Source organism: Triticum aestivum, chromosome 7D, assembly GCF_018294505.1.
Source record: "Triticum aestivum cultivar Chinese Spring chromosome 7D, IWGSC CS RefSeq v2.1, whole genome shotgun sequence".
NCBI classification, from domain to species: domain Eukaryota; kingdom Viridiplantae; phylum Streptophyta; class Magnoliopsida; order Poales; family Poaceae; genus Triticum; species Triticum aestivum.
Genome location: NC_057814.1, coordinates 8355479 through 8427567, shown reverse-complemented (window position 1 = coordinate 8427567; position 72089 = coordinate 8355479). Strand labels below are relative to the sequence as shown.

At 45.4% G+C, this 72089-nt stretch overlaps 1 protein-coding gene and 2 pseudogenes across 1 annotated transcript in view; all 3 read right to left on the bottom strand.

The window, feature by feature from the left end:
• Positions 1 to 2876, bottom strand: part of LOC123170581 (putative disease resistance protein RGA1) — a 5492-nt gene extending 2616 nt beyond the window's left edge. The window contains exons 1-3 of the mRNA XM_044588433.1: positions 2250 to 2876; positions 1406 to 2213; positions 1189 to 1309 (exon numbers count right to left, since the gene is read on the bottom strand). Coding sequence (XP_044444368.1) covers positions 1189 to 1309; positions 1406 to 2213; positions 2250 to 2876 — 1556 coding nt within the window. The remainder of the gene's footprint in view (positions 1 to 1188; positions 1310 to 1405; positions 2214 to 2249) is intronic.
• Positions 2877 to 14520: 11644 nt separating this feature from the next.
• Positions 14521 to 26409, bottom strand: LOC123170580 (putative disease resistance protein RGA4; annotated as a pseudogene).
• A 16036-nt stretch (positions 26410 to 42445) lies between these two features.
• LOC123170579 (putative disease resistance protein RGA3) lies at positions 42446 to 71032 on the bottom strand (annotated as a pseudogene).
• Positions 71033 to 72089: the final 1057 nt, after the last annotated feature.

Below are 72089 nucleotides of genomic sequence, written 5' to 3'. Positions count from 1 at the left end.
CGCGTGATGCTGGCGGCGGTGGGCTTGCCCTTCCCCGCGCGCGGTCCTCCCCTGCTCGGGCGGTGATGGCCGGCGACGGTGCGCCTCGGCCGGTGGCGGTCTCGTGTCCTGGTGTGGAGGCCGGCGGTGCTCGCCGTGGTGGTGCCGCCTCTTGGCGGCGGGGTGGTCCGGTGGTGCTGGCCGGCCGGGGGCTTGTTCCCGGCCTAGATCTAGGCCCGTAGGGTCCCTTCTGGGTCCTTGCGGGTCGGCTCCGGCGCGACCGCGACACTCTTTGTATGGGGAGGCAGGGGAGCGGCTTGGACTAGGACAGCGACGATGACGACGTACCAGCTGCTGCGCGGAGGCGGGAGCTGTCCGGGCCTTTGAATGCCCGGCCGGGCCTGTGGGGCCACGGGCCCGGTAGGCTCCTGCCATGGCGTCCGGTCGGCTACCGTCGTGGACGGTGGAGGTGGGGCCCTCTCGTATGCCGATGGTGCTGTTGCCCTAGCCCCGGCTCCTCCTCTCCGTTGTGCAGACCATCTTCGCGGTGTCGTGGTGAGACAGCGTGGGAAGCTTCGTGTCCGTGTTGGCGCAGGGTGGTGGTCGGTCTGGTGGCGAGCTCCGGAGTGCCTGAGGTAGAGGCTGGGATCGGGAGAAATCTCTGTTGGCTTGGCCGACACCGACGCGGTGGCGCCTGAGGGTGCCGCCGGACCTTCCTGGAGGGCGTCGGGGCTACCCTTCCTGTCTCCTCGCCGTGTACCGGGGGAAACCCTTGGCAGCAGCGTCCTCATCGTCGCGTCCCTTCTTGAAGGTGTTGTTGGGTACCGACACTTCGGAGTCTTGGAACTTGGTGGGCGATCTCCGGTGGACGCAGCGGTCACGAGGCTTCGTCGTTTTTGTCGATCTGCCGTTATCGGCATTTGTTTCTTTTCTTTTTTCTCTTTCCTTTCTTTTGGGCGTGTTTGTGCTGCTTCCGCCCCAGCCCCTATCGTCGGTTGTATCGGTTGGTTGCTTTGTAATACAAAGCGGGGGGAAACCCTTTTTCTCAATGTTTGCAAGTTATACAACACACATATTGAATCTGGCAAACTAAGGATGCTAGACCCAGAGAGGTCAAGGAATCGTAAATGTTTTGCATTTATGGACTTGCAAAGTGCAATTGAATAAGGGCGGAAATGCAGCGCTCTTAGTGATGCCGATATGTGTAGCAGTTCTTTAAAATCCTTGTGTGAGTTTGATGGAGCTAACAAAGTGCGGAGGTATGTTCTGCCTTTGCATAACCAATTGATTTGTTTCAATTCAGCCTTTGATATGTGCATGTGACAAACATCTTTTAACACTGCTTTCTGCTGAGTTAGTTCTTCTATACTTGCACATTCATCCGTGACACATTTTGCTAGATCATGCATTAAATCATGCATTTTACAGGAAAAACCTTTTATATGAAAATTTGTGCTCTTTTGCTTATCTTGGAGGAAGGATCTCCAAACCAACTCATCCAAAATTAATTCGCCTTTCTGTTTCAAATCTAGTGTTGCTGTTTGAATAAAGCCATTTACCATCCATAATTGGATCAACATTTCCTTCTCCATCTCGTGATCCTTGGGAAAAACTGCACAAAATGCAAAACATTGCTTCATTTCAGATGACAGGTGTTTGTAGCTCAACTTTAGTATGGGCATGACTTCATATTTGCCTCTATCGATATCCGCAATGCTACATTCTTCGATCGCCTTCCATTTATGTACTTGTTGCTTTGAACTCAGCAACCCACCCATTGTTTTGAGAGCAAGAGGCAACCCCCCACATTTATTGACAATACGCCTTCCTATGGTGACAAACTCTACTTGCTCTTGTACACCATTGCTAAATGCTTTTTTCGAAAACAATTCCCACGAATCTTTTTCATGCAAAAATGCTAGCTCATGGGGCTTAGCGGTGCACATTATAGAGGCCACTTGCTTGCTTCGACATGTGACCACTATAACACTTCCTGGTCCACTAATAGAACACAATAGTGGCTTCATTTCATCCTCCCACATCCTCTTGTTCTCATTCCATACATCATCGAGAACAAGTAAAAATCTCTTCCGGCCAATGACTTCCTCAAGTTGCTTTCGCAACAGCTTGATTGTGTCAGGCATATCACATCTTTTATTTACAGCCAACTCAATGATGGATTTCAAAATAGCAATGGCATCAAAGTTCTCAGACACACAGTGCCACATCTTCAACTGGAAATGTTGCTGGAGCCGTTGGTCATTATACACCATCTTAGCAAGAGTCGTCTTGCCAAGACCTCTCATTCCAAAGATGGGCAGCACGTGCACCTTCTGTTGATCTTGCTGGTCCAGTAGCAACTTCACCACCATCTTCTTATCATTCTCTCTTCCAGAGATTTCGGTAGACTCATCTAATTTTGAGTGCGTTTGCCGCCATAGATGTTGCCGCTCCTCCCTGTGGATAGGATCCTCCAGACCAAACTTTTTCATCTCCTCGACCAACTTATTGATCTTCTTGAGGACAGTCTTTAGTTTCTTGCTCATTTCAAAATGGAAGAGCAGTGGGTTGTGGTGCGTGATGTAGCTGAGTACCTTGCATGTAGTGGACTTTCCAATCTTAGACTGGCGGCGCAGCGCCTCGTACTGGAAGTCGTCCAGCACGTCGCCGGCCTCATATGCGACGGACTTGAGCTCCTTCCTCCAGCTCTTGATATAGGTGTTTGTCTTGCTCCTCTCCTCGGCCCTTGCCAGCTTGTACTCGACGGCTAGCAGCTGGCGCTCCAGCCCTCGGCGGTCATTGTCGAGGCCACACATGCGGGTCACCGCCTCGACAAGTGTGTTTGCAGCCTTGCCGGCCACGCTGCGCACCAGAGGAAGAAGCAGCGATTCTGCCATGATCTTGGAGATTGGAGGAATTAAGAAACTGCAGCATGAGAAATAAAAGAAGAGAGGTTAAGCATTGACAGAAGATGAAGAACAACTGAAGAAGAGCAAAATAAGTCAAGAGTATGCACCTCCTGAATAACAACAAGAATCAATGTTTATCCAAATTGGTGAAAGAGCGACGATACTGTGCAGGTCCCTCCCACGGCAAGGCTGCTACGGGGTGGACAGATGATGAAAGCAAATGGAGATAATATCAAGGAATTAAAGAGCTGAGCTGCATATTGACTGATAATATCATGGAATCCAAGAGCTGAGCTGTGTACTGACTGATAATATCAAGGAATCCAAGAGCTGAGCTTTATTTGCAACTATAGATCACTATTGTTGAATACTTCTATAATTTTCTTAATTATAAGCTTGAGTTTATCCTGCAACTTGCATATGCAAACCATTGTTTGTACGATCATCCCAGATGACTCCAACCAAATAATGTTCACCCCCCAGGCCTGCATCATTTTCTAACATGCAGATAGGACAATAAGGGAGAGATACGAATGACAAGCATGCATCTGGTGTGAAGACTGGTTCAGCAGGAATAAGCAAGACATTTGTTTTCTATCTGTCACTTGTTCTATGACGTACTAGATGGGAGGCGCGACACACGGACCTGGTAATTGATCGGTTTCATATTTTTGTTTTGCTATATAACTTTTTTTTATGCTGGGTACTGCTCCAGGTCAAATTAAAAACCAGAGATCGCATAGCTAGAAAGAATTTCCATGGGGACAAATTGTACTACCTATGTTATGCCAAGAAAATTCTGAGGTGCTGATGTATCAGTTCTTTTCATGACGCAGCGGACCAAATGAAAACTCAATTCTCCACCTGAGATTTTTTTTTAGCACACTCACTTCTACCTCTAGAGTTGAGAGTACCAAACAAATATCAGTTTTAACGACGGCTCCAGTACCTCACATAATTAAACTATTGCTATTTTTTAGAGATTGTCTCAGCTGACTTGAATTCATCCTGTGCAAATAGCATGCAATTGTTTGCTGAACTCCGTAACCTTCTTCAGGGTTGTATAGGCATTCCTCTGCAACTGCACAATGAGGTATGGTGTTGAACAAATTTATGGTCATTGGGAGAAACAAATATAGTACGAATAATGGTGAGAAAAATCAGCTGCTACTACAAGATGATAAAGCTTAATTAGGTCTTAAAATGCACTTGTCATCATCACCATCCCATGCTTGCAGCATGGAAAGAACGATTTTGTTCAGTCAGCTAGTAGCATCTTTCTTTTTATGAATGTTGTCCAATATAATAAGCAGCTATTCAAGCAAGATTAGTTAGGTGAGCAGGGAAATTTAGAGCATAACATAACGTCATAACTCCGGCCGTGTCATAAAATAACCTCCAGGGCGGCGGCTTATGGTTAATCAAGAATATTTGGTTAATCAAGGGCTGTTGCATATGCATACGTCTAGGCTTATGGTTAATCAAGGGCTGTTGCTTATACAAATCAAGAATACATTGTTACTTGCCGAAAAAGGCTTTCGCCCCACTTACGCCGGTGTATTTAGAGCATTTGTGTGCTAATGGTTAAGTATATTTAATTCTACACATGGTTGACTTCTATTTATGCATGCTAGCTAAGATGGATGCACCTTTGGTCGGAAAATACGCTGGCGTCGTCACCAATGTCTTCGTAATCATCAGAAACGAATTGGCGTTGCATGCGAGGGCCGGTGCACCTTGTCTCGGTGCGAGGTTATACTATTCAGAATTTAATCGCCGCTGCCACAAGAGAAACCACACGAGACGGAGAAAGAGATGAAGCAGAAGCCTGAATTCTTCTCCGGGTCTCTTTCGAAGAGGAAAACCACCGCCAAACCTCATCATGATCACCATTGTGTTGCTCTCAGATGAGCCGACGGTAGAAATAATGCGCCGCTCCTTGACATGTCCAGTCGATAATATATCTTTGCTGTCTGCTTTTTTTTTTGAAATGAAAGGTAGATCACGTTCTACCTTATAATTTAAAAACAGGCCGGAGCCGAAGACGCTGTCTGCAATTTATTTTAATAATCTATTTACCTGCACTTTTATACATGTAGTTCCATCTACAGCTAGTGCATTATTTGCTGCATCCATGCAATACCACGGACTAGAAGCTTTGTCGACCTTGCTTACAAGAAAATACATCCAAGTTTCATCGAAATACTACAACACTTAGGCGACACGGGTAGGTTAGGTTTTTAAGTTTTTTTTTATTATTATTCCAACTATACAACTACAAAATCGGGAGCGACCCGCAATAATACAAGTTTCGTTGAAATACTACAACAGTTGCGCGACACGGGTAGGTTAGGTTAAGTTTTTTATTTTTATTCCAACTACAACTACAAAATCTGGAGCGACCCCTAATAGTTGGCTTTAGCAAACGGATCTAGGCCCATCCCAACCGTCCTCCTAGATCTAACGGCTCACAAGTTTCATGGTTGTTGATTGACCGAAGCGTCGTCTTTGCTTGTCCACAACAATCTTGGACTGTGTCACAAAAATCCATGTGATGTTGATGTTCTCAATGGGGTAACAGCCCCAAATTGTTCTATGATTTTTATGTGCACCTGTTTGCCATTTCATTTCTTTTCCCCCATTTGCTTGCCGGATTTCCTGTATTCATGTTCATGGTGGTTATGGTCGGATCGACCCAATACCCCCATTTGTTGGGACGGTACTACACTATAGCAGTAACTAATTAATTGATGCAAATGCACTTTACTACAAACCTGAGACCCCTACAGCTAGCTGCAGTGAACTACTGGATTGAAAATGCCCCTTGAGAGTTGAGTAGAGACTACATGTAGTGTATCCACTACAGGAATAGCACCGAAAGCCGAGTACCCAGAGTATTTCACTAAGGCCCGAAAAATAGTGCGACTCGGGCAGCAGAAACTCATGGATGTGCAGAAACAAATGGACGACTCGCCTCAAGCTACATTGTATGAGAGGGACGTACCATTAACAGCGGTGGTGAGCATGGACTGGGAAGAAGAAGAAGAGTGATTTAAAACTAAAAAAACCCGACGATGTTGTTTATTGCGCATAAGGATCCTTTTTTTTGTGTGTGGGGGGGGGGGGGGGGGGAATCTTCCGATCTATTCATCAACTGTCAAAGTAGTAAATGAACACCAGAACTAAAAAGTACATCCAGGTCCGTAGACCACCTAACGACAACTACAAACACTAGAGCGAGCCGAAGGCGTGCCGCCATCATCAGCGCTCCCTCACTGGAGCCATGCAAATATTGTTGTAGTAAATAGTCGGGAAGTCGTCGTGCCAAGGGCCTATAGGACCAGCTCACCGGTACCAACCATCGTCGATGAAGAGAAAGATAGATCGGAATGATCCAACCTATAGACACACTATCACTGACGAAATAAGACCCGATCCACTGGATCCACCAAAGTCAAACGCCAACCTAATCCTATGAGATTCGGCGGAGACAAACCTCCACACACACACCCTCCAACGATGCTAGAAGCACCGCTAGAACGGGGGCTACACGAGGAGAACCTTATTCCATCTCACTACACCATGACAAAAATTAAGGGGTCGCCTTATCTGCCGGCAAAACTAGCTAGTGGAGGCAAAAAAATCTGCCGGTAATGCCTGTTGCTGGCAAATACGAACTGCCCTTGAAAGTCCTGTCGGGAAATATAATTCCCGGCAGTTACAAGAAACCCCGGCAGTTCCTCTGACCTACATTGCTAAAACTTTTGCCGGTAGTTAGAACTATTCCCGGCAAATAGAATTTTCCCGGCAAACTGACAATACAGGGCAGATAGAAGAATTCCTGGCAGTGAATGTGCCCTTAATTATGTACACTGCCAACGCACAAATTACCATGGAATTCAACCTATCATTTCTCTCCACCCGATTTTATACCATAATCTAGAATACAATGTATATACGGAAAATCACACATGTCGACTAATTAAAGTTGCATCATAATATATATCTCAAAAATACATCATGTCTGCATGCATACATACATATGTATACATTTGTAGGTTCACGAGTCTAGTACTGCATCACAACATACATACAGGTTGACAAGTCCAGTACTACATCACAGCCAAAAGGACAACAATCCATCGTGTATACATACATACATTTGTAGGTTCATGTCTCTAGTATAATATCACCAAATATAACATCTAGTTTCAGTTAGAAACTGATACCATCCTAGAGTGCTACTTCATCAGATAGATATTAAAATCCAAAAACCGAGTTAGATTCTACCAATAGGTCATTTTAGCTCACAAAACATACATCTATAAACTTGTGGGGTGCGAAAGCAGACCTGAAAAAAGAAGCAAAACCAATTACCACATATCAGAAGTATTTAATAAAGCATAACCTGCTCACTAGACTCCATAGCTTCAACCAGATAGTAGATTACAGAACAAATACCAGATTATAAACAAACAATGCTCTTAGCACTTTAAAATGTGGCTTTTACATTTAACATGCATTTAATTGTTTGCGTGAATCAGATATAAGGCCTAGTCATCTCAAATGTAATTGCTTAATATTTATTTACTGGAATGAGAACACACACACCCATTACTAAAAGATGGTCCACTTAGATGCACTAATTTAAAGAAATGAGCATTAAGCAATGGAGATGGAGAAAAGTGACACAGATTACCTTCTATGCATCTGGGAAAATGAAAAATGTGGCGAGGAAGTGGATTCTATGCAGGCAAAGAAATGCAAGATCACTCTGGACTACAGAAGATCTCAAACCATGCCACAGAAGTACTCAAATGATTCATCTATTGTATATACACTGATTTTCCAAATAAAGAAGCTTTGCATTGTTGAGGGTCCAAACCATAGTTCACGCAAATGCTAAGGAAGCACTCTCTTGACGGTGACCCCCGATCACATCCGCTTCCGCTCCCTGCAAGCACAAGAAGTTTATTTCCATTCCGTTTTGCACCATATCTCAACCATCAATCACAATGCATCTGGACAGCTTCGGACCCACCAAGGTTTTCTCTACAAAGATCATAGTGCCAAGTATAAGTCTGTTAGGAGAAAATGTGAATCTATGGCACATAGTATTCTGGTCAATTTGTTCACCCACATGTAAATTTTATGAGAAAAGGCTAGCTACGCAATGAAAGAAGCAAGACGTCTCAGTATCTCACAAACACACCAGGGCACAAAACGTGTTATTAAGTATAACTAAAGAACTGCATTTGATAGCAAAATCATTATGCTAGTTGACTCAAACTCAATTGACACGATGTCATCTAGCCACATCGGCATTTGCCAGTAGCAGCTTCTAATGAGAGCAAATTACTTGAGCGATCAATTACTGCACAACCAAGAAAAGTAGACCCACAAAAGCACATGTTCTGTCACTTCTATTGGCTCCCTGTATATGCAGAATTGCAAACAAAATATCTGAAGAACAACTAGAATGATTATTGTTTTTAAGGCAATGACGCCAAAATCAAAAGGGCTTTTTGCACTGCAGAAATTGTAAACATGACATTTAATTTGATTGATTAAGATATGGCTGCGGTGGGGATTTGATTTTAAAGGGAATGAGAGACTAAAACAGAGCATATTCAGTACTCCCTCCGTAAACTAATATAAGAGCGTTTAGAATACTAAAGTAGTGATCTAAACACTCTTATATTAGTTTATGGAGGGAGTATATAGTTATAATGCAGAAAAACTCTCACAATAAACTTTATCCGGACCATACATACAGTTACTATTCGCAAGAAGCAGAACAGAGGAACGAAAAGGAGTAGAGGGAGTAGCGTACAGAGTACAGATGCCATGGTGTAGTGTTTTTCAAGTGCTCAAGTATGCTTACCCAATCTCCATACTCCAATGATATTTGGCTCCCAGATGCCATGCTCCCCAACAGCAAGCAACCAATCAACACAACACCTCAACAACGTCACAAGGACCAGCGGCTCAACAATCCTGGCGGTGTCCTATGACGACGAGGCATGCAGGTGGGCGGTGGATGCTGGTTGCGAGGACGGGGTGGCCGGATCTGACTCAAGTAGGAGGAGGAGGGCACGCCGCGACGGCTTGTCGGAGACGAGTGGTTGTTGTTGGCTGTGGAGGAAAGGGGCGTCGCCGGCTGGGGAGAGGCCGGAGCTCATGAAGGTAGGCACAGCAGGAGGGAGGAGAGGTGGGGAGCGACGGGTAGAGAAGGTAGGGCGACAACCAGGCGCTCTCCCACCAAATCCAGATCGGAGGAGAGGAGGAGCGACAAGAGAGAGGGGGCGGCGCGGTACTGGACGGAGGGGATGGGGGCGATGGCACTGGGCGGTGGCGTGGGTGGGGGATCCAAGGCGACGGCACTTGGCGGCGGCGGTGCGCGGCGATGGGGATCGATGTTGACTTGGTGAGTGCGGCGCTAAGGGAAGAGGTGGGGACTGGATGTGGGGAAAGAAATCAGGGCTGCGTGCGGCCGTGCGCTTCCAGTGACTTCTATCTTTTCGCTTCTCCGCGGCTGCCTCGCGTGCTTTTTTGGTCCGAATTTTTTAATCCCCGCCAACGTGCATACCGGCAGTGCATCCGCCCTCGTTTACTTTTCAGGGCAGGTGGACTGACCCTAAAGACGCCGGCGGATAGACTGCCCTTGTAAGTTCATTATTCCCGGCACATAGCACACCCTATAATTTTTTTCCCGGCATCTAAAGCTTTGCCGGCAGTATAGGTGGCCCAACTTCTTAACTTTTTCCCGGCAGTTGATTGCCCTTAAAGTTTTTCGTGGTGTAGTGTCTCCAGAGAGCCGTCCAGTCTCGTCTCGGACACAAACCTTAACAAAACTCATAAAAACATCTAAAAACGAAGCCCTCCAGTCGGCAAAGGCTAGGATCCATCACACCTTCATGGCTAGGCAATAGAGGATGAGGCGGACCGGCGGCGCAGCCGACGAGAGGAACAGAAATAAGAAGCACCAGTGGCCGACTAGGTAAAGGAGACAGACAGGTTGGCTGCGAGGGTTGAGGAAACGTGATCTACTGCGATGCGCGTAAGGATCCTAACCACATATATTCAACATGATTGAAGTTGAACCATTAGAATACGTATTCCCCATTGCAAAGAATGGTCATTTACCTAGTAGATACCAAATAAGGTTTGAGGTTTAAAATACCAGTTTACGAGAAATGAAATAAAGGAATTATTTACCAGGTGTATGACATAAAAGGAATTGTTTAACAGGCATTTTTTTTTGATAAACAATTGTTTAACAGGCATACTGACATAAAAGGAACTGTTTACCAGGCGTACATAAATGAAAACTCTTTGAGGTTATTGAAAATAAAAATTTGCAAAAAATACCGCACAGGTTGGGGTGGATGTGCTCACTTTTTGGCATGCCTCCTAAACAGCCTGGTGCGCTTATGAATTCGGGTGGTTACATTAAGCTAAGCCATGTGGGACTAAAGATTACTCCCTCTGTCCCATAATGTAAGACGTTTTTTGACACTACACATCTTACATTATGGGACGGAGGGAGTACTTCTCTGTCGCTTGTTCCTTCGGTTCACGTGCGTGGGCTTGCTCTCTCTTGAAAAGCCAGAAGCCTTACCATGACATAATGGCCCATACGTCAGTCAAGGCCCACACCTTGTTTTCAGCAGGGCACAACGGGAGCTCCTATACGGCGCTGCAGGAAAAAAAGCATTGCTCTCTTCAAGCTTCGAACTCACCACCTCCTGTGTTAGCGTGCAGGTGCAGCCAACCACACGAGAGCTACTTGTTGTTTATGTTTAGTAACAGCGGTAGACACATAAATAGTAAGCCACAGCGCTATTTTATTGAACAGAACCATTCATCTATTGTACCACTTTTTTTTGAATTATTTGAAAAAAGATCGTGATTTTGAACAAACTTCTTCATTTTGGAAGAAAACGTTTATTGTTATTTTAAAAGTTCATCGATTTTGCAAAAAAGTTCATCAAATTTGAATATTGTTCACAAATTCTTAAAAGAAAAAAAATCGAATTTTAAAAACGTCCATCGAATTTGAGAAAGGGGTTCATCAATTTTGATAAAAAGTTTAGCGAGTTTTTTAAACGTTCATCAAATTTGAAAAAAGTTAATCACTTTTCAAAAAAAGTTCATCGGAATTGAAAAAGTTCATAAAATTTGAAAACTGTTCATCAAATTTATAAAAGTGTTCATCGAAAACATTGATGAAAAACGTTAATGTATGGAAAACATTGATGAAAAACGTGAATGTATGGAAAAAATATAAAAAATTGGATAGTTGAAGAACGTGCAAAAAAAAGTTGGCCAATGTAAAAAAGGTTCATGTATTCAAATAAGTTCACAAATTCAAAAACAAAAGTTCATGAAATGGAAAAAAAGTGTACAAATTTAGTAAAAAAAAGTTCACAACAAATGAAAGCGACCATGAGTTTGAAAAAAGTTCACAGATTTGAAAAAAGTTCATCAAATTTTAAGAAAGTTCATCGGATTAGAAAATAGAGTTCATCGGATTTTAAAATTCTTCATCAAATTTAAAAAAAGTTCACCGGATTTGGAAAAACTTCATCGAATTTCAAAAAAGTTCATCAACTTATCAAAAAAGTTCATCGGATTTAAAAAAGAGTTCATCGAATTTTTAAATTCTTAATCAAATTTGCAAAAAGTTCATCGAATTTGAAAAAAAAGTTACAACGGGTTTGATAAAAGTTCATCGAATTTGAACAAAAATCATCATTTGTTAAAATAGTTCACTAAAAAATAGAAATAAGTTCATTGGTTTTGAAAACAAAAACACCATCGATTTGAAAAAGGTTCATGCATTTAAGAAAAGAGAAAAAACCGAAACAAATAGATGAGGGAATAAACCAAGAAGAAGAAGAAAGAAAAAACAGAAAAGGAAAATGAAAAAAAAAAGGAAAACGAGAAAAAGGAAAAAGAGAGAGGCAAGGAATGAAAGAAGTAAAGAGTTGTAGTTTGCCATATCCCACTTGCTGGCGCGGTGGTTGTGCGAACAAATCTGTTCCAGCGAGGTCTATGGTTCGATTCTCAGTCAGCGCAACGAATCTGATGAAGCTGTGATCCATCCATTCATCCATTCATCTGCTTTCTGTAGTAGTCGTGGTGGTAGTATGCTTCATCATGTCATGCTCTCAAAGATTTCAACTCAAGGAAGGAGCAAACACAAGATCAGACTGTTGTTGCCACTAATTGTTATGCAGATTATATGAATTGGATCCATCTAATCACCGTACGAGGTTGCTGTTGTGCGGAAGAAAATTTCTTTTTTCTTTGTGGGGGAATAAAAATTCTTTGCTTTGGAAATAATAAAAATCCAGGCTGAAACGAAGATTTTATTAAACACCACTCTAAGTATCTACACACACAAAAGAAGGTACAATTATAAAGGCCATGGAATCCATGCTTTCAGGTCTAATTATTCCCATGTTATCCAGCCTTGAAACAACCCATGTCCTCGTAGGAGCCCCACAAGGTGCAAAAAGCATGCAAAGGCACACTCCAATATTTATTTTTATCATTTAAAACATATAAAATGATTAATGATGCATGAATTAGATATGCTAAGTACTAAAGTTTTCCTAGAGAGGTAGTGCTGGACTGTTTACTTATGTAGGAAAAACACGTCAATCAATTCTATTTCTAAATTTTAGTAACGAAAACATCGACATGATAAAAACATATTCCTAAACTGCGAATTCAGAACCTAGGGATGAAAAAAAGGATTGAGCATATGACACTTCCATATATGTTCACTTCTCAAGCCACGTCAATATAAGCTCTTTTGTCATGCAAATACATTACTTAGCGAGAGTGCATTATAAATTTTGGTAATGGATTTCACATTACATAGATTGATGGCATCATATTTCTATCTCGATATTTTTGAAAATAACTTAGCAATCACACAACATTCTGATTTTAGAGTGAATGATCGTTCGGATGCAACCCACGTTGTAGGCAAGAAATCTTGCACATGAAGTTCAAGTCAAAGAAAATGTTATGCTTTCACTCACAAAATCATTTGATTTTGTGTCATGTGTCGTGTGAAAAGTTTAGCCTTGTAAGACCATTGTTGTACACATACATTGGAATCAGGAGTAATTCATAAGAAACTATTTTCCCAGAGTGAGTTTTTCTTCACAGAGGTATAAGTATCCAGCTATATTCTAACAAATGAACTGCAGGTCATTTGAACTTCCACTTAAATCAGTATCTTAAATTCCGAATATTTGTTGTTGTCGTGGGCTCGTGGCCGAGAGAACATCTTTGCAGTTCAAACAAAATCCCATCGGAAAGCTGGCACATTGTTTACTTCAATTTCCCAAGAACACTATCAAGCTAATCCGCATAGAGCAGTGCTATACAGACGACATTTCTCGGACGAATTTTGCACGATGTAGCAGATCGAACAGTCGATGAGGTGGACTAAAAGCCCAGCGGCCGGTGGAAGTTGCATCGGGCGAATTTTCTACAAGGAATCATCGTGTGTGTTGTAGTTTCGATCTGCATAACTAGCTTACGTTGTATAGATTCAAGCAATGAACTTGTGTATGTGATACTGCTTCTGGCTTTTGAAAAATGAAAAGCTATCAATGTTGACTGGAAAGTAAATATATCGAAGGACTGGAAGTGTTTCTTATATATATTATAGTTAAGACTTGCAGATAGAGTAGTCCTTTAAAAATACTTTCAAAAAATTATTTCTTGGGCACATATTGCTAACCACCTTTTCTTATATATATATTATAGTTAAGACTTGCAGATAGAGTAGTCCTTTAAAGCTGCTTCCTTCCTTCATGCTGCGTAGGCTTTCAGAATTCCCGAGCTGCAGGTACATCGCGTGAGCAATCCATGTTATCATCCGCCGAATCTCATGTGCCCAAAACCATTTCTTTCGTCGCTTCAGATTAAGAATTCAGGCGTGTTCCTCTGGAGCCCCAGCCATGATGATGGTCTTGAAAACCTGAGATCAACACTAAGCAAGTTGGCATCGGCAATGTGCTGCGAACCAGAATTGGAAGTGTTTGGAGCAGCAAAGCAGATGTTCAGAACTCCCCACACATGCACACTCAAAAGTCTAGCACTAGGCAGTAACATGAAGTGCTAGCAGAGATGAAGCAACCATATTAACTTCCAGGATATTATCAGCGGATCCTAGTGATGCAACAAAGTTGTGGGACGGAAGATAAACATTGTTCAACCATATTTGATCAAGCAAGGACCTCAGTTATAGTCAGGCTTGAACCCTCTGCTGGTGATGGGTCCAATGTGCCTCTGCTGCCCACGGCGTGCATCCTCTCGCCTCCATCAGCGCAGAGGGCAGAGGCAGGGGATGTGTCTGGATGTGATGAGGAAGGAGCAGAGGGCGGTGCGGCTGCCGAAGCTCAAGTACGTGGACGCCATGGGGCTCCCCTATCGCCAAAGACATCAAGCATCTCACCACGCAGGCACAGGTCCGGCTCGGCAAGATGCTCGCCGACGCATACATATCCACGCTCTCAGTACGCAATCAGTCAGTGTGTTGTGTGTATGCCTGCCTGATTATTACAGTACTTAGCGTTCACTGGACCACACTATCATTGATCCGGTTAGTAATATTACATCACAGACTTTGTTATTATCTACACAGAAATTACAATGCTGTACACATAGTGTTGGAGTCACTCCTGCCTTGTGTATGAAATACTAGAACATATTGTTTTTAGAAAAAAATGAAATACTAGTTGCAGAGGGCCTCCGCAAAGAGAGGAGAAGTAATGACATCGTCCGCTGCTGGTTGATTTGTCGGCCCACAGCGTGCGTCCTCTGCTTCTTCCTCTAGTCTCCGTCGTCGGTGCAGGCAAATCTCGCCCCCTCTTCTCCACGCCTCCGCCGTCGACACGCCGCCCCCGGAGTGCGCCATTCCTGGCGACGAGGACGGCGGTTGCCTCAGGCCGCGGCGCGCGCGGCGCCAACCTTCCTCTCCCCCCTCTGCGCCCTGCATGCCGAGGAGGACGGCAACAAGATGGGGGCAGATCTACCATTGCCTGCTTCAGAGATTCCCACCTGCAGGTAAGTTGATTCATCGCATGTTATCACCGGATTTAATGCGGGAAAGGTTATTTAGACAGCAGGAAGATTGATTATTTACCAGGGCACTCAGCCGTATACCGATGTACTTCGCAGCTTTTCTGGATTTCACGACACCTCCTCAAAAATCAATGTATTTGCGTGGGACAGAGGAGAGCAAGTGAAAATACTCCCCACCTTCTCTGCATCGTCTTGCCAACTCTGGGCAGTTCCTCACATAGAGACACCTCAGCTTGGCAAGATTTCCAAGGTTTGGAGGCAGTGTCACCACGCTTCGGCAACCTTTAATCCACAATTTCTCCAGGGACAGCGGAAGGGTTTCCTCCTCACAGGATGAAGTGTTGCCCTCCAGGTTCACACAATTTCCGATGTACATAATGCGGAGGCGATCCAAGCACCGTAGCTCCTCTGTTGGCCAGCGGACAAGATTGCTGCAACTGTCAATCGTCAGCTGTTCCACCAACGAAAAGCACTTCCAAAACATAAGATGTGATCTGGACAATCCGGAGCTTCTGACCAAGCTGTTGGGGCCTTCTAGATCTAAATACTTCAGTTTTTCAAGAGGTATTTGACTTTGGTTTTGCTGGGCATCTACAGGCAACATGGGTATGTCTTCTGGAGACCCAAGAGTTAAGCTGAGGAGAAATGGCCAGGAGCCCAGACGGATGCCCATAAACACTAAACCGACTGCAGTATTGTGAACCCCAACCATTTTCAACATCCTGATAATGGGGATCACCGGAATACATGCAAGCTTGGGGCAATTTTTGATCTCTAGCTCTTCAAGCACCCGGAATGTTACCAGGTTATTACTAGGCTCTCCCACACTATTTTCTGCCCATATCTCCAGGCTTGGTAACTCAATCAACCTCATCCTCTTTGTTAGATAATAATGAGAATAAAACGAGACAAAGAGACACGGATTTTTACGTGGAAACTCTTGCGGGAGAAAACCACGGACGCACGAAGGCGCAATCACTATGAGGAGGAGTATTACAAGCACGAGATGACAGACCGTCTGAGGTGCGACTACATGGGGTATATATGAGGGCAATACATGAGAGTCCTTGGAGGACAAGTAAACGAGTTGTACTCGTACGCGTCGACGTCAACGCAAAGGCCCACACCGGTTGTACTACGTCTAGTCCAACACAGTATAATTTGGATCACAATTTAACAATCTCCACCTTGATCCAAATTCCCTCCAGTAGTCGAAGAAAGTAGATAACTCCATCCAAATCAGCATAAACACCTTGTGCGTCAAAGTCCATAGGACTAGTGAGAAATACCAACTAAGCCTGAGCAAAGCTCAAACTTATTGGTCGGAACTGGCTTTGTCATCATATCAGCAGGATTATCATGAGTACTTATCTTGCATACCTTCAAATTGCCTTCAGCAACAACATCTCGAATATAATGAAATCTGACATCAATGTGCTTTGTCCTCTCATGATACATTGGATTCTTTGTAAGATATATGGCACTTTGACTGTCAGAAAATATGGTAGGACAAGATGAATCTCCACAAAGCTCAGTGTACAAACCTTTCAACCAGATAGCTTCTTTGCATGCCTCAGAAATAGCCATATACTCGGCATTAGTAGTGAAACAAGCCACAATAGACTGCAAAGTTGCTCTTCAACTCACAACACAACCACCAATGGTGAAAACATAACCTGTGAGCGATCTTCTCTTATCCAAATCACCAGCAAAATCAGAATCAACAAAACCAACAAGTCCATCTCTAGTTTTCCCAAACTGTAAATAAGCATTAGAAGTACCACGCAGATATCTGAAAATCCACTGAACTGTTTTCCAATGCTCTTTTCCAGGATTAGCCATGTATCTACTGACAACACTCAATGCATATGATAAATCCGGACGAGAACAAACCATGGCATACATAAGTGAACCAACTGCACTCGAATAGGGAACTCTAGACATGTACTCAATATCTGCATCTGACTTAGGACATAAAGCTGATGACAATTTGAAGTGTGCAGCTAACGGTGTACACACCGGCTTGGCATTATGCATATTAAAATGATGAAGAACTTTATCAATATATCCCTTCTGACTTAGATATAATTTTCCAGATGGTCTATCTCTGGATATTTCCATGCCAAGTATTTTCTTTGCTGCACCCAAATCCTTCATCTCAAATTCGTTACTCAATTGCCTCTTTAGTTCATTAATATCTGACATACTCTTTGCGGCAATAAGCATATCATCAACATAAAGGAGCAAATAAATAGTTGAACCGTTGACAGTTTTCAAATAGACACAACTATCATAATTAGACCTTTTGAAACCTTGAGAGAGCATAAAGGTGTCAAATCTCTTGTACCACTGTCTAGGGGATTGCTTCAATCCATAAAGAGATTTCTTTAACTTGCAGACAAGCTTTTCTTTTCCAGGAATAACAAAACCTTCAGGTTGTTCCATATAAATATCCTCTTCTAATTCTCCATGTAAGAATGCAGTTTTAACATCCAATTGTTCAAGCTCAAAATCATTCATGGCAACAATACTAAGTAAAGTGCGAATAGAGCTATGCTTCACAACAGGAGAAAAGACTTCGTTATAGTCAATACCTGGAATCTGGCTATAACATTTAGCAACTAACCTTGCTTTATATCTTGTCTCATCATTAGGAGAAACACCTTCTTTCCTCTTGAAAACCCACTTGCAACGAATAGGTTTCTTCTCTCTAGGCAATTTTACTAAATCCCAAGTGCCATTCTTTTCAAGTGATTCCATCTCATCATGCATAGAGGTCATCCACTTATTACTATCACCAGAAATAATAGCCTCGGAATATGAAGAAGGCTCAGCATTACCTTCAATTTCTTCTGCAACAGATAAAGCAAAAGAAACAATATTGCACTCATCAATTAACCTGCCAGGTTTATTAATACCCCGTCTAACTCTGTCACGTGCGAGATTCCAATTGGGTGGAACAATATGCTGATTTGGAGTAGGAGTGACATGATCATCATTAACGACGGGTTCATCATGTGCATCAACAATTTCATTACCAGATGTATCACCTGAATCAATAACATGCTCCACCTGAACAGTAGGTTCCTGAACAATAGGTTGATGTTCACTCTCAATAGGAACGTTAGTGGATGGAACATCATGTAACATAGCAGATTCATTGAAGATAACATTTCTGCTAATAACAACCTTCTGGGTTTCAGGATTCCACAATTTAAAACCTTTACACCAGATTTATAACCAAGAAAGATGCACTTAACAGCCCTAGGCTCCAACTTTCCATTATCAACATGAGCATAAGCAGTGCAACCAAAAACTCTCAACTGTGAATAATCAGCAGGTGAACCAGACCATACCTCAATTGGAGTTTTCTTATTTAGAGCAATAGATGGTGAACGGTTAATTAGATAACAAGCAGTGGAAGCGGCCTCAGCCCAAAAACGCCTATGCAAACCTGCATTGGACAACATGCAACGGGCTCTGGAAATAATGGTCCTGTTCATACGCTCAGCAACACCGTTTTGTTGAGGAGTATAAGGAACGGTGTAATGTCTGACAATGCCTTCAGACTTGCAATAATTCTTAAATTGCTTAGAACAGAATTCCATACCATTATCAGTGTGAAGTATTTTTATCTTCCTTTCAGTTTGTCTTTCAACCATAATCTTCCACTCCTTAAAAGCTGAGAATGCTTCACATTTATATGCTTCAAGAAATAAGGCCAAACTTTTCTCGAATAATCATCAATAATAGTCAGCATGTAACTAGCACCACCTAGTGACTTCTTGCGAGATGGTCCCCATAAATCAGAATGCACATAATCAAGAATACCTTCAGTTGTATGAGTCGGAGTATTGAACTTCACCCTCTTGTGCTTGCCGAAGATACAATGCTCACAAAATTTCAATTTACCAGGTTCATATCCATCAAGAAGACCTCTCTTATTTAACTCTGCCAAACCAAGTTCACTCATATGTCCAAGACGCATATGCCAAAGGTTAGCAGCATCACAATCAGAATTCTTTAAAATAGCTGGAGTAGCGTTACCTGAAACGGTAGAACCTCGAAGGTAATAAAGACCATTGGTCGAACTTAAATCACCTTTCATCATAATAAGGGAACCTTTGGTGACCTTCAAAACACTATCTCCACCTGAATACTTATACCCCTTTGCATCAAGGGCACTAACAGAGATAAGATTTCTCTTCATCATCGGAATATACCGAACATCTGTCAAAGTTCTGATTGTGCCATCAAACATCTTGATTCGAACGGAACCTATGCCTTCAATCTTGCATGGTGAATTATCAAAACCCAAAACAGAACCAGCAGAAGTAGTGGAATCAAAAGTATTAAACCAATCTCTATGTGGACACATATGAAAAGTGCATGCAGTGTCAAGTACCAACTCATCATTGGTCTTAGCACATCCAGCAATAACGACAAGAGCATCATCGGAACTATCATCACGAGCAACGTTAGCAGAATTTTCACCTTGTTTGTTACCTTTCCTCTTTTCTTTATTCTGTAACTTGAAACACTCTGAGATGTCATGCCCGTCTCTCTTGCAATATCTGCAATATTTTCTTGTCTCTAGATTGCGACCGGCCCCTGTGGCCGTTCTTACTTTTGCCTCTGTTTCTATTATTGGAGTTCTTCTCCTTTGTCCTGCCACGAACAGATAATCCCTCGGTTTGGGATGAACTTGAACCATCATGAGGCACCATTAATTTCATCTTCTCCTTAGAGTTCAAAGCTTCATAAACTTCATTAAGTGTGAGAGTATCACGACTGTATAATATGGTGTCTCTAAAATTGGTATAAGAACTTGGCAGTGAACAAAGTAACATTAAAGCAGTATCTTCCTCTTCATACTTAACCTCCATTGCAGCTAGATCAGATATGATCTCTTTAAATTCTGAAATATGATTCAAAACATTACCTCCCTCGGGTAACCTGTGCAGGAATAATTTTTGCTTCAGATGCATTTTGCTGGTAAGATCTTTAGTCATGCAAATCTCTTCCAGCTTTAACCATAGAGCGGCGGCAGTTTTCTCGCTCAAAACTTCCTGCAAAATATTATTATGCAAATGGAGTTGAATTTGTGACAAAGCCTTACAATCAATTCTTTTCTCCTCATCAGTCCAGTCCTGAATTCGGTTCTTCCCAAAACTATCCAGTGCTTCATCATAGTCGGACTGTGCCAACAACGCTCGCATCTTGACTTGCCATAGGGTAAACCTTGTGTCACGATCTAGCAGCGGAAGATCGTACTTCATGGATGCCATGAGTAGATAAAATCTGTGTACACAAAGTAGTACAAGCCTGTAGAAAAAATTCTTGACAGAATTTAATATGCGGAGCAGACAAAAAATAAGGTAAATAGCACCTGGATATTGTATAGGCAGTGCACTTAGCAGACGAACGAAGAACAAAGACTAGCAGTACTAGCCTCACGTGGAGTAGTACTAGTACTAGGTACTGTAGCCTCGTAATCTCACATGAGTAGGAGCAGCAGTTTCTGTAGGCTTGGACGTGGAGCAGCAGACAAAACAAATCGCAGATAAATTAGCTTCTGTCTTCACGTGAGAAGTACTGTATTGCTTGGATCAATTGATGTGAAGCAACGGCAGCAACAGCGCAGCGGATTGATGTTGCCGCGGGACTCCAGACGCCTCGGTACGCGAGCGGAGCAAAAAAAGCGATCAGGCGGATCAGCTTCACGGGAAATAATAAATCACAGCTTCCACAGTTCGCGTCGGTCTCGGCTGCAGCAGAAAACCGATCCGCCTCGCCTGACGTGCGGCCGCACGCACGATGTAACCCTAATCCTCTCGTCTCAAATTTCGTATTTGTAAATTTGGTCCTGTATACCACTTGTTAGATAATAACGAGAATAAAATGAGACAAAGAGACACGGATTTTTACGTGGAAATCCTTGCGGGAAAAAACCACGGACGCACGAAGGCGCAATCACTATGAGGAGGAGTATTACAAACACGAGACGACAGACCGTCTGAGGTGCGACTACATGGGGTATATATGAGGGCAATACATGAGAGTCCTTGGAGGACAAGTAAATGAGTTGTACTCGTATGCGTCGACGTCAACGCAAAGGCCCACACCGGTTGTACTACGTCTAGTCCAACACAGTATAATTTGGATCACAATTTAACACTCTTCAACCTTGGGAAAATTTGCAGAGGGGTAATGCATCCTCCACATTCCACATCAAGGTTATTACATAATGATGTTAGATGTTAGGTTATCCATCTTCTGTAAGACCAAAATCTCTAGAGACATCGAGAACCATATTACAGGGATACTCGCATTTTGGGCAATTAGACATTTTGAGTTCTCTCAAGCAGTCAAACATCTCAGGCTTTCTCATCCATTGTGATATTTCTAGGCCACCATATCCACGTATCTCCAATTTATGGATATTACTATGAGGTTCTAAGCACTGAAGCACTTCTTCCACATTACAGGCAATATCTCTAGGCCCATCATCTATTTCTTGGTCCCAAGAGAAGAACAACTCACTTAGATTTTTCTTCTGATTGAGGTTGGCTTCTTTTGCATTCTGGCCACTCTTTATCTTGTTCAAATTCAACAATTCCAAACTATTGCTAAGGCATTGTAAATCTTTGAGCTGCTCTATCCCAAGGCCATCTCTAGTACCCACAACAAATGTTGTTAATATGTGAAGGTTGTTAAGTAGACCAAAGTTTGGAGACATACTTTTGAGACTATCACATCCAAAAAGGTAAAGATGGATGAACTTTCTCAATCTTGCGATGTCTTCTGGTAACTGTTGCAACTTCTGGCAATGTATGAGCATTAGTGTTTGCAGGTTATACAACATACATATTGAATCTGGCAACCTAACGATGTCAGACCCAGAGAGGTCAAGATACCGTAAATGTTTTGCATTTATGGCCTTGCAAATGACAATTGGAGAAAGGGGGCAATGCAATGCTCTTAGTGATGCCAATACCTGTTGCAACTCCTTAATATCCTTGTGTGATCTGCTTGGAAAATTATAAATATGATCCTCCCATGATTCTGAAGGAGCTAATAAAGTGCGGAGGTATGTTCTGCCTTTGCATAACCCACCGATTCGTTCCAATTCAGCCTTTGACATTTTCATGTGACAAACACCTTTTAACAATTCTTTTTGCTGAGACAATTCTTCTATACTTGCACATTCATCCGTGACATCTTTTGCTAGATCATGCATTAAGTCATGCATTTTACATACAATTGTCTTATACTGTGTGGTGCAATGATATACAGGAGATTTGAGTACCACTTTCTTATCTTGGAAGAAGGACCTCCAGACCAACTCATCAAAAATTAATTTTCCTTTCTGTATTAAATCCATTGCTCCCTCTTCTTGAATAAAGCCATTTGACATCCATAGTTGGATCAACATATCCTTCTCCATCTCATAATCCTCGGGAAAAATTGCACAGAATGCAAAGCATTGCTTCATTTCAGACGACAGGTGTTTGTAGCTTAACTTCAGTATGGGCATGACCTCATATTTGCCTCCATCATTATCTCTAATGTTACTTTCTTCGATGGCCTTCCATTCCTGTACTTTTTCCTTTGAACTCAGCAATCCACCCATTGTCTTCAGAGCAAGAGGCAACCCCCTGCATTTGTTGACAATATGTTTGCCAATGCTGACCAACTCTGCTTGCTCTTGCTCTACACCGTTGCTATATGCTTTCTGTGCAAACAAATCCCATGAATCTTGTTCACTCAGACATGCTAGCTTATGGGTTCCAAGGGTCTGCATTATAGAGGCCACTTTCTGGCTCCGAGTTGTGACAACAATTACGCTTCCTGGTCCACCAACAGAACACAAAAGAGGCTTCAGGACATCCTCCCACTTCCCTCTCATCTTCATTCCACACATCATCAAGCAAGAGCATAAACCATTTTTGGCCAAGGACTTGCTCAAGTTTCTTTTGCAACAGCTCAATTGTGTCAGGCATGTCGCACCTTCCACTTTCGGCCAACTCAATGATGGATTTCAAAAGAGCAATGGCATCAAAGTTGTCGGACACACAGTGCCACATCTTCAACTCAAAATGTTGCTGGACCCCTGGGTCATTATAGACCATCTTGGCAAGAGTCGTCTTGCCAAGACCTCCCATCCCAATGATGGGCAGCACCTGCACCCTCCGCTGATCCTGCTGGTCCAGCAGCAACTTCACCACCACCTCCTTATCATCATCTTCCAAAGATCTTGGTAGTCTCGTCCAGTTTTGAGTATGTCTGTCGCCAAGGATGTGGCCGCTCCTCCCTATGGACAGAGCTCTCCAAGCCAAATGTGTTCATGTCCTTAACCAACTTACTGATCTTCTTGAGAACGCTCTTGAGTTTCCTGCTCATTTCAAAACGAAAGAGCAGCGGGCTGCGGTGCGTGATGTAGCTGAATACCTTGCGGTTACTGGACTTGCCAATCTTGGACTGGCAGCGCAGCGCGTCGTATTGGAAGTCGTCGAGCACGTCGTCGGCCTCGTAGGCCACGGACTTGAGATCTTTCATCCACCTCTTGACATAGCCACTTGTCTCGCTCCTCACCTCGGCGGCCGCCAACTTGCACTTGACAGCTAGCAGCTGGCGCTCCAGCGTTTGGCGGTCGTCGTCGAGGCCACACATGCGAGTCACCGTCTCGACGAGTGTGTTTGCGGCCTTGCCAGCCACACCGTGCACTAGAGGGAGAAGCAGCGACTCTGCCATGATCTTGTAGGTTGGAGGGGTAAGAAACTGCAGCATATATTAAAGAAGAGAAGAGAGGTTAAGCTGACAGAACACGAACAACCTTGTAATCCTGCTATAGAGCCAGGAAAGATTATTCTTACCACCTTATAATCCTCCTTCTATTCTACTTTATTTCTTATATTTCCACAATACATGAAAAATTCATGTTCTGTACATCTAAGAAAAACAGAACATGAACAACCGATGAAGGGTAAAAAAAGGTAAGGATTGAGGAGAGCATTCACCTCAACAAAGCCTGAATTTTTTTTGAGGGCAAGCATTTAGCTTTATTACGAAACATTGTGGGCAAGATCGCCCATTACAGACTCAGCAACGATGGCTGGAATTACATGATCAGCAACTAGAACATAGCCAACTTGGCGAGCGAGCCCTAACTTGGCCAAATGGTGCGCTGGCATATTTGCCTCGCGCTTACAGTGGCTAAAAACGCACGAGGAGAACCACAGCCGGGATTGCACCTTTATATCTTCAATTGCCTGCGCTTGTCTGGAGCAATCAGGAGACCGTCTGTTCAGAGCCTGTTGGAGTAGCAAAGCATCCATCTCCACATCTAGCCGCACGACGCCCAGTTCTGCCGCCAGGTCGAGAGCTTGTTCCACTGCCGACAGCTCTGTGCTGAACGCATCCACGGCATGGTCAATACGTCCAGCCCGCGCGGCCACCACCTCTCCTGAGTGATCCCCCGCAACCACACCCCAGCCCCCTTGCATGCCATCTTCAATAAAAGCCCCGTCCACGTTGAACTTTATTATATCCTCTGGAGGAGGGGACCAACGGGGCGCGGTTGCTGGCGGGGTGGGTGTTTTGCAAAAACACCCCTGGTACTCTCCGGCTGTGCATGCAACCCTAGCAACGAACTGCGATTGCTCCATCGGTTTATCTCCCTCCCGGACTTTGTTGCGCTGAGCCCACCATTGCCACCACATGATGATAACCAACATCCGGTCCTTCTCAGGTAGCTGCCACACCACTTGCAGAGTGGAGTCAACTGTATCACATTCCGTCAGCCGTTGCCTAACGTGTTCAAGTTCGAGCCCCCGCCAGACTTGCTTTATTTCATGGCACTCCACAAACAAGTGCTTTGCCGACTCGTTTCTCATATTGCACAGGAAGCATTTATGATCCTCGATCACCATTCCTCTCCTGCATAGGATATCCTTCGTGGCGAGCGTGTTGTGTGCAAGCCGCCACATAAAATGCCTCACCTTCCCAGGGCACGGCAGCTGCCATAACCTTTTCCACTTTGCTTCCGCCCCCCCACCATCTAGATTACCCGCAACCTGCGGTGCCCCATTTGCCTGCGCGTTCCCGGGCTCGGACAGTGCTCGTTTCAGCTTATACGCCTGTTTGACCGAAAATACACCCTTTGGGTCAAAGTGCCAGGCCAGGAAATCAACTGCCCCATCTCGAAGTGGCATCTGGAGAATCAGGTTAGCATCCTCCTCCCAGAACATATCAGTGACCAGCTCCGTGTCCCATTTACCGGAAGCTGGGTCGATGAGTTCAGCTACTTTGGTCAACAGATTCCCCGCACGGGGCGTGGTGACCCGCCTAGACCAAGCTCTGGGTATCCAGGGGTCATCCCAAATATGAATGCTCTCCCCATTTCCTACACGCCAGATCATGCCCTGCTTAACTAGATCAATACCGTAGGTGATGCTGCGCCATGCATATGACATATTTCAGCTCTCCCCCGCCTCAACAATAGAACTGTCGGGTAGTACTTGGCCTTCATGAGTTGTGCACACAGGCTGTCTGGTTGCTCAATCAAACGCCATACTTGCCTGGCTAGCATGGCAATATTGAAATCATGGATGTCTCTGAAGCCAAGTCCCCCCCTTCCCTTCGACCTTGTTAGCTTTTGCCAACTGACCCAGCGGACCTTATTATCCTTATCTTGCTGGCTCCACCAGTATCTAGCGATCATAGAGCTTAACTCTTCACAAAATGACTTGGTGAGATAGAACACAGACATAGCAAATGTTGGAACCGCCTGCGCCACCCCTTTCACTAGGATTTCCTTGCCTTGCCGAGATAAGGTCCTCTCATTCCAACCCTGCATGTGGTTCCAAATGCGATCTTTTAGGTAAGCAAACGCCTTGCGCTTGGAATGCCCAATATACACAGGAAGGCCCAGATATTTCTCATTATACGCCTCACTGTCAATGCCCAAAGCACCTTTTACACTTCCTTTTGTCTGTTTGGAGCTGTTCTTGCTGAACATCACTGCAGATTTCTCATGATTGACGCACTGCCCCGAGCACCACTCATATACCTGAAGGATGTGTTTAAGTTCCAGAGCCTCATCCGTCCGCGCTCGCATAAGTAGGACCGACTCGTCCGCAAAGAACAGATGCGAGATGGACGGTGCACCTGGGCATATGTGTATGCCACTGAAGGTACCGCGCCGCTGGGCATCATTCAACAAGGCCGACAAGCCTTCTGCGCATATTGGAAATAGATAGGGCGAGCTCGGATCCCCCTGCTGGAGTCCTCTTGAAGGCGAAAATTGCTGGGACAACTCGCCATTAACCTTGATTCTGTACCTTACTGAAGTTACACACTTCATAACAAGCTTCACCCACCTGCTCGCGAACCCAAGTTTGTACATCATTGCTTCTAGAAAAGCCCACTCAACTTGTTGAGGATATAGACCTTAGAGTCACCTGCCCGGAGGGGCCGGGTTACTCGTAGGGTCGTTGCCAGAAGCCCGGAGCCAAGTTTCAAGACGATGGGCCAGAGATGGGCTGAGACCCGGATATGGCTTAAGGCCTGTAGTTACAATCATTATTATTGTAGAACTTGTAGTGTACGGCAAGTATAGTTTAGAGTCCGAGCCGGACACTCTTATGAGCCGGCCGGGACTCTAAGGGCTGCTGGGCGTCAGCCTCCCTATATAAAGGGACGACCCGGCAGCGGTTTAAGGGCGAGAACAAGATCATCGAGAGCCGGGAATAGCTATTTAGCTCCTGGCGATCGTAACCCTAATCAATATCACCCCAAACTGGACGTAGGCTTTTACCTTCACCGTAAGGGGCCGAACCAGTATAAACCCTCGTGTTCCTTGTCCCGCATAACCCCTTCAAGCTTCCAAGTTGCGATGGCTCCACGACTAAGTCCTAGCTCAAGGACATCTGCCGTGACAATTCCACGACAGTTGGCGCCCACCGTGGGGCCAGCACACGGTGGATTTGAGTTCTTGAAGGGCAGCTTCGAAGGGCTCAAGGGATACGCTGTGGGCCGGATGACCAAGAGTCGTCGCGGCAAGCTCTACGCCGACGATGCAGACTGGGGCCCCGACGCCGGCTCAATTGAGTACGGGTACCGGGTCCCCTTCGGCGGAATTCATGTCTTCATTGGCAAGATCGGTGAGCCGGGCCCTGAGCCGGATCTCGGCGCCGATCTCATCGAAACGGCTCAGCGCGCACGACCCGCCCGAGCCCGGCCTGCCTTACGGCACGCTTTTGTGGGATGCATCCATGGAGGGCCCTCTGACCCATCTGGGTCTGGGGATGAGGCGGCCGCCGGCTCTGACGGCGAGTCGGCCACTGATGAGTCGAACTCGTTGTACCAACTGCAGGATGGCAGGCTCATGGGTTGTTCCGATGGCGACAATATTCCGGACCTTTTGGAGCCGCCTAGCCAGTTTGGAGTTTTTATGGCTGGTGCACAGCCTGTTCAGAACCCCGCTGCTGGATCGGGAAACCCGGTGCCCTCTCCGGCTCAGGTGCTGATGGATCTCACGGACAAGATGACGGCCCTGTTAACCGCCACGGTTGACCCGGCGGTTCAAGCCCAACATGATGCGGAGGTGGCACAGTTGAAATTGGATATGATAAAAGCTAAAGAGGATCTTGCAGCAGAAGGAATCAGGCTGGCTGCGGAGCAGGCGGCTCTCGATGCCCAGACTCAGCTGATTCAGGCGCAGTCCTTCCAGCTCACGATGAATCAGAACGCGGCCAATGAGGTCATGAGAAGGAGGCATCAAAAGGCCCAGTCCCGACTCCCGCCGGTTTACGATCCACGCAACCTCTTCAACACGCCAGGTGCAGGGTCTAGTAACCCGCCAGGGGTCATAGCACCCGGGTCTGGACACCTTATTCAGCCGCGAGTGATGGGGCCTCCCCAGGTGCCCCCTGCCCCGCCTCAGTATGTGCCAATACCCCCGGGTCATTATAATAACCCGCTGGAGAACATGGTCGCTGCGGCAGCACGGCTGGCGGCCCTACCAGTTGACGGTGACTCTCCGACGGCTATCGAGACCCGCCGGGTCAGGGAACTCCTCCAAACAGCACTGGCGCAGCAAGAGGCGTACTCCTACAGCCGGGACAGGATCCACTCGACTCCTCGTCCAGGCCAGAGCCCGAGTTACAGCCGGCACATGGTCTCGGCAATCGGCTCAAGTAACGTCCGACGCCATGACCCGCCCCCTGGTCATGGCCCGGCTCATAATGGAGCCTTTTACGCAGTGGACCAAGCACGGCAAGAGGCGGAGCAAGCGCCTCAATTGACGGCTTACCAGACCCCCCCGGCTTACCCGACGACTTCCGTTGATGTGGGTATCCCTACCAGGACCGGGGGTGTTCCTTGTTTAGTACCAGCCATCCGTAATGAACGTCTACCTAAAGACTTCAAGGGCCCTAGGAAGGTGCCTAACTATACAGCTGACTTACAGCCTGCAGCCTGGATTGAGAGTTATGAGATGGCTATGGAATTACTGGAGGTCAGTGAGGCGGCCATGGCCAAGTATTTCACCATGATGTTAGATGGAACTGCCCGCACGTGGTTGAAAGGGCTACCACCGAACTCCATTGGGTCTTGGGCTGAGCTGAAAGCCCGGTTCATTCAAAACTTCAAAGATACCTGTAGGCAGTCTATGTCAATTGTGGATTTGACTAACTGTAAGCAGCAGGAGGGTGAATCCACGACCCATTGGGTTCGCCGGGTCAAGGAGATCATACATTCATCAGATAAGATGGATGCCGGCTCTGCAGTCTTAATGTTGGAACAGAACTGTCGCTTTGTGCCCCTCAAGATGAAACTCGGGCGGCTTAAGCGTGACTGCACCGATATGGGTACCCTAATGGCGGCTCTTGTCAAGTACGCCGATTCCGATGGTACCAAGGATCCCCCTTCAGATGATGAAAGGACAGGGAAGGGAAAGAAGAACGACAATGGCAAGGGTCCTCAGTTTAACCCGGGGAACCAAGGAGGAGGCAAGCGCAAGGCCGATGGCAGCCTAGAGTTCGTAGCCAACACCAACTCCCAAGGTAATAACCAGCGATGCAAGGGGAGGCCCCCTCCCCGAGGCACCGGGTCAGGACCCTCTCTGGAGCAGCTGTTGAATGAACCTTGTCCGAGGCACGGCTCTAGAGAGAAGCCAGCGACTCATCTGTGGAAGGATTGTGCAATCATGAAGGCCTTTAAAAACTACAATGGCCCGGGCGGCGGCTCAGGTGCCGGCGGCTCAGGAGCCGGCGGTTTTCATGGCCCGGGCGGCGGCTGAAATTCCGGTCCTCAGAACGGTCAAGGGGGCTTTAATCAGCAGTCTGGTCAGGGTCATCAACAGCAGCAGGGGGGTTATCAGACCAACCCAAAGCAGCTTAGCGGTGGACAGTATCATGTGTTCACCACTAGTTTGTGCAAACGAGATCAGAAGCTTCACAAGAGGGCTGTGAATGCTGTTGAGCCGGCGGTTCCACGCTACTTGCGGTGGTCTGAGCAGCCTATAGTTTGGAGTAGGGAGGATCACCCTCCCCGGGTGGATAACCCGGGCCACTTGGCCTTAGTGGTGGCTCCTCAGGTGGGAGGTTATAAGTTCACAAAGGTACTCATGGATGGAGGCAGCAGCATCAACATCCTCTATTATGAGACTTTTCGCCGTATGGGGCTGGTTGATAAGAACCTCAGCCAGTCAAACACTATCTTCCATGGTGTGGTACTTGGTAAGTCGGCTTATCCAGTCGGCAAGACCGAGTTGGAAGTGGCTTTTGGTGATGAGAACAACTACAGGGTGGAGAAATTGACCTTTGAGGTGGTCAAAATAAGAAGTCCATACCATGCTATATTTGGACGGCCGGCTTACGCCAAGTTCATGGCACGGCCGTGTTATGTGTACTTACAACTCAAGATGCCGGGTCACAATGGGACCATTACGGTTCACGGCAGCCGGAAAGTGGCTCTGGAATGTGAGGAAGGTGATGCAGCTTATGCAGAGTCCGTTTGTGCTACAGAGGAGTTGAAGTTTTACAAAGACAATGTTGACCCAACAGACATGACCTCTCTGAAGAAGCCGACTACGGAGACTGAGCCGGCGATGAAATTTAAGTCGGCTGATGAAACTAAGCTTGTTGATTTTGTTCCAGGAGATTCATCTCAGCAGTTTAGCATCAGTGCCAATCTGGATCCAAAATAGGAAAGCGCGCTCATCGAGTTCATCCGTGAGAATAGGGACATCTTCGCATGGAAACCTTATGACATGCCAGGTGTACCTAGAGAACTCGCTGAGCATACTCTCAATGTTGATCCAAAATTTAAGCCGGTCAGACAGTTCCTTCGATGGTTTAATGAGGAGAGGCGGAAAGCCATTGGTGAAGAAGTGGCCCGGCTCTTGGCGGCCGGGTTTATCGTTGAGGTCTTTCACCCAGAGTGGTTGGCTAACCCGGTATTCGTGCTCAAGAAGAACGGCACCTGGCGGATGTGTGTGGACTACACGGACTTGAACAAGGCGTGTCCGGCTGATCCTTTTGCCCTCCCCCGTATTGATCAAATCATTGATGCTACGACAGGTTGTGCACGCTTAAGTTTCTTGGATGCTTATTCCGGGTATCATCAGATTAAGATGGCAGTTAAGGACCAGGAGAAGACTGCGTTTATCACTCCCTTTGGAGCCTTCTGCTATGTGTCTATGCCCTTTGGACTCAAGTGTGCACAGGCGACTTACCAGCGCTGTGTACAGAACTGTCTTCACAAACAGATCGGGCGCAATGTTCACGCTTACGTGGATGATATTGTGGTTAAATCCATCAAAGAGGAAACCCTGATAGATGATTTAAGGGAAACCTTTGATAATCTCCGGGTCTATAAGATGATGCTTAACCCGGCCAAATGTGTTTTTGGTGTTCCTGCAGGCAAACTATTGGGCTTCTTGGTTTCCGACAGAGGTATTGAGGCTAACCCGGAGAAGATCAAGGCCATCACCTCCCTAGCTAAGCCGGCGTGTGTAAATGACCGCCAGCGCTTGGCGGGTCGCATTGCTGCTTTAAGCCAGTTTATAAGCCGTCTGGGTGAGAAGGCCATGCCCTTATATCAGTTGATGAAGAAGACTGATAACTTTGTCTGGAATGATGCAGCTAATACCGCTTTTGAGGATTTGAAAAAGCAGCTGGCAGAGCCCCCAGTCCTTGCTGCTCCAGTTGATAAGGAGCCCTTGCTACTGTATGTGGCGGCAAACGCACGAGCCGTCAGCGTGGCCATTGTGGTGGAGCGCAAGGAGGCGGGCAAGGAACATCCGGTTCAGCGGCCGGTTTATTATGTCAGCGAAGTGCTCATTGAGTCCAAGCAGCGGTACCCGCATTGGCAGAAGCTTGTGTATGGTGTGTTCATGGCGAGCCGGAAGCTTAAGCATTATTTTCAGGGTCATCCCATCACTGTGGTCAGTTCTGCCCCTCTTGGTGATATTATTCAAAACAGAGAGGCCACAGGGAGAATTGCTAAGTGGGCTATCGAACTTGGACCTCATGGCCTCAAGTATGTGCCACGCACTGCTGTTAAATCTCAGGCTTTGGTGGATTTCATCAATGATTGGACAGAGTCACAAGTGCCCGAGCAAAAGCCGGATAACACTTATTGGACTATTCACTTTGATGGATCCAGGCAGCTGGAGGGCTCGGGGGCTGGCGTTGTATTGGCTTCCCCTAAGGGTGACAAGTTCCATTATGTGCTACAGTTGATATTTCCTTGCACTAACAATGCGGCTGAATACGAGGCTTTGCTCCACGGTCTTCGGGTGGCTAAGGAGATGAGCTTAAGCCGGGTAAGGTGCTTTGGTGACTCGGACCTGGTGGCTCAACAAGTATTAGGCACGTGGGATTCTAAGGATCCTCTCATGGCGGCTTATCGCCGCGAGGTTGATGCCATTGCTGGGCACTTCCAGGGATATCAAGTGGAGCATATTGATCGCAGGAAGAACGAGGCGGCTGATGCTCTGAGCCGGCTAGGCTCTCTGTGAAAGCCGGTGCCGCCTAACACTTTCCTGGATGTCCTGTATAACCCTTCGGTTAAGTTGCCTACAGAGGAAGACTTGGCTATCCCTGACCCGGAGGCACGACTGGTGGCGGCTCTTCATGTCATACCAGACTGGACAGTGCCATATCTGACTTATATAACCCGGGGAGAGTTGCCTGAGGATGAAACTTTGGCCAGGCAAATAACCCGGCGGGCTAAGTCAATGATCATCATCGATGGCGAGTTACATCATCGCAGTGTTTCAGGGGCATTTCAACGTTGTATCTCCCCTGAGGAAGGAGAAGAGATTTTGCGGGAGATCCATGAAGGGGATTGTGGCCATCATGCCGGTTCAAAATCCCTTGTAGCCAAGGCTTTCCGCCATGGTTTTTATTGGCTGACGGCTCATGCTGATGCAGTGGACTTGGTCAGTAAATGTGATGGTTGCCAAAGGTTCTCACGACGGGCTCATGTGCCGGCTCAGGAGTTGAGGATGATCCCAATCACTTGGCCCTTTGCGGTCTGGGGGCTTGATATGGTTGGGCCTTTTAAACGGTCCAAGGATAAGAAGACCCACCTCTTGGTGGCAGTTGACAAATTCACAAAGTGGGTGGAAGCTGAGCCAGTTAGCAAGTGCGATGCAGCCACGGCGGTTCAATTTATGAAAAAGGTGATTTTCCGCTTTGGTTTTCCGCACAGCATTATAACTGACAATGGCACCAATCTCTCCAAAGGCGCCATGGAAGAGTTTTGTCAACGAGAGCATATCCGGCTTGATGTTTCTTCAGTGGCTCATCCTCAATCCAATGGTCAAGCTGAGAGAGCTAACCAGGAAATTCTGAAGGGCATCAAGCCCCGGCTTTTGGTCCCTTTGCAACGGACGCCGGGTTGTTGGGTGGAGGAGTTGCCCTCCGTCTTATGGAGCATCAATACTACTCCTAACAGATCTACAGGCTTCACGCCTTTCTTCATGGTTTACGGAGCGGAAGCAGTCCTCCCCAGTGACATCCGTCACGACTCACCTCGCGTGGCGGCTTATGTTGAGACGGGTAATGAACAGGCGCGCCAAGATGCTCTTGACTTGTTGGATGAACAGCGTGATGTGGCAGCAGCCCGGTCAGCGATTTACCAACAAGACTTGCGCCGTTATCATAGCCGCCGGGTAAAATCCCGGGTCTTCCAGGAAGGCGACCTTGTGCTCCGGATCATCCAGGATCAAACAGATGCACACAAGTTGTCCCCACCTTGGGAAGGGCCCTTTGTGGTCAGCAAGAACTTGCACAACGGGTCATATTACCTCATTGACATTCTGGAGCACAAAGATTCACGTAAGTCTGAGGAAGAGACCCGTCGGCCGTGGAACATAGCTCAGCTTCGGCCTTACTACACCTGAGCTACCGGCTCTCGTGGTGTACATATTTATTTCAGCCATGTATATATTATGATAAGCAATAAAGCAGGACCTCTGTCCTTTCCTCTCCTCTAAATATGTGTGTGTTGTTTTTTACAAGATTACATGCTGATTTAAAGGAGGATCCGGCTTATGATCGTATTCGAATCTAGCCGTAAGCAGTAAAGTCACTTGGGGGCTTCCTGTTCAAACATGGGTCGTATTCGAACCAAAGAGAACATAGCTGTCGATACCCATTTGATTGGCAAAGTGCCGAGCTCATTGGGAGATTGACTTTGGTCATATTTGAATCATAGTTTAACCCCTCTGAGAACCGACGTGGATCGTATTCGAATCAGCATCGTTAAACAATTTTAAGAATCACTTGGGGGCTTCCTGTTCAAACATGGGTCGTATTCGAACCAAAGAGAACATAGCTGTCGGTACCCTCTTGATTGGCATCGCCACACCCACTGGGGGCTATATGATCGTATCCGAATCTTGGCTTAACCCCTTTGGGCCGGGTCTCTGGTCGTATTCGAACCGGAAGCCCCTAAGTTCTTCTGCTTTTTCACAAGTTTACTCTGAGGTGTGCATGGCCGGGTCTCACTTGCCGGCTTAACTTTGGTTTACAGTGTTAGTTGCACGTCATGAGTGTCATCAAGGCAAGTAAATCGGAGTTAAGGTATCAACCTTACTACCCGGGTTATTTAAACCGGAAGGATGCTTACAGGCTGTTAAGTGTGTTATTTCGGCTATGATCAGAGTATAATTAAGGACCAGTCTTTTTTGATTCATATTCCGGGTTATTTATCTCAAACACCTGATTCTCAGGGCGGTAAGCCGCCTCGAGACTTGTGATTTGCCTTTATATGCAGATACTTAAAGGCACCTTTTTGAGGTTAAGAAAAACAATGGAATGATTATGACCCGGAGAAACATCAAAGAGGCAAATTCAAAGGGCTTTCACATTCAAAACGTGCACGATGGCACGGCAGAGATAAATTGTTGCACCTACTCTATTACAATAACTCTTCAAGTCTAAAAGGTGGAACAATGTTTGGTAACCCGCCAGCTAAACTATGATGCCTGCTGGGTTGAAGTCCCCTGCTCATTCCTGTCTTCTCCTCCGGCTGATCCTAAGACCTCGAAGGTTGATGATTTCCAGTCGATGCCGCTGAGAGCTTCGAACTGGGCTTCTTCGTCAATTAACCCGGCCGGGTCAATCTCCGGGGCGAAGGTGTGCTGACGAGCTGGAGGAATCAGATTGAGAGCATCATAGCGAGGGGTTGGAATCCTCTGATTCTCCGCATCGTAACCCGGCTGGTACTTGGTTAAGTCGGTGTCGTTCCCGATGATGGTGGCCACCGGGCGTACAGCCTTCACACACGCCGCGAAGTCCCTCTGGTCGAAGGCTGAGCCGTCTTCCTTCAAGCTTGGGTAACCCAGGGCGATGTCTGCCGGGTCTAGCTCCGGCAGGAATGCTTTGGCCCGACTCAGCGCGGCGATTGCTCCGGCTCTCGCGGAGGCTCATCGTAGCTCCTGGATCCGCTGCGGCAGAACAGCGAGCCGGCGCAGGACTTCGGCCAGATGAGTTGGCACCTCGTTGGATAGGGCCACCACAGCTAAGGCACGCTGTGACCCGGTGTAGAGCTGTTCCACCAGGGTGTACACGGCCTTTAACTTGGTGACCACGCTCTGGTTGAGGTTGGTACTCCTGGGACCTGTTTAACAGAATCAGATAAGCAGGTGACAAGGATGGATCATGACATATACTGACTTAATGAAAGCCGGAGAGGCGACTTACCAAAGATAGCGGCCACCATTTGGGAAACCTGGCGCTTTAGGCTGGAGAGTTCGGCAGTCTTCTCAGCGAGAACCTTCTCCGCCTGTTCTGCCCGGGTTACCAGTGCGGCCTTCTCTTCGACCCAGGCTTTCCTCTCAGCATCAAATTCGGTCTTCAATTTTTCTTGAGTGGCGATGCTGGATACAAACTTGGCGTTTGCCTTCCGGGTCTCCATCTCCTGCATCTTCAGCCGGCTCTTGAGATCCGCAAGATCTGCCTCTAGTTTCTTGCCAACAGCCTGTATATGTTTCCGGGTTAATTAACAGTCATTATATAAGTCCCAAGCGCTTTCCAAGCAAAGACACTTGGCACTTGGGGGCTAATGCATATTGAACGTATCTATATACATATTGCCGGTTCAGTTGAGTAAGCCGGAACCTAAGTCTACAACATATTCAATTATAAGTCGTCGACTTGGGGGCTAGCATGGCAAAGGTAACTATGCAGTAAAGTAAGAAGACAGCAGAAGGATACCTCAGATTTTTGTTGAATCTGGTTGACCATGGCAACCTCGGCGTCCCGGCTCTTGTGTACTTGGCTGATGTAGCCAGAGACGAGCTCTCCAATGCTCAAGTCGGTGTAGCTGGAGAGGTCCAGGTTCACCCGGTGGGGCTGCAGCAACTCCCTCTTTACGGAGCATTTGGCCAATGCGGTCGGTCTTCCCGGCTCAACGAATTCCGTCCGGGTGATTACCACGTCCGGGTCGTCTGCTGGTGGAGCTGAGCCGGAGGCCTCCGGGTTAACCGAAGCTTCGGTCGTTGCCTTGGTAGTCGGGGCAGGGGCCTCAGGTACCGTGTCCATTGGAGTGGTGGCTTCGGGGGCGGAGGCAGCTGGCGGCTCTTGAGCCGTCGCCTCCGGGTCAGGTAAGTCTGGCACTCCGGCTGACCTGGTCTTCTTCGCTCTTTTGGTGAGCTTTGCCTGGGCACTGAAAAGACAGAAGTGTTAGGCACACAAAGAGTAAGTACAGACAAAGGTAATGTAAGAAGATTGTTGTTACCCGGGCGCAGTCTTGAAGGCCGGCAGATTTGACTGCATGGAGTCACCCGAAGATGGGGAGGTCTCCTGATAATTGGAGTCAGAAGAGTTGAGTGGCTGATGGATAACACCCGCCAACGGATGAAAAGGGTACAAGTGAGAAAAAACCTCAGTGCGACGCTTCCGTGTTGCGTCGGGTAACCCGGCGGAGAGGTCGGTGTCCTTGCGGGCCCGGGTGTGATGCCGGCTTTCGTGAACCTGCTGCTTCAAAAGAAATTGAGGGTCTTGATGAGCTAAAGGATGTGAAAAGCTTACTTTCCGGGTTACTCTTCGGACTTTCAGCTGTGGCGAGGGCTCCGAGCCGGAGGAAAGTGACATTACCTCTTCAACCACCGGGTTACTGGCGCCGGTGTCATCCTGTCAATGAGCAAAGTGTTGATAAGGAAGACAGCAACAAACAACAAATATAACAAAAATTTAAAGGTTTAAGGGTTACCTCTGACTCGGAGCTGTCGCTTAATTGCATTAGCTCCCAAGCAGTGAGTCTGCTTCCCTTTTTGCGAGGGGCGGCTTTCTTGGCGGCTTTCTTCGCCTTCCTGGCCTTCTTGGCCGCTTCATGGTCATATTTGACCCGCCAGAATTTGTCATCAGCCTGAAAGATACAATGATTGATTCTTAAAACAGTTCAGATCAAGGTTACATGCAGAAGAAATTGAAAGGTTAAAGTCAGCGGCTTACCGCTGGGGCTGGATTGGTCTTGCAGAAGGGGGCTAACCCGGTCCTTCCACAGTCTGCCAGACTCTCGTTTAACAGAGCCTTGGTCTCTTCCTCTGCAACGTCTTCTGGAAGATCATTGCGACTGTGCCTCTGCGGGTCATCTTTTCGCCCGGTGTACTCACACATTAAGCCGGGGCGGCGGCTCAATGGGATCACTCGCCATGAGATCCAGACCCGGACCAGGTCAATCCCGTTCAGACCGTTGCCTAGCAGGGCCTTGATCTTATTGATAGTTGGGAGCAGAGGCTGGCGTTCCGCTGCAGTCAGTTTGTCCGATAGCGAATGAGTCGGCTCTAGACGTGTTGGGCGAAAGCCTGGCAGCGGGTTCTCGTCAGCCGGGGACGTATCTTGGCAGTAGAACCAAGTCATATTCCAGTCCTTGGGGTGGCTCGGCGGCTCTGCGTAAGGGAAAAGATAGTCCCTGCGCCGCTGGATGGAGATGCCGCCTAACTCCAGACTTGGCCCGTTGGCACACTCATTTTGGCGGTTTAAGTAAAACAGCTCTCTGAAAAGCAGCAGACTAGGCTCTTCTCCAAGGTACACTTCACAAAAGACTTAGAAGTTGCAGATGTTGGATACGGAGTTGGGTCCTATATCCTGGGGCCGTAAGTCAAAGAAGTTGAGCACGTCCCTGAAAAACTTTGATCCGGGCGGTGCGAAGCCCCGGCTCATATGGTCTGCGAAGATCACCACCTCCCCATCCCTTGGTTGTGGTTTCTCTTCCGACGGGTCAGGGGCACGGTAGGACATGATTTCCTTCTTAGGCAAATATCCGGACTTAACGAAATTGGCCAGGGTCTCGTCGGTGACGTTGGACCTCATCCAGTTGCAGGTGATGGGAGCCTTGGGAGGCATGGTGAAGGTTGGTGGTCTATGATAAAGAGAAAAGTGTCCGGGTTAATTATAAGCCGGAGGTCTATCGTTCAAACTAAGATGGCGGCTTATGAAGGGGACTAATGATATATATATATATATATATATATATATTCAGATATAGTGGGTTATTTAAGCCGCAGGGGAATTCAGAGTAAGTTGGTTATCTACGGCTTTCCCGCAGTTAAGCCGGAGGTTTCTACAGAGCATGGCTCCACGACTAAGTCCTAGCTCAAGGACATTTGCCGTGACAATTCCACGACACAACTCGGTCATATGCTTTACTCATATCCACCTTTACTGCCGCAAATGCTTCCTTTCCAGCCCTTTTATTCATAAAAAAATGTGAGACCTCGTATGCCATGAGAATATTGTCAGTTATCAGGCGTCCGAATTTGATCTTTTGTGAAAGAACAAGGATACTAATGCTCGTTCGTCGCCGCCCCTGTGCAGGTCTCTCACGCGTCAAGGCTGCTTCGTATGGGTGAGATTGTGCGGTTGTGTGAGAGTGGACGATGGCAAATGGAGATAAGATCAAAGAATCCAAGAGCCGAGCTGAATATTGACTGGTATGTGTACCTACCAGTGGCCCCTCATTTATTTGCAACCATACATCACTGTTGTTGAATATATTATTATAATTTAATTAATTTTATATACTTCAAAATACTCTGTTTTACCTATAATTAAATGTTTTTAAACTCGCTTTAGCATTCACACTGTGTAAGTGCGGTGAAGTTTGTTTTTGTGTGTTTAATAATCTGTTTTAGACCATCCCGTGTAGATGGTGTCTAATTGTTCAGTTACTACCAATAATTATGGAAGGAAACATTTGCTCAGAAAAAAGGCAGTCAAAGGGGAAAATATGGAAAGCGCGTGAGGTTTGGTATATTCTTGTGGAAATGTCGTACAGGCTGGCAGCACTTCCTTTTCACTCGGTAAATATTGAAATATCAGTATTCAATCTAGGCTTTGAGTTTATCCTGCAACTTGCAGATACAAAAAGTTTTCTGTACCATCAATCCATCATCACAAGTGACTCCAACCAACTAATGCTGAACAATAACCAGCTTTGGGCATGTATTATTTTTCCAACTTGTTCCCACTTGTATCGCTAACGGTTCTGCAGCAATAGGCAAAGCGTTGTTTTCGACCTGTCACATGGCTTACTAGATGGGAGGCGCGGCACACGGACCTGGTGATCCTATTTTTTTTATTTTGCTATATGTCAGTCCAATTGTAGATTATACAACAAAAATTATAATTTGGCGAATTAGTTCAGTGGACCCAGAGTTATGAGATAAACAGATTTTTGTATTTGAGAAAAGTTGGACATGGAAAGGATTTTTGCACCAGCTTTGTTCATACCGGCAGCATTAATTTCTACTGTTATGATAGTAGAATAATAAATAATTGAGAAGCTGGACATTCCTCCGTGAGGAAAAACCGATGACACGACCATCATAGTCGCATAGGCTGCAAACATATGGATGAGAACGATTTTAAAACATCATTTTTTTAGTGAAACAATAGTCTGAAGTTTCTGAACTATGTCGGAAAAAAAAAGAAGCAATAAAAGATACACAATGGGTACATCACTATTGTTTTGGCTGAGGTGCAGATCAGTACTCGACACACAACATAATCATGTAGCCAACACACATATCTAGTCAGAGGTCCACTGCTTTATTCATATGGGGTGCTGCAGTGCAGGGCTCATTAATCTGGTACCACTGATGCGATGCAGTATTGGCGCGCTGCGTTTAACGTATCAGACACAATGAACTGGATTGGATTCACCAACAGCATCTGAATTTCTTGGAGTATGAAACTACAATAGTGAGAGTGTAGTAACACCTACTAGATGCAGCCGAAAATGGGAGAAGTCAATCTTGCTGAAGCTGAAGGCAACAGGGCCAAGTTGGAACTGAAGAAACTGAAGCTCCGTCAGCCGGCGTAGTGCAAAGCTTGAGAGAAGCAGTCATCAGACACAAGAGAGAGATATGGAAGTTGGAGCCCGCAGGTCAGCGAGGGTACTCCAAGAAAATTCTGCCAAGAAAATTCCGAAGAGGCACACGCTCCTGCCTCGATTCTTTTCATGATGCAGCGGACCAAATGAAAACTCAATTCACCATCTAAGATGGATTGTGTAAGGTTGCCAATGCGACAAGGTAGAGCGGGCAAATGCAACTAACAACAGAATCTAGAAAGTTCTAAATTTGGTGTTTGCAAACCAGATGGCACATCGTCACTTACTCCTAGCAATGTGGAAGCACAATAATCTGTTTTTTTTAGCACAATCTGTTTTTCTTCTCAAAATGGAAGAAACACTTTCCAGCAAGTAATGACCTAGACCGACCTAGCCCGCTAATCCCAGAGGACAGGCCAGTGCTTCAAACCCACACCTTCTGCTGGTGGGCCTCTGCTCATGCGTAACCGCATCTCTCGCTTCCTGCTCCACCGTCGAAGCGCCGCCGCCGCACCGCCCCTGCAGGTGCGCTCTGCCGGGGAGACTGACTGCAGGCAGTTGCCCCCCACCCCCAGGTCGTGGTGGCCAGATGGGGGCGGACGAGAGAGGCGAGGCTTCCTCGACCGTTGCTCATTTCATGCTGCGGAGCCTTTCAGTTTCAGAGATCCCAACCTGCAGCTACAGGTACGCCGAATCATCCTACGTGTTAGCATTCCTGTCATCAATTTGTATCCACAGAATTTGATGTGAAAAAATTAGCCGGGACATTTTACCAGGGATCTCGTGCGTATACCAAACTGGTATCCAAGTTATCCTCACAGCCACCAACCAAGTCGCTGTCTAGTCTGAATAAACAATTTTCATTTCTTCAGCCAATAGAACGGAAGCAAATACTCCACATAAATATTTAAGTATCCGAACTTTTTTTTTTGGTGGATTCAGATTAAGTAGCAAGTGTCATTTGAGCAGTTTCGACATCTCATTATGCAGGAGAACATGGTGCACTGTGCTCATTTTATTTTGAGCAATGCTGGGGATAAATTCAGCAGAGAGCCAGATACCGAACGTACGTACCTTCCCAATGGACCAATCACTTTGTTGATCGCTTGGAGAAAATATATGTTTTGCAGAAGAAGAATTGTTGTCGTCTTGCATAAGAAGGTTGTCAGATAAGTAATCAGGTTGATTATGAGGGTGGTGGTATATGGCTATATGGTATGCAAGAGGAAAGTACAAGGTTGTGGTCACATTATCATTTACCAGAAACACACTGGGCCATTCATGGACTCTATGGATCTGCAGTATCAGGTGGTGGCATCAGAATTCAAGCGTACAAACATGCGTGTTTCTCTGCTTCGGTCATGCTCTTGAAAGCCTGTCCGAAATCCAACTTTTGCAGACCTGAAATCGTTGGTAAATTGGCATTGCCAATCTGCAGTGAACCACAATTGGATGTGCTTGGCGTCAGTTAGTAGCAAATGTTCAGAACTACCCACACATGCACAGCCAAGAGCTTAACACTAAGCAGTTACAGGAAGTAGTAGAGATGAAGCAAGCAACAACATTTAGTTCCAGCATATTATCAGTGGATCCTAGCATGGGATCCATGACACGGAAGATAAATATACTCCAACCAAATTTGAACAAGCAAGAAGTGTGGGGTGTAATTAAGCACCTCAGTAGATGGTCAGGCAGGGGAAGTGGCAGACGGAGGTGCGGCAACCTCAAGAACGTGGACACCATGGGGCTCCCCGTCGCCAACGACATCACGCACCTCACCACCCAGGCCCAGGTCCACCTCGGCAAGATGCTCGCCGATGCATACATCGCCATCCTCTGATGATTAATCCAGTACGTAATCAGTCAGTGTGTGTGCCTGCCTTCCTGATTAGTACCAGTGTTCACTGGAAGAGTTGATTGGTGATGATTAGTTGTAGACAACAGCTGAATAAATTTGCTCTTGTCTGTAGTAGCAGTAGTAGTAGGAAACTTCATGTCAGGCTCCCAAAGGCGGGGGCGGGGCAGACACGAGGTCAGATTATTGCTACGGGGATTGTTTGTAGCAATCTCATCATCAGTACGGCATTGCCATTGTGCTGAAGAGAAATTCTTTGCTCTGCTTGAGCCTTTCGGAGAAATATAGTAGTAGTATTGGAGACACACCTGCTTGTGATGTACAGATTAAAGCAACGAGCTCGTGTACGAAATGGGAGTGCTTCCAACTGCTGGTTGGGCCTCTGCTTCCACACACCACGCACGCCTCTGCTTATTCCTGTCGTCTCCTTGGGCGCATTGCAGCCAAATCACGCCCCCGGCATGCGCTCTGGCAGCGAGGACCACGGGCCCTGGGAGGAGGACGGAAGTTGCCCCGGGCCACGGCACGCACAGCAGCAGGAAGGGGGCGGATTGGCCATTGCTCCATTCATCGCATGGAGGCTTTCCTAGATTCCGAGCTGCAGGTATATCAAATCATCGCGTTAGCGTCGCATGTTATCACTGAATCCGATGTGAGAAACATTTATTTAGACAAAAGGGAGATTGATTTTTTACCAGGGCAATCGCAGCTTGGATGTCCATGACGCCGGGATCAAAAATTAAGGTAAACATATAAACTTATCTCCGAGAGAGGAGACCAAGTGGAAATACTTCCCACCTTTTCTGAATGGTCTTTTCAACTTTGGGCAGTCAATTATGATTAAGCATTTGAGGGTTGACAGCCGCTCCACGATACAATGCGGGAATTCCCTTATAGCCGGACAACTCCAAATCGTCATAGCAGTGAGGCCACACATCCCATCGGGCAGTGTTTTAAGGTCACTACAGCCAATCACACTGAAACTCGTCAGCCTGGCAAGATTTCCAAGGTTCCAAGGCAGTGCAACCATACCGTGGCAGTGTGCAATATACAATTCCTCCAGGGACGGCAGATGGCTCTCCTCCATAGACAATGAAGTGTTCTGCTTTAGGTTGTCACAATTTCTGATACACAGAAAGCGGAGGCGATCCAAGCACTGGAGCTCCTCTGTTGGCCAGCGGACAAGATTGTTGCATGTGCAAATCGTCAGACTTTCCACGAACTGAAAGCATTTCCAAGCCATAAGATGTGATCTGGACAATCCAGAGCTTCTCACCAAGCTATTGGGCCCTTCCAGAGTCAAACTCTCAAGTTTTTCCAGAGTTCTATGACTTTGGCTTTGCTGGGTGTCTAGAGGCAACATGATTATTTCTTCCGGAGACCCAAGAGTTAAACTGACGAGATATGGCCAAGAACCCAAATGGATGCTCATGAAAACTAAACTGACTATATTAGTGTGGACTCCAACTACTGTCAACTTGCTGACAATGGGGGTCACTGGAATACTCGCAAGCTTAGGGCAATTTTTTATCCTTAGCTCTTCAAGCATGGGGAACGTCACCAAGCTATCACTAGGCTCTCCCACACTATTTTCTGCCCATATCTCCAGGCTTGGTAACTCAATCAACTCCATCTTCTTCAACCCAGGGAAAATTTGTAGAGGGGTAGTGCGTCCTCCAGCTTCCACACCAAGATTATTACATAATGTGGTCAGGTTATCCATCTCCTGTAGGGACAAAATCTCCAGAGATAGTGAGAGCCATACTACAGGTATACTCTCGCATCTTGGACAGTCAAAAATTAGGAGTTCTCTCAAGTAGTTAAACATCTGAGGCTTTTTCATCCATTGTGATATTTCTAGGCCATCATATCCATATATCTCCAACTTTTGGACATTACTATGAGGTTCTAAACACTGAAGCACTTCTTCCACCTCTTCAGTCTCGTCATCTATTTCTTGATCCCAAGAGAACAACAACTCAGTTAGATTTTTCTTTTGTTTGAGATTGGCCTCTTTTGCATTTTCCCCGCTCTTTATCTTACTCAAATTCAATAGTTCCAACCTATTGCTAAGGTGTTGCATGTCTTTGAGCTGCTCTATCCCCCGACCATTTCCAGTACCCACAACAAATATTGTTAATATGTGAAGGTTTTTCAGTACACCAAAGTTTGGAGGCATGCGTTTGAGACGAACACAACCAGAAAGATAAAGATGCATGAGCTTTCTCAATCTTGTCATGTCTTCTGGTAACTGTCGCAGCTTCCAACAACCTATGAGCTTCAATGTTTGCAAGTTGTACAACACACATATTGAATCAGGCAACCTAATGAAGCAAGACCCAGAGAGGTCAAGATATCGTAAATGTTTTGCATTTATGGCTTTGCAAGTGCCAACTGAAGAAGGGGGGCAATGCAATGCTCTTAGTGATGCCGATACTTGTAGCAACTTTCTAAAATCCTTGTGTGATGTGTTAATAGATATATCCTCTTCTGACCCATTAACCACATAATGTTCCACATCTGATCCTGAAGGATCTAACAAAGTGCGGAGGTATGTTCTGCCTTTGCATAATCCAGTGATTCGTTTTAATCCAGCCTCTGGCATTTGCATGTGACAAACATCTTTTAGCAACGCTTTCTGTTCAGTCGGGTCTTCTATACTTGCACATTCATATGTGACATCTTTTACTACATCATGCATTAAGTCGTGCATTTTACACACTACTGTCTCGTATTTTGTGTTACCTTCAGATTTGACTGCAACTTTCTTATCTTGGAGGAAGGACCTCCAAATCAACTCATCAAAAATGAATTCTCCTTTCTGTGTTAAATCCATTGTTCCCTCTTGAATGAATCCATTTGCCATCCATAGTTGGATGAGCATATCCTTCTGCATCTCATAATCCTTGGGGAAAATTGCACAGAATGCAAAACATTGCTTCATTTCAGATGACAAGTGTTTGTAGCTTAACTTTAGTATGGGCATGACCTCATATTTGCCTCCATCATTATCCCCAATATTACTTTCTTCGATGGCCTTCCATTCCTGTAGTTGTTGCTTTGAACTCAACAATCCACCCATTGTCTTGAGAGCAAGAGGCAACCCCCCACATTTATTGGCAATACATTTGCCGATGGTGACTAACTCCGCTTGCTCCTCTACACAATTGCTAAATGCTTTGTTCGAAAACAGTTCCCATGAATCTTTTTCATTCAGACATGCTAACTTATGTGGTTGAAGGGTCTGCATTATAGATGCAACTTTCTGGCTTCGAGTTGTGACGACTATTACACTTCCTGGTCCACCAACAGAACACAAAAGTGGCTTCATGACATCCACCCACTTCCTCTCATCTTCATTCCATACATCATCAAGCACGAGCATAAACCTTTTTCGGCCAATGACTTCCTCAAGTTTATTTTGCAATAGTTCGATGGTGTCAGACATGTCACATCTCTTATTGGCAGCCAACTCAATGATGGATTTCAAAAGATCAATGGCATCAAAGTTGTTGGACACACAGTGCCACATCTTCAACTGAAAATGTTTCTGGACCTCTTGGTTATTATAAGCCATCTTAGCAAGAGTCGTCTTGCCAAGACCTCCCATCCCAAAGATAGGCAGCACCTGTACCATCCGCTGATCTTGTTGGTCCAGCAGCAACTTCACCACCTCCTCCTTATCATTGTCTCTTCCAAAGATTTTGGTAGAATCATCCAGTTTGGAGTGTGTCTGCCGCCAAGGATGTTGCCACTCTTCCCTACGGACAGAATTCTCCAGGCCAAACTTGTTCATCTCCTCAACCAACTTATTGATCTTCTCGAGAACATTCTTGAGTTTCTTGCTCATCTCAAAACGGAAGAGCAGTGGACTACGGTGCGTTATGTAGCCGCGTACCTTGCGGAAAGTGGACATGCCGATCTTAGACTGGCGGCGCAACGCCTCATACTGGAAGTCGTCGAGCACGTCATTGGCCTCGTAGGTGACGGATTTGAGATCTTTCATCCAGCTCTTGACATAGTCATTTTTCTCGCACCTCTCCTCGGCATTGGCCAACTTGCACTCAACAGCTAGCAGATGGCGCTCGAGGGTTCGGCGGTCTTCGTCGAGGCCACACATGCGGGTCACCATCTCGACAAGTGTGTCTGTGGCCTTGCCGGCCACACCGCGCACTAGAGGGAGAAGCAGAGACTCTGCCATGATCTTGACGGTCGAAGGAACTAGAAACTGCAGCATATGAAAGAAGACAAGAGAGGTTAAGCACTGACAGAACAAGAACAACCTTGTAATCCTCCTATGGAACCAGTAATCATTATGCTCGCGGCTTCAAAGCGTGGTTACCTCCTTGTAATCCTCCTTTCATTTACTCCCTCCGTCCGGAAATACTTGTTGGAGGAATGGATGTATCTAAACTTATTTTACTTTTAGATACATTCATTTTTGTTCATTTCTCAGACGAGTAATTCCGGACTGAGGGAGTACTTTATTTCTTAGTTCCACAATAGCTTAGGATTTATAGCTCTCATAAAACAATAGAACATGAAGAAAAAGCGGATAAGATCAAGACAAGTCAGAGCATGCACCTCTTCAACAACACTAGGAATTGATCTTTTCCAAATCGCTGAAAGAGCAATGATACTGCTTGTCGTTCCGTCTTTCCCCCCTCTGCAGGTCCCTCGCACGGCAAGGCTGCTTTGGGATCAAGAAAGGATATAAACAAACGTAGATAATATCAAGGCGCGCATCCCCCCTGTGCGGTTGTTGGAGGATGGAAGCAAATGGAGATGATATCCAAGAGCTGCGTTGTATATTGACTGATAATATCAAAGAATCAAAGAGTTGAGATTTTTTTGCAACTATACATCACTATTGTTGAATACTTCTATAGTTTTCTTCATTAAGTTTGAGTTTATGCTGCAACTGGCATATACAAACAAATGTACGTATCGTCATCACAGATGACTCCAACCAAACAATCTTCAACCCCCTAGGCCTGCATCATTTTCTACGTACTCCCTTCGGTCCTTTTTAGTCTGCATATAAGTTCTGTCCAAAGTCAAAATATCTCTACTTTGACCAAACATATAAAAACAGTATCAACATTCACAATGCCAAATCAATATTGTTAGATTTGTTATGAAACGTAGTTTCATAATATATATATTTTGTATTGTAAATGTTGATATTTTTTAATATACACTTGGTCAAACTTTGCAATGTTTGACTTCACAAAAGTCTAATACGTGGAGAAAAAAAGACCGGAGGAAGAGCACCCGCTGTGAAGACTTGTGCAGCAGGAATAAGCAAGACATTGTTTTCAACTCCCTCCGTCCCATAATGTAATATGTTTTTTGACACTGTGTTTTACATTATGGGACGGAGGGAGTATCTGTCACTTGTTCTATGACGTACTAGGTGGGAGGTGTGACACACAAACGTGGTAATTGATCAGTTTCATATTTTTTTTTGCGACTATATAACTTAATTTTTTTTCATACTTATTTTTTGTGTTGGATACTGCTTCATGACAAACTGAAAACCGGAGATCGCGTAACCAGAAAGAATTTCCGTGGGGACAAATTGTACTATGTATGTTACGCCAAGAAAATTCTGAGAAGATGCTAGTGCATCAATTCTTTTCATTTTTTTTCTCAAAAAGGGGATTACTCTGGCCTCTGTATCACAGGATACACAGCAGACCAAATCAATTATCTACCTTATTTAGATTTTCATGACGCAGCAGACCAAATGAAAACTCAATTATCTACCTTATTTAGGTTTTTTTAGCACACTCCTACCTCTAGAGTTTAATATCAGTTTTACAATGGCCGCAGGATCGCACATAAAGTAAACTAATGGTGTAACGAGTCCCGCTTCGGTACAACCCCCTCACAAAATTTATAAAAAATGAGATATGGACTTTTGACTGATTGTATGTATTTTGGTATGTATGGTAGTGGACCAAATGAGAACTCAATTATCTACCTTAATTAGATTTTTTAGTGCACACCCACTTCTACCTTTAGAGTTTAGAACACCAAACAAACACTATTAGAAAAAGCCCCATTTGTCCCGGTTCATAAGGCCCATTTGTCCCGGTTGCCGAACCGGGACTAAAGTGTCGGTACTAAAGCCCAACACCTTTAGTCCCGGTTCGCCCACGAACAGGGACAGATGGGGCTCCACGTGGCCGCTGCGGCTTGCCCAGGCGGGAGGGCCTTTTGTCCCGGTTGGTGCCACCAACCGGACCAAAAGGCATCCACGCGTCAGCAGTTCAGGGACTGGGGTTTTTGTTTTTTTTCTGAAGGGGGGGGGGGGGGGTGGGGGTGTTTTGTAGGGTACTATACGTATAGAGAGTACTCGACACGCTAGCTAGCTAGTAAGCAAATGAAGAAAACCATTAAGTACAGAAGATCTTCATGAACATATACAGAGAGAAGTGATCGACCTCTCCTTCTCCGAGAGATTGGTCGAACAACAAGTTTTCGTATATCCATCCGACGCTACTTGCTACATATATACAATATAAGATCTCTTACAATCCCCTAACATCTGAACTCAACTTCCACATGGTATTCTCCGTCTTTGTCGATTACGTGGTCAAGAAAGAATCCCGCCAATTCCTCTTGAATTGCTCGTATGCGATCTTGTGGTAGGAGTTCATCTGGCATCTGCCACATCTAATTTAAAGAAGTGGGCCAATACATATATATGTATGAAACTCAACACAAATGATGGTAATAAATTAAAATTGTGAATATTATTGCTTACACACTTCATATTGTTTTCTAGAGTAGCCCCGCTCACAGGTCGTGTGGCGGATGAATCCGCAAATGTAGTATCCACAGTAATTATTCTCGGGTTCCTGTCACAACCACCTTACAAGAAATAGAGGTTAATCAAACTGATAAGCAAGCATGCTAAATGGTATTGATGAAACTAGCTAGAATCAATGGGAGATGCGTGGAACTAGCTAGTAGTACTTACTTTCGGGTGGTTAAATAGGAGCTTCACCGGCAGTCCCGGAGCTTGTGCGGTGAACTTTTTCCAAATCCTGCGAGAAAAAGAAAACAATTACTTGATATCAGGAAATGAACAAAGTTGCCGATATGGTGCGATAATGATCGATTGAACTTACTTCTCGAAGATTTTAGTCATGGTCGCATACTCCTCGGGATTTTTTCGTTTCGAGTCTATGACGGTTACTAGTCCCTGCTCAAGCTTAATCTCTAGAAGAATAAAGTGGAAATTGCGCACGCATGCATAAATCATCAATTACATTACTATAACCTCGAGTAATAAGGGAAACCGAGTATGCACAAGACAGTAACACTCACCTGTATCCGTAAGGAAAGAGTATTGTATCTTTGTTTTGATTTCGAAGTAACGATGCGAGCAAGTTGGCCTCGGTTTCTTTGGCATCATGTTTAACATTCCATTCATCCATGAGATTTGTGTTAATGAACACAATATCACCAATTTGTCTTTTCTTCAATTCGGCGATCTTCAATCTGCATAATATATTGAGGATAATTATATATACATGCAATGAAAGAGCTGAGCTATATATAGAGACTTATAATTACAGAAGTAGTACTTACAGACAGTAGCAAGTGATGATTGTTTTATCGAGGGCCTGTTGATTGAAAAACTGGAAGAACTCCTCATATGGAACAGACAACAATCAATTCCAACGAGGTCGTGCTCTTCTTTAACTCTCAGAGTCAAAGTATCCTTCCCAGACTTGATGCAGATGTCCATGTACCAATCATGGAATCTTCGCATCATCGTTGTTGGAGGAGGATGACCAGGTTTGATGAGAGGCTTCCCGTGCCTGTATTTGAATGTGTCCACCTCCATTGTATCAAAAAGTGCATCGTCGGGCATGTAATCTCCAGGATTGGTACTGGGCAGCATCCCCGGAAGATTAGCGACGATATCGCTAGACACCTTGAGCGGGGGGCACAATTGCTTCGCTTGTTCGCCTAGCTGGGGATTTTTTCCCACTTCTTCGTTCTTCTAACCTTCGATCACTGCAAGTACTTCCCGACTGCTCCGCTTCCTTATATGTTCTTTCAATAACACGGTCATAGTTGCTTTTGTGACGGAGGCGGTGATGCTCGCTTCAGGTTATCCAAAGTGTGCTTTGCTTTCACCGGATCTATCTTCTCCTCCGAAGGTGGATGTTTCTTAGCTTTTACCGTTTCGAAGAAGTCCTTCACTTGGGCTTCACATAGCTTCTGGTTTTCGTCCTCGCTCCTCTCGTATGGTAACTTCTTTAGAGGATTGAGAGACGATGGACCGAATCTGTATTGCCTCCCGCCTCAGGCTGTACTGCTAGACGCCGGAGCAGCCGGAGCGGCTGCGGCTGTCTTCTTTCGTTGCTTACGAGGCTGAGGAGGAGGCAGACTACTACGATGCGCCGGAGCAGCCGGAGCGGCAGCGTCTATGTTCCGCCGCCGTTACTTACGAGGCGATGAAGGAGGAGGCGGGCTGCTCGGGCGCGCCGGAGCAGGCGGAAAAGGAGGCGGAGTACTGCCGCCCTCACGCGCCGGAGCAGGAGGCGGAGTGCCCTGATCGCTCGCTGGAGGAGGAGGAGAAGGCGGAGGAGGCAGAGTGCCCAGCTCGCTGGAGGCGTGAAGTTCAGAAGCTTGATGTGCACCTTCCTCCATAGACATGGAGTCTTCAGAGCAAGACCCAGCTAAGTCTCCCCTTCACCTGTAGGGTGGTCAAGCTGGAGCTCCTCAAATCCCTCCGTTATTTCTTCCACCATCACAACAGCATAGCCTTGTGGAATCGGACGGCAGTGAAAAGTTGCTTCGGGTGAAGGAGGGAACACAGAGCCGATAGCCGCCTTGACTTTGAGGTTCTGCCATTGCGTCATAAGATGGCACTGGTGTGAATCCGTGATAGCATCCATGGGGTAGCTGGGCCCCGTGAAGTCAGGCTGCTGAGCGAGCTCGGTGGAAGCCACGCTGCATCTCCGCTGAGATGGCGGGGTAGCTTCTGGGGTCGTAGCTTGGGCAGGATCTTGCTGGTTCTCAACAGCTTGTCATTCCTCTAGCTTTCGTACCCTTGCCTGAAGCTGCTGTAGTTCGCTCTGCTCCACTTTCCTCCTCCTCTCTTGGGTTTTGTAACCACCTGCGTCGGGAAACCCAACCTTCCATGCAACGGAGCCTGGCGTGCCTCGTGTTCGTCCAGGGTGCTCAGGATTCCCAAGGGCCTTTGTGAGCTCGTCGTTCTCTCTGTCGGGAACGAACGTCCCTTCCCGCGCTGCCTTGATTGCTTCCTGAAGCTTCGTGACGGGTGTTGCAAGTTGCTCGTCCGTCCAACAACACTTCCCTGTTTCAGGGTCCAAAGTTTCCCCAACCTCGAAGAACCAAGTCCTTGAACGGTCTGGCCTTGCAATGTCTCTGGTTCGACCCCTTTAGCAATCAGGTCTTGCTCAGCCTTGTCCCACGATGGTCGGGATTTGAGGTAGCCACCTGACCCCATGCGATGGTGATGCTCCTTCTTTGCAGCATTTATCTTGTTTGTCGCTGACATCTTCTTACTCTGCTCCGATGTCTTGTGGGCCACAAATACGGCCCAGTGATCTCTTATCTTCTCAAATCGGCCGGTGAATTTTGGAGTCTTGTTTTTGTCGACATACTTTGATTTCAACTCATTCTTCCACCTCCTGAATAGATCTGCCATCTTCTTGAGAGCATAAACCTTGACCAATGGCTCTATATCTGGCTTATCCGGATCCTCCTCTGCCGGTAGGGTGAAATTTTCCTTCAGCACGGTCCAAAGATCAGCTTTCTGTCTATCTTCGACAAAAGAAACTTGAGGGTCTTCCTTCTTAGGCTTATACCATTGGTGGATGCTGATCGGGATCATGCCCTAACAAGAACCCCGCACTGAGCAAAAAATGCTTCCTTGGTCCGGAGGGGTTGAATCGGTTGGCTATCACGCACGATTTCTGTTATCGTGAACCTTTCATCCTAGCGCAACTTTTTCTTCGGGCCTCGTCTTGTTACCGAAGTTTGGCTCGATCCGGAGGGCTATAAAAGAAGAAAGAAGAGTTAATATATGTACATAAAAAAATTAATTCATCAATTAGCTAGTCAACATAGGCTTAATTAGTCGGACTTTGCAACAGCTGATCCCGACTCCGTTCGGTCACCGGAGCCGTCATCACGGTCGCCGGAGCCACCATCATGATCATAACTTTCCTCCTCCATTGTTTGATCACCGTAGCCTGCTTCCTTTCCTTCCGGACCTTCGAGGTCATTGAGAAACGACAAGACATCACCTTCGTCGCAGATTATGTCCCCCAATATCTCTTCTTGTTCGAAGTCTCTTTGTTGATCCATAGTTTCTACAAATATTACAACATGGCAATTAATATACAAACATGAGAGATGGATATATTAATTGTGGCAAACATAGACCCCTCGGCGATCCTCGACCCTCGACCCCTTGACGACGACCCTCGACCCTCATCCCCTCGGCGACCCTTGACCCCCTACCCTAGCTAGTTCCGATCCTCGATCGCTCGGATTCTCTTAACCTTTAAGGGATTTAACAAGATGGCGCCATTCTGGATATGCAAAAAAAATAGTCCCTATTTTTTCCTAATCTCATCTACCCTTCTATATGTCACGTTGTCTAGTGTCAAAGGATTCTTTACTTTGACACAAGAGAAAGTGCACATATAGAATGGTAGATGAAATCAGGAAAAAATAGGGATCAACTTAATTATGCACATCCATAATGTGGGCATTCTTGATAAATCTCTTATAAATCTCGAGAGAGTTTATCGGGTAGGGGCGGGAGGGCGTACGAGATCGACAATGTTTTATTTCTATGGTTTGGGTGTCCTCGAGAGTTGGTCGAGCGAGAGGGGGTTGATCGACGTCCCCCTGTCGACCCCTCGGCGATCCTCGACCCTCGACCCTCATCCCCTCAGCGACCCTTGACCCCCTACCCTAGCTACTTCCGATCCTCGACTGCTCGGATTCTCTTAACCTTTAAGGGATTTAACAAGATGGCGCCATTCTGGATGTGCAGAAAATGGTCCATATTTTTCCTGATCTCAAGAAAACCATTGCTTCATCATTTGCCGAAAGTAACAGGCGCATAACGGTACGAAGCTCTCCAAAATTGTTTTGGAACGGAGCCCCGGATAGGAGAATTCTCTTTTTGGTACGAAGTTCAGCAAGAGCCTTCCGAATATCGCTATTTGGAAGGCCTTTACTGAATCCGTACCAAAAAAGTGAATCATCCTATCCGGAACTCCGTTCTAAAATAACTTTGAAGAGCTTCGTAGCGTCATACGCCTGTTACTTCCAGCAAATGATGTAGCCATGGATGAGGTAAAAAAGGATCAACTTGTGCACATCCATAATGGGGGCATTCTTGTTAAACGGAGACCCTCGACCCTCGACCCCTCGATGACCCCTCGATCCTCGACCCTCGACGACCCTCGACCCTCGACGACCCTCGATCCCTCGACGACCCTCGACGACCCTCGACCCTCGACTCTCGACGACCCTCGGCCCTTGACGACCCTCGACCCTCGACGACCCTCGACCCTCGACGACCCTCGATCCTCGACGACCCTCGACCCTCGACACTCGACCCCTCGACGACCCTCGACCCCTCGGCGACCCTGGACCCTCTACCCTAGCTTCCGGCACCCTAGTTCCCGACACCCTCGTTCCGGATAAAAGATAAGAAGAGGAAGAAGAAGAAAAAATAGAGAAGAAGAAGAAGAAGAAGAAAATAGAAGAAAAAAAGAAGAAAAAAAAGAGGAGAAGAAGAAGGAATAGAGGAGAAGAAGAAAAATAGAAAGTTTTCTATTTTTTCTTCTTCTCCTCTTTTTTTCTTCTTCTTCGTCTTCTTATTTTTTCTCCTCTTCTTCCACTCCTCTTCTTCCCTTCTTCTCCTTCTTCCTCTTCTTATTTTCCTTTTCCCTCTCCTTCTTTCTCTTCTTCTTCCTTCTTCCTTCTTCCTCTTTTCTTCTTTTTCCTTATTTTTCTTTTTCCTCTCCACTAACCTAAAATCTATACTAACCTAAAATCTATAATAACGTAACATAAAAACATACATAATTTATATATATGAAAAAAACATACATCATACGAACAAAAAAAATCATACATCAATATACATCAATACATACAACAGCGAGGACGGCGACGACGAGGCAGGGGCGGCACGAGGACGGCGGCGGAGGCAGACGGCGGCGCCGACGGGCGCGGGGCGACGGCGTCGGGGCAGCGGCGGCGCGGGGCAGGGGCGGCGCGGGGACGGCGGCAACGATGGGCGCGGGCGACGGCGACGGCGACGGCGGGGGCGGCGTCGTTGTAGTCGGCGTCGTCGGGGGACAAATGAGATGAAAACTAAAAATTTGGATAAGTGTTGGACCCGGTTGGTGGCACCAACCGGGACCGATGCACCCCTTTAGTCCCGGTTGGTGGCACCAACCGGGACCGATGCACCCCTTTAGTCCCGGTTGGTGCCACCAACCGAGACCAAAGCCCTCTTTTCAGCAGCCCAAAGGGCGGGAAGCTGGGGCCTCTAATCCCGGTTGGTGGCACCAACCGGGACCAATGCACCCCTTTAGTCCCAGTTGGTGCCACCAACCGGGACCAAAGGCCTTGTGCTGCCCCGCGGCCAAATGTTTAGTCCCACCTAGCTAGTTGAGAGGAGCTGGGAGTGGTTTATAAGCCCCACTGCGGCTGCCCTGTCGAGCTCCTCTCAAATGCAGGCTTACTGGGCCTAATCACACACTATGCTGCATGTGGGCCTACTGGGCCTTCTGCGGGCCTGAATCCTGGCCCATGGTTGGGTTTCTAGTCGTATTCAGGCCGTGGTGGCCCAGTAGGTGGCATTTTTTTATTTTTTTCCCAGTTTTTTGTTTTGTTTTTTGCATTATTTATTTTCTTTTGTTTTTTGCTTTTTTTAATTCTTTTTGATTTTAGGTAATAAAAATTATAAACTTTTTGTTAGTGCCATTTGTTTTTTAATTTGAATAGTTTAAATTTGAATTTTTTAAAATTTGTGTGAATCATTAGTTTTTGAATAACTTTACTATAAAGATAGGTTTTTGAGTGAATCTTTTTCCTGCTGTTTAATATTACTATGTTTTATCATTATATTCAAAAATACATTTTGTTATTTTAGTTTCTAACAAAAAATTCTTTGTGATAATTCCTTTAGCAATTAAAGTTTCTAACGAAAAAATTCTTCATGAAAATTCTTTTTGATTTAATGTTTTGAACAGAAAATACTTTGATAATTTTGGTTGCATAAATTTTATATAATTTTAGTTTCAATAATACTAGAGGTTTATAATTTTTTTTTCAGTTGATTCGTTTTGCTATTGGAGTTTTATAAAAGCTTTTTAGTTGATTCTTTTTGCTATTGAAGGATATTATTGTTTTGTTTTAGTTGGTAATTGATTATTTTTAGTTCATTCTTTTTGCTATGAGTTCATGCTTTTTGCTATTAGTTCATTCTTTCAGCTAAATGACACTTAAATTGAAAAGCACTACAAATGAACTCTGAAAAGTTTGAAAGTTGGAATGGTATCATCATTTCACCCACATAGCATGTGCTAAAAAGACAATCTCTCTGGAAGTATCAGGGTTTCGGATGAAAACTCATATGTTACAAAGGGATTTCATTTGTTCACATGTAACTGCTGTGATATTCTAGATCAAAGGCATCATCATAATTGTTGTGGATAGAAAGTCTTCACTTTTTCTTCGCTTGTGTCCTTTGCTTATTGCGCCATAACCATGGATAATCTTCATCGTTTAACAGGGTGCTTGGGTCAGCCTTGACTTTGAAGGAAGGAATTTCATGAAACTTTTCATAATCTTCAGACATGTCTGTCTTGCCCTCCAATCCCATGATGTCTCTTTTTCCTGAAAGAACTATGTGGCGCTTTGGCTCATCATATGATGTATCCTCTTCCTTATCTTATCTTTTTCTCGGTTTGGTAGACATGTCCTTCACATAGAAAACCTGCGCCACATCATTGGCTAGGACGAATGGTTCGTCTTTGTACCCCAGATTGTTCAGATCCACTATCGTCATTCCGTACTGCGGGTCTACCTGTACCCCACCTCCTGACAGATTGACCCATTTGCACTTAAACAAAAGGACCTTAATATCATGTCCATAGTCAAGTTCCCATATGTCTACTATGTAACCATAATATGTGTCCTTTCCCCTCTTGGTTGCTGCATCAAAGCGGACACCACTGTTTTGGTTGGTGCTCTTTTGATCTTGGGCGATCGTGTAAAATGTATTTCCATTTATCTCGTACCCTTTGTAAGTCATTACAGTCGAAGATGGTTCCCAACGAGTACAGGTCATCAGAAACAATGTTGTCACCCCTGAGACGTGTTTGTAACCAACTGCCAAAACTCCTGATGTGTTCACATGTAATCCAGTCGTCACACTGGTCCGGGTGTTTGGAGCGAAGAACGTTCTTGTGTTCATCGACATACGGGGTCACCAAGGTAGAATTCAGTAGAATTGTCTAGTGTGCTTGAGACCAAGAATGCCCGTCCCTACATATTATTGAGTCCCCTCCTAGCGTGCCTTTTCCATCCAGTCTCCCCTCATACCGCGATTGAGGGAGACCCATCTTCTTAAGGTCAGGAATGAAGTCAACACAAAACCCAATGACATCCTCTGTTTGATGGCCCATGGAGATGCTTCCTTCTGGCCTAGCGTGGTTATGGACATATTTCTTTAGGACACCCATGAACCTCTCAAAGGGGAACATATTATGTAGAAATACAGGGCCCAGAATGGCAATCTCGTCGACTAGATGGACTAGGACGTGCGTCATGATATTGAAGAAGGATGGTGGGAACACCAGCTCGAAACTGACAAGACATTGCGCCACATCACTCCTTAACCTTGGTAGGATTTCTGGGTCGATCACCTTCTGAGAGATTGCATTGAGGAATGAACATAGCTTCACAATGGCTAATCGAACATTTTCCGGTAGAAGCCCCCTCAATGCAACAGGAAGTAGTTGCATCATAATCACGTGACAGTCATGAGACTTTAGGTTGTAGAACTTTTTCTCTGTTATATTTATTATTCCCTTTATATCCGACGAGTAGCCAGACGGGACCTTCATACTGAGCAGGCATTCATAGAAGATTTCCTTCTCTTCTTTGATAAGAGCGTAGTTGGCAAGACCTTCATACTGCTTTGGAGGCATGCCATCTTTTTCGTGCAAACGTTGCAGGTCCTCCCGTGCCTCCGGTGTATCTTTTGTCTTCCCATACACGCCCAAGAAGCCTAGCAGGTTCACCCAAAGGTTCTTTGTCACGTGCATCACGTCGGTTGAAGAGCGGACCTCTAGGTCTTTCCAGTAGGGTAGGACCCAAAATATAGATTTCTTCTTCCACATGAGTGCACGTCCCTTAGCGTCATTCGGAACAGATAGTCCGCCGCGACCCTTTCCGAAGATTACTTTTAAATCATTGACCATAGCAAGTATGTGATCACCGGTACGCATGGCGGACTTCTTCTGGTGATCTGCCTCGCCTTTGAAATGCTTGCCTTTCTTTCGACATTGATGGTTGGTCGGAATGAATCGACGATGCCCCAGGTACACATTCTTCCTGCATTTGTCGAGGTATATACTTTCGGTGTCATCTAAACAGTGTGTGCATGCGTGGTATCCCTTTTTTGTCTGTCCTGAAAGGTTACTAAGAGCAGGCCAATCATTGATGGTGACAAATAGCAACGCATGCAGGTCACAATCCTCCTGTTTGTGCTCATCCCACACACGTACACCATTTCCAATCCACAGCTGTAAAAGTTCTCAACTAATGGCCTTAGGTACACATCAATGTCGTTGCCGGGTTGCTTGGGGCCTTGGATGAGAACTGGCATCATAATGAACTTCCGCTTCATGCATAGCCAGGGAGGAAGGTTATAGATACATAGAGTCACGAGCCAGGTGCTGTGATTACTGCTCTGCTCCCCAAAAGGATTAATGCCATCCGCACTTAAACCAAACCATACGTTCCTTGCGTCACCTGCAAACTCCTCCCAGTACTTTCTCTCGATTTTTCTCCACTGTGACCCGTAAGTGGGTGCTCTCAACTTCCCGTCTTTCTTACGGTCCTCTCTGTGCCATCACATCAACTTGGCACGCTCTTTGTTTCTGAACAGGCGTTTCAACCGTGGTATTATAGGAGCATACCACGTGTAGGGGATCGCAACAGCTTTCGAGGGTAAAGTACTCAACCCAAATTTATTGATTCGACACAAGGGGAGCCAAAGAATATTCTTGAGTATTAGTAGTTGAGTTGTCAATTCAACCACACCTGGATAACTTAGTATCTGTAGCAAAGTATTTAGTAGCAAAGTAATATGGAAATAAAGGTAACGATAGCAAACGTAATATTTTTGGGTTTTGTAGTGATTGTAACAGTAGCAACGGAAAAGTAAATAAGCGAAGAACAATATGTGAAAAGCTCGTAGGCAATGGATCAGTGATGGATAATTATGCCGGATGCGATTCCTCATGTAATAGCCATAACATAGGGTGACACAGGACTAGCTCCAGTTCATCAATGTAATGTAGGCATGTATTCCGTAAATAGTCACACGTGCTTACGGAAAAGAACTTGCATGACATCTTTTGTCCTACCCTCCCATGGCAGCGGGGTCCTAGCGGAAACTATGGGATATTAAGGCCTCCTTTTAATAGAGAACCGGAACAAAGCATTAACACATAGTGAATACATGAACTCCTCAAACTACGGTCATCATTGAGAAGTATCCCGATTATTGTCACTTCGGGGTTGTCGGGTCATAACACATAATAGGTGACTATAGACTTGCAAGATAGGATCAAGAACACACATATATTCATGAGAACATAATAGGTTTAGATCTGAAATCATGGCACTTGCGCCCTAGTGACAAGCATTAAGCATAACAAAGTCATAGCAACATCAATCTCAGAACATAGTGGATACTAGGGATCAAACCCTAACAAAACTAACTTGATTACATGGTAAATCTCATCCAACCCATCACCGTCCGGCAAGCCTACGATGGAATTACTCACGCACGGCGGTGAGCATCAGGAAATTGGTGATGGAGGATGGTTGATGATGACGACTGCGACGAATCCCCCTCTCCGGCGCCCCGAACGGACTCCAGATCAGCCTTCCCGAGAGAGATTAGGGCTTGGCGGCGGCTCCGTATCGTAAAACGTGATGAAACTTTCTCTCTGATTTTTCTCTCCGTGAAACGGAATAAATAGCGTTGGAGTTGAGGTCGGTGGAGCTCCAGGGGGCCCAGGAAGCAGGGGCGCACCCAGGGGGAGGGGGCACGCCCCGACCCTCCTGGACAGGGTGTGGGCCCTCTGGTCTTGATTCTTTCGCCAGTATTTTTCATATTTTCCAAAAAGTTCCTCCGTGGATTTCCAGGTCATTCCGAGAACTTTTGTTTTCTACACATGAAACAACATCATGGCAATTCTGCTGAAAACAGCGTCAGTCCGGGTTAGTTCCATTCAAATCATGCAAATTACAGTCCAAAACAAGGGCAAAAGTGTTTGGAAAAGTAGATACGTTGGAGACGTATCGACTCCCCAAGCTTAAACCTTTGCTTGTCCTCAAGCAATTCAGTTGATAAACTGAAAGTGATAAAGAAAAACTTTTACAAACTCTGTTTGCTCTTGTTGTTGTAAATATATCAAGCCAGCATTCAAGTTTCAGCAAATATTATGAACTAACCATACTCACAATAACACGTAGGTCTCACAATTACTCATATCAATAGCATAATCAGCTAGCGAGCCATAATAATAAAACTCGGATGACAACACTTCTCAAAACAATCATAACATGATATAACAAGATGGTATCTCGCTAGCCCTTTCTGAGACCGCAAAACATAAATGCAGAGCACCTTTAAAGATCAAGGACGGACTAAACATTGTAATTCATGGTAAAAGAGATCCAGTCAAGTCTTACCCAATATAAACCAATAATAATGAATGCAAATGACAGTGTGCTCTCCAGCGGGTGCTTTTTAATAAGAAGGATGATGACTCAACATAAAAGTAAATAGATAGGCCCTTCGCAGAGGGAAGTAGGGATTTGTAGAGGTGCCAGAGCTCAGTTTTAAAATAGAGATTGAATAACATTTTGAGCGGCATACTTTCACTGTCAACGCAACAACTATGAGATGGCTGTATCTTCCATACTACATGCATTATAGGCAGTTCCCAAACAGAATGATAAAGGTTTATACTCCCCCAACCACCAACAAGCATCAATCCATGGCTTGCTTGAAACAACGAGTGCCTCCAACTAACAACAACCCCGGGGGAGTTTTGTTTAATTATTTTGATTTGCTTTGATCTTTTTGGATCATGGGACTGGGCATCCCGATTACCGGCCCTTTCTCGTGAATGAGGAGCGGAGTCCACTCCTCTTGAGAATAACCCACCTAGCATGGAAGATATAGGCAGCCCTAGTTGAAACATGAGCTGCTCGAGCATACAAAACAGAATTTTGTTTGAATGTTTGGAGTTTGGCAGATACAAATTTACTTGGAACGGCAGGTAAATACCGCATATAGGAAGGTATGGTGGACTCATATGGAACAACTTTGGGGTTTAAGGAGTTTGGATGCACAAGCAGTATTCCCGCTTAGTACAGGTGAAGGCTAGCAAAAGACTGGGAAGCGACCAACTGAGAGAGCGACAACAGCCATAAACATGCATTGAAATTAATTTACACCGAGTACCAGCATGAGTAGGATATAATCTACCATGAAGATAAATATCATGAAGGCTATGTTGATTTGTTTCAACTACATGCGTGAACATGTGCCAAGTCGAGTCACTTAATTCATTCAAAGGAGGATACCATCCCATCATACCACATCACAATCATTCTAATAGCATGTTGGTGTTGGAAATATGCCCTAGAGGCAATAATAAATTGGTTATTATTATATTTCCTTGTTCATGATAATTGTTTATTATCCATGCTATAATTGTATTGATAGGAATCTCAGATACATGTGTGGATACATAGACAACACCATGTCCCTAGTAAGCCTCTAGTTGACTAGCTCGTTGATCAATAGATGGTTACGGTTTCCTGACCATGGACATTTGGATGTTGTTGATAACGGGATCACATCATTAGGAGAATGATGTGATGGACAAGACCCAATCCTAAGCCTAGCACAAGATCGTATAGTTCGTCTGCTAAAGCTTTTCTAATGTCAAGTATCATTTCCTTAGACCATGAGATTGTGCAACTCCCGGATACCGTAGGAATGCTTTGGGTGTACCAAACGTCACAACGTAACTGGGTGGCTATAAAGGTACACTACGGGTATCTTCGAAAGTGTCTGTTGGGTTGGCACGAATCGAGACTGGGATTTGTCACTCCGTGTAAACGGAGAGGTATCTCTGGGCCCACTCGGAAAGACATCATCATAATGTGCACAATGTGACCAAGGAGTTGATCACGGGATGATGTGTTACGGAACGAGTAAAGAGACTTGCCGGTGACGAGATTGAACACGGTATCGGGATACCGACGATCGAATCTCGGGCAAGTAATATACCGGTTGACAAAGGGAATTGTATGCGGGATTGCTTGAATCCTCGACATCGTGGTTCATCCGATGAGATCATCGTGGAACATGTGGGAGCCAACATGGGTATCCAGATCCCACTGTTAGTTATTGGCCAGAGAGCTGTCTCGGTCATGTCTGCATGATTCCCGAACTCGTAGGGTCTACACACTTAAGGTTCGGTGACTCTAGAGTTGTTATGGGAATTAGTGTGCAGTTACCGAATGTTGTTCGGAGTCCCGGATGAGATCCCGGACGTCACGAGGAGTTCCGGAATGGTCCGGAGGTAAAGATTTATATATGGGAAGTCCTATTTTGGCCACCGGAAAATGTTCGGGATTTTTCGGTATTGTGCCGGGAAGGTTCTAGAAGGTTCCGGAGTGGGGCCCACCTGCATGGGGGGACCCACATGAACGTGGGTAGTGGGGGCAAGGCCCCACACCCCTGGTCAAGGCGCACCAAGATCCCCCCTTAGAAGGAATAATATCATATCCCGAAGGGATAAGATCAAGATCCCTAAAAAGGGGGGATAACAATCGGTGGGGAAGGAAATGATGGGATTTCTTTCCTCCCACCTTTGCCAACGCCCCAATGGACTTGGAGGGCAAGAAACCAGCCCCCTCCACCCCTATATATAGTGGGGAGGCGCATGGGAGCTTCACCCTTCCCCTGGCGCAGCCGTCTCCCTCCCCAACACCTCCTCCTCCTCCGTAGTGCTTGGCGAAGCTCTACCGGAGAACTGCAAGCTCCACCACCACGCCGTCGTGCTGCCGGAGCTCTCCCTCAACTTATCCTCTCCCCTTGCTGGATCAAGAAGGAGGAGACGTCCCCGGGCTGTACGTGTGTTGAACGCGGAGGCACCGTCGTTCAGTGCTTAGATCGGATTCGACCACGATCTGAATCGCTTAGTGAACGACTCCACCGACCGCGTTCTTGCAACGCTTCTGCATAGCGATCTACAAGGGTATGTAGATGCACTCCCCTTCCCTCGTTGCTAGATTACTCCATAGATTGATCTTGGTGATGCATAGAAAATTTTGAATTTCTGCTACGTTCCCCAACACTGGTATCAGAGCTAGGTCTATGCGTAGTTTCTATGCACGAGTAGAACACAAGTTGTTGTGGGCGTTGATTTTGTTCAATATGCTTACCGTTACTAGTCCAATCTTGTTTCGATGGTATTTTGGGATGAAGCGGCCCGGACCGACCTTACACGTACACTTACGTGAGACAGGTTCCACCGACTTACATGACTTGTTGCATAAGGTGGCTAGCGGGTGCCAGTCTCTCCCACTTTAGTCGGATCGGATTCGATGAAAAGGGTCCTTATGAAGGGTAAATAGAAATTGGCATATCACGTTGTGGTTTTTGCGTAGGTAAGAAACGTTCTTGCTAGAAACCCATAACAGCCACGTAAAACATGCAACAACAATTAGAGGACGTCTAACTTGTTTTTGCAGGGTATGCTATGTGATGTGATATGGCCAAAAGAATGTGATGAATGATATATGTGATGTATGAGATTGATCATGTTCTTGTAATAGGAATCACGACTTGCATGTCGATGAGTATGACAACCGGCAGGAGCCATAGGAGTTGCCTTATTTATTGTATGACCTGCGTGTCAATGATAACGCCATGTAATTACTTTACTTTATTGCTAACCGTTAGCCATAGTAGTAGAAGTAATAGTTGACGAGACAACTTCATGAAGACACGATGATGGAGATCATGATGATCGAGATCATGGTGTCATGCCGGTGACGATGATGATCATGGAGCCCCGAAGATGGAGATCAAAAGGAGCAAAATGATATTGGCCATATCATGTCACTATTTGATTGCATGTGATGTTTATCATGTTTTACATCTTATTTGCTTAGAACGACGGTAGCTTAAATAAGATGATCCCTCGCAATAATTTCAAGAAAGTGTTCCCCCTAATTGTGCACCGTTGTGAAGGTTCGTTGTTTCGAAGCACCACGTGATGATCAGGTGTGATAGATTCTAACATTCGAATACAACGGGTGTAAGCCAGATTTACACACGCAATACACTTAGGTTGACTTGACGAGCCTAGCATGTATAGACATGGCCTCGGAACACAAGAGACCGAAAGGTCGAACATGAATCGTATAGAAGATACGATCAACATGAGATGTTCACCGTTGATGACTAGTCCGTCTCACGTGATGATCGGACACGGCCTAGTCGATTCGGATCATGTATCACTTAGATGACTAGAGGGATGTCTATCTGAGTGGGAGTTCATTAGATGAACTTAATTATCCTGAACATAGTCAAAAGGTTTTTGCAAATTATGTCGTAGCTCGCGCTTTAGTTCTACTGTTTTAGGTATGTTCCTAGAGAAAATTAGTTGAAAGTTGATAGTAGCAATTATGCGGACTGGGTCTGTAAACTGAGGATTGTCCTCGTTGCTTCGTAGAAGGCTTATGTCCTTAATGCACCACTCGGTGTGCTGAACCTCGAACGTCGTCTGTGGATGTTGCGAACATCTGACACACACGTTTTGATAACTACGTGATAGTTCAGTAATGTTAAACAGTTTAGAATTGAGGCACCGAAGACGATTTCGAAACGTCGCGGAACATATGAGATGTTTCGAGGGCTGAAATTGGGATTTCAGGCTCGTGCCCACGTCAAGAGGTATAAGACCTCCGACGAGTTTCTTAGCCAGCAAACTAAGGGAGAAAAGCTCAATCGTTGAGCATGTGCTCAGATTGTCTGAGTACTACAATCACTTGAATCGAGTGGGAGTTTATCTTCCAGATGAGATAGTGATGGTTCTCCATAGTCACCAAGCTATTAGAGCTTCGTGATGAACTATAACATATCACGGATAGACATGATGATCCTTGATCAATTCGCGACGTTTGACACCGCGAAAGTAGAAATCAAGAAGGAGCATCAATTGTCGTCAGTCCGGGTTAGTTCCATTCAAATCATGCAAATTAGAGTCCAAAACAAGGGCAAAAGTGTTTGGAAAAGTAGATACGTTGGAGACGTATCACACCTTGGCAGGAACCCTCTTCCTGGGGCGCTCGCCGTCAACATCACCAGGGTCATCTCGTCTGATCTTATACCGCAATGCACCGCATACCGGGCATGCGTTCAAATCCTCGTATGCACCATGGTAGAGGTTGCAGTTATTAGGGCATGCATGTATCTTCTGCACCTCCAATCCTAGAGGGCATACAACCTTCTTTGCTGCATATGTGCTGTCGGGCAATTCGTTATCATTTGGAAGCTTCTTCTTCAATATTTTCAGTAGCTTCTCAAATCCTTTGTCAGGCACACCATTCTCTGCCTTCCACTGCAGCAATTCCAGTACGGTACCGATCTTTGTGTTGCCATCTTCGCAATTGGGGTACAACCCTTTTTTGTGATCCTCTAACATGCGATCCAACTTCAGCTTCTCCTTTTGACTTTCCCACTGTCTCCCTGCATCAACAATGACCCGACGGAGATCATCATCGGGCACGTCATCTGGTTCATCTTGATCTTCAACAGCTTCCCCTATTGCAGCATCACCGTATTCAGGGGGCACATAGTTGTCATCGTCCTCTTCTTCTTCGCTGTCTTCCATCATAACCCCTATTTCTCCGTGCTTAGTCCAAACGTTATAGTTTGGCATGAAACCCTTATAAAGCAGGTGGGTGTGAAGGCTTTTCGAGTCAGAGTAAGACTTCGTATTCCCACATATAGGGCATGGGCAACACATAAAACCATTCTTCTTGTTTGCCTCAGCCACTTCAAGAAAATTATGCACGCCCTTAATGTACTCGGAGGTGTGTCTATCACCGTACATCCATTGCCGGTTCATCTACATGCATTATATATAATAAAGTGTGTCAAAAACCATTACAAAACATAATGAATAGATAAGTGACCAAATTAATAGAAGTTCGTCATCACATTAAAACCAAAGTACATACATAGTTCTCATTGAACAACATATAGCTCCCCAGAGCATCTAATTAAACCATACATTGAAACTATGTAAAACATTTCAATGCAACAACAAATGCGATCATAATTGCAACCAAGGTAACAATTGATCCAACGGCATAATGATAGCAAGCCTTGGCATGAATGACATATTTTCTAATCTTTCTAATCTTCAAGCGCATTGCATCCATCTTGATCTTGTGATCATCGACGACATTCGCAACATGCAGCACCAATATCATCTTCTCCTCCTCAATTTTTTTCCTTCAAGTAATTGTTTTCTTCTTCAACTAAATTTAACCTCTCGACAATAGGGTCGGTTGGAATTTCCGGTTCACATACCTCCTAGATAAATAAAATCTCTGTCACGTTGGTCGGCATAATTGTCATAAACAATAAATAAACCAAATAGTTATAAAAGATAATATATACCACATCCGAATCATAGACAGGATAAGGGCCGACGGGGGCGGATACCAAAACCATCGCACTATATAATAAGAAGCAATAATAAAAGTAAGAAAATTATACAAGTATCTATCTAAACATACAAGTAAGAATTTTTTTCCTTTCAGAAAGAAGATAAGAACAAGAGGCTCACCGTAGTGGTGCCGGCGACGAGATCGGCGCGGGCGATCGACGGCAGTGAAGACGGGGACGGGATGTGAAAGACTGCTAAACCTAGACAAATATTGAGGAAAATGGAGCTTGGACAGGAGAAAGCTTAAGTAGTGTGGCTCGGGCATTCCATCGAACACTCATGTGCATAGGAGGTGAGCTAGGGCACCACAAAGCCCTCCCCTCGCCGGACAGAAAAAACAAAGCAGTGTGGAGTGCTCTGCTCGCCGGTGAGGGGGTATATATAGGCATCACATTGGTCCCGGTTCGTGGCTGGAACCGGGACTAAAGGACACCCTTTGGTCCCGGTTCAAGCCACCAACCAGGACCAATGATGGTGGGCCAGGAGCGAGGCCCATTGGTCCCGGTTCGTCCCATCAACCGGGTCCAAAGGGGCCAAACGAACCGGGACCAATGCCCCCACGAGGACCGGCAGGCCCCCTGGCCTCACGAACTGGGACCAATGCCCCCATGGGTCCCGGTTCTGGGCTGAACCGGGACTAATGGGTTGGACCGGCCTGAACCAAAGCCCTGTTTTCTACTAGTGAAATATCAATTGTAGCAATGGCTGCAAGGTCGCACATAAGTAAACTAATGTGTAACTAATAATGCTATTTTGTAGAGATTGTCTCCGCTGACTTGAATTCTTCCTGTGTAAATACCACTAGCATGAAATTGTTTGTTGAACTCAATAACCATTTTGGGGGTTGTATAGGCATTCTTCTGCTACTGCACAATGAGGTATGGTGTTGATCAAATTTATGGTCATCGGGAGAAACAAATATAGTACGAATAGTGGTGACAAAAAGCAGCTGCTACTTGCAAGATGGTAAAAGCTGGGTCTTGAAATGCACTTGTCATCATCACCACCTCATGCTTGCAAAGCATGGAAAGAACGATTTTTCCAGTCAGCTCGCATGTTTCTTTCTATGGTTGTTATCCAATATACTCCCTCCGTAAACAAATATAAGATGTTCTATATCACTAAAGTAGTGCGTCATACAGGATCATGCATACACATGGCGTCCAAGACATGCACAGATGTGTGCCCGCGGTCATGATGCAGGGTGGAGCATGGTTACAGTCGGATATGTTCGGCAGGGTTGGACAAGACAGTCTGACGGATCGACATGGAGATGTCGGTTGGTACAGAAGACGGTGGCTGGATCAACGACGACGACATAGGTGCGTGGTGCTGACGGTGACCGACTTCTGGGCGTGGAAACACGTGGCGCAGGCCCGAGTGCTTGTGTGGCTTCGACAAGACTATGACGCGGGGTTGATTCAAGACGGTGCACATGAGAGCTTGAAGTCGACGGGGCGCGAGGATGGACTGATCGTCGTGGAGCTGGATTGAGGGGCTACGGTGTAAGGATCCAGGGAATCGAAGCCTATTCAGCAATGGGGAAAAGCGAGGGACACGTAATTCGGACTGGAGCTCGGTGGTCTGATGGAAGCGTGAAACTCGTCATCGGTCGGTGATGATCGGTGGTACTCAGCAGTGGGGGTTGAGTGGTGTGGGTTCGCGACCCTTGAGACTCGACCGGAACAGCGGAGGCTCGCGCGGTAATAGCGGCGAGGTGTGCGGTATCCACGGGACTGGAGACGGGCCAAGGCTCTGGTGGTCATACATGTGGTGAGACAACTGCGAATTTAACTCGGGATGACTACAAACAACGGTGAAATTCCTTCATGTTTCAGACATGCGGTCAAGAAAGGAGCGGTGATGTTGAGTTCAGGCAACTCTTATGTGTGACACCCAATATGTGAGTTGTTCACTTTCATGCAGGTCAGTGATCAGTGTGTGATGGCGTTGGACTGATACTCTGGAAGTTGGGAGCGCAAACTAGAGTAATGTGGAACTTGTTTTTGCTCGAGTGTTGACTGTGGTCAAGAAAAGAAGGGACTACAAGTTGCAGGTGGAGTCATATGGAGTCTTTGGAGTAGCAGCGGTACTCATGGGATAAGCTTAGTGATATAAAACGTCTTATATTTATTTACAGAGGGAGTAATAAGAAACTATTCAAGCATATATAAGATAGCGTCATAACTCCGTCCCGTCACACAAAACCTCCAAGGCAGCTACCTGACATGTGCTCCCTTCATCCTAAAATAAGTGACTCAACTTTGTATTAACTTTAATACAAAGTTTGTACAAAGTTGAGTCACTTATTTTGAAACAGAGGGAGTATTTGAAACCTTGCATATGCATATGTCTAGACTTTTGGTCGTTAATTTGCTCATACGCATTAAGAATACATTCTTGCTTACACTGGTGTATTTAGAGCACGCTAGTTAAGATAGGTTGGAAAATACGTCGGTGTCATCTTGCCGACATGGTCGCGATCACTAGAACTAGGTTAGCGTTGCGTGCGAGGCCCGATGTACCTTGTTTCGCTGCGAGGTTATACTATTTCAGAATTTAATTGCTGATGCCACAAGAGAAACCACACGAGACAGAGATAGAGACGAAGGGGTCTCTTTCGAAGAGGGAAAACACCGCCAAACCTAGGCCCGATGGTCACTATGTTGCTCACGGATGAGACGAGGTAGAAATTATGCACCGCTCCTTGACATGTCCAACGGCGCGATGTGGAGATATGCTTTTAAAATTAAATAGAAGTGGAGGATCGGAAGTTTAAAAACAAAATAGTGCAGCTCGATAGGCGCAAACTCGTGGATGGCCCGGCCCCATTCGCTCAGACAGCTCGTTACATAATTCTCGCCAAAACGTAGAACAATCGATCTTTTATTGTCTGCAATTTAGTCTGACTAGTAGAAGGACCGTGCGTTTGTACTGGCTATAGTGAATATATACATGAATCAAACAAATAATTAAGATTGTTTCTAAAGTCGAAACCTATTTCTGCCTATATGTCCGGACGTGTTCGGACATCAAAAGGGCGTCTAGTAGGCTCCCCGATTCTGACCATATATAGGAAGAACTATGGTTGTCCAGACTATCAACCATGTTATCTCCAACACGCGGGCCTAACATAAAAAACCCAGCCCCGCGACGCACCATTCTCTTTTCCTGTCGCACTCTCTCCTTCCCGCTCGGTTTCCCGCCATAGCAGGATATTTCTTATTGGAGCCCTCTCCTTCAAAAACCATAGAATGCCCTCCTCACCTTCGCCGTGAATTGTAATACAGGCGAAATTTTTCATACTTATAATATCATAGAGTGGATTAAACTAACACATACTATTGCCACAAAACAACAAATAATTATAGAGATAATTCTGAAAGGTCCATTCAACTTTGCAAATGCACGCAGTAAAATGTCATCTTTTCAAGGGTTTCTAATTGTGTCGCAATATGAGCCAATATTTTTCTCCCATTTCTTAGAGTTTACAAAGCCTTCAGTTCAACATGTCAATGCCATCATAAAACGACATCATATGTCCTCTGAATTCTGCAACTGATGAAACGATAAAAATACACATACACACTAATGTGGGAGGCAAGTGGCAACCTGCACATATTTCTAGTCACCAATAAGCTCCACCTGTAGCCCACGCACCATTCATTGCTACAAGGGATACTTGCCGTTCTTCTCTTCCTCGTCCTATCTTATATCTTCTACTCTTAGCCTCTTCATCAATCCGTTTCATTGGCGCCAACCAGCACCACATCAACATCAGTGCATTTATCAGCGAGCTCATCTTCTTCTTTCTCTCATTCCTTCAACTTTAGTTCTTGTTCCTACTTATTTTCTAGAATAATGTTCCTTTCTTTTTTTGATTTATTTTTTGGAACACTCTTTCCTTCTTCAACCCCATGGACCACTTGGCCGCCTTAATTAGTTCTACTTCCTTCTTATTCTTGTAACACTCTTGTTTTCTACTATAGCATGAACCACCAGGACAATTTAGTATCATATTGTCCTCGCCCGTGAACATTTACAACCGTCAACGTGTCAACATCATGCAGCACATGGTCGTCATCCATCTTGGTGAATGCTCGATCGCCCATGTTGTGTGCGCATGGTGGCCGTTGTCCATGTTGGCAAGCAGGGCCATGTCGCCGAGACCCTATTGACCGTCCTTGCCCATGACCACTTTCAAAATAATTTGACGTGATTAACTACCTAATTAATTGACTAATTACGCAAATAATTAACTGCCTACCTAATTATCTACATGCCTAATTAACTGCCAACCAAATTAATTAATTATTTGCCTAATTGTGAAAAAATCCCTACTTCTAATTATATGTAGACATAATTAACTATCTACCTAATTAATTAATTACATTACTTACTCGGTTTTCCAAATTGATTCGGCGCAAAAAGATCATATTTAAATGGACCTATAATTGCAAATGTAATTAAATGTGTAGCTAATTAATTACATTAATGGTTTGATTTTCAAATTAATTCGGTACTTGATTTCCTAATTATTTTTGCATGATAGGCTTCTGTGAACGATGACTACATAAATATTCCGTTTGATGATAGCGATATTTGAAATTTGACACGCCTCTTTTATTGTTCGATTGAGTCATGGTGGTGAAGACGCTTTTGTAGTGGATTGCTTGTTTGCAAGACCTACCAAGTATTGTAGGGCATGTACAATGGTTGATAAGAGAATGTTATTTTAGGCATTGCATGTAATTTAGAGATGACAATAAAAACATGTGTATAATGAGTTATCTCTTAGCCTTATCTTTAATAACTAGCATTTTTTTAAACGTGATGAGAAATATTGTGCTTAGAGATCATCTCTTAAATGAGAGAAGAAAATCATTTTTTTATGATTTCTCTCTCCTCCACATCATCATTTATCTCATGTGGCACTCCTAAGATAGCACCATTTTACATGCCCGTGCAACACATTTCCTTAAAAAATTTCTTGACATTTGAATGTACGCACTTGTTTGAGAATGTAGCCTGGCTAGCTCTCTGTATGACTAACAAGAATTATAATATGACCGCGTTCACGAATGTCTGTATATGGCGGTCCGACAACCCACCTGCCACCACGGCCGTCCTCAACGTCGTGCTCCACCCCCGACATTCTCGAGCATAGCATCGGCGGCAGGCCCTGCCACGACGTCCTCCACGGTGTCACGCACGGCGACCCTACACAGGGTCGCACGCATGCGTACACCCATCTTGAACTCCTCCACCAGGTACTTGGTGTTCGTGCATTGGTCACCCAACTACAGAAACGCCACCACGGGATGCCATGCTGCGAGCGTCTCCAGCGTGGAGTTCTAGCTACAGTGCGTGAGGAAGCACGCCGTGGACGGGCGCACAAGCACCAGGTCCTGCGGGCTCCACGACACTATCATGCTGCGCCCGACGACGGAGTCAAGGTACCCCTACGGGAGCATCGTGCTGCTGTCAAAAACTCACATACGTCAAAATCAAGAAAACAAAAACAGATAAAAAAAAACACATGTCCATTTACATGGCGATAGACTGATAGTCACAACCAACAATTTTTAAAATCCATGGTCCAACGATTTTTTTTTCAAAAATCACAAAGAATTTTGAATTTGTAAATAGTTTTTAAATCATGAAAAAAATCAAATACATGAACATTTTTAAGTTCATAAACATTTTTCAATTATAATATTTTCTGAATTCTTGATTTTTTTTCAAAAATTCTTGATTTTTTCAATTTCATGGATAATTTTTGAAGCGACAAATTTTTTTTCAATTCTTTGGGAACAAATTTTGAAATTTTCAAATAATTGTTTAATCAGCGACATTTTTTGAAATTCCTGAACACTTATCAAATTTGTGTAAACTTTTAAAAAAGGACTAGTTTTTCTAATCTGGAAATATGTTTTAAACTCGTGGCCATTCTTTGAAATTAGAAAGATTTTTTGAAATCCAGGGACATTTTAAAATTTGTTAGCATTTAGAAACAGAACATTTTTCAAAATCATGAAAAAATTTATGCCCCAACGTTTAATTAAAGAAGCAAAGGTAAAAACAAAAAAGAAAAACAAAAAACTCGCAAAAATGAAAAATGAAAGAGAAAAACAGAAAAGGAGCGCGCCACCAGGGCACATGGGCAGGCCCAAGAGCACACACGTTGAGAGCAGGCAGTGCCCGTTTCCACGACGGCGGTGTCTCACCACATGCTAAATACGAGGCCCCCATGCTTTTGCTATTAGAGCCAAACATGGTTTTAGTTTGTTACACGGT